The following is a 72,089-nucleotide window of genomic DNA, read 5'->3' on the forward strand; positions in this document are numbered from 1 at the left end:
AAGTATTTGATCTAATCTTTGGTGGGGAGCCAAGGTCGATGACGTGAACGAGTTAATTTTTTTCAATTCTCCTTTGTACCCTGTTACAAGTAAGTCACCTAAAATTCGTGTATAAATGACCACCATACTCTGCCTTTTATTCATCGAGTAAAGTGCTAATCTGTCTGTGTTCCTAAATCCTAGGAATTTATCTGGCTTATGGTTTTAATGACTGAATTTGAGATGTGTTCTTTTTCAGCACAGAGTGATTTCTCGTGAATGGTGCTATGATAGAATTTAGTTCTTTACATAACAAGTTCAACATTAACACTGGCCACTGTAGGAGCACATTTATATTTGTCTTACTAATTTTGACCAGGCTATTTTCAACTTTTCAAGACTTGTGGTAGATGCAAAAATGGCCACATACTCTTCCCCAACCTGCATCTGTGACCTTATAATGTGACTTGGTAGCTTCTCTCATAAAAGAGGGGGAAATCTATTTCTTTACCTCTTGAATACAGTCTGGCCTTGTGTCTTGCTTTGGCCAATAAAGAGTGGCAGAAGCAATGATATGAAAATCATAAATGTCTCAAGATGTTTTGCATGCTTCTGCTTTTACTGATTCATCATAAACCAGACAGTCCAAACCCAGCCATCAGCTGACGGCAGAAATGCATAAGTGAGTTCAGCCAATAACGGTCCAGCACCGCCCAGGCCAGAACAGCGGTCGAGATAAATCCAGGCGGAGTTACCATACTGCCAAATCATAAGATAAATAAATGGATGTTGATTTAAGCCATTAAGTTTTAGGATGGTCTTTTACACAGAATTACTATCTGATATGACTTATCTCAATACACTATAAGCATCATGACCAAAGTTTTTAGTTCCATCTTAATTCTTAATGATATTGAAATAAATATAGTTTTTCCAGGTGGTAGTATTTATACTTTTATAAACTGCTGTAGAAAATGCCATGCATTGGTTAAAAATATCACACACTTAGCCTTTCAGCTCTTAAACCATATTTTCAACTTCCTGAACATCAGCCAATGCTTGATTCTCTTCAGGAAACATAATATTTTTGCCCTCAAGAGACATTCTTTTATAGATTTACCCTCTGTGAAAGTTTTTGTACTTGGAAACTTTTTGTTACTTACTGAGCACATAACTGCATTTTATAGTGGTAGTATTTAATTTATGAACACTAAAAAGAGGTCCTCTTTAAAGTTCAGTTCTTTATTTTTTTAGTTCATTAAGTTCTTCAATGTGAATCTTTCTCTAGTCTGTCATAATTCTTGCTATAATTTGTTTTATAATGGTACCTTTATTTGCATTTAATAAAAAAAAGGCACACTGGAAATTCCCTGGTGGTCTAGTGATTAGGATTCAGCGCTTTCACTGCTGTGGCCCGGGTTCAGTCCCTGGTCAGGGAACTGAGATCTCACAAACCTCGGGTAGTGGCCAAAAAGGAAAAAAGAAAAAAAAAAGACACACTTTATTTGCATATATATGTAGGAATACTTTTTACTTTTATAAAGAAATGATCTCTTCTTGAAACCACAAGTTCTTCTCGAAACCACAAGTTCTTCTCATTCTGTCTTCTGTTTTCCTACTTTTGGTAGAGACATAGGTAAAAAAGCCACTCTTTTCTTAAATCTACTGTAAGTAAACAGTTGGACATTTGAGAGAATAAATGGAAACTGCTACTTGGCTTAGATTCAATGAAACAAAGGGAATAACAGATACTCTGGTCAATTGGAGAGCATGTGCTCCATTTGAAAGCAGAAGCTGATATTCAACTCTAGAATAATGTCACCAAATCTGAAAATCTGTTATCTGATTTTTCAAACTTCTTAAGAGAAGCTCCAAATACAGATTTTTGTGTGAAACCTCCTGAGTTCTAAATTACAACTGATTTAAACCATAACTTTAAACACTGTGTGAGTCAAGGATGTGCACCAGATGAACATGAGCATGGTGGGATTTTTACATTTCTCCTCCCGGTCAATACATAGTATTAAGCAAAGTGGCCTAAACACAGATTAGATGAATGAATGTATAAATGAATGATAGGATAGTATAAAATAGGGGCACAAAATAGGGAAGGACAAAACCTTTTCAGGGTTTTGCTCCAGGATTTGGTAAAGTAATTCAGGGAGGAAAAAGAAAAGACAAAAGTAGCAGGAGGCCGACTGAGGAGGCATTTTGAAGGAGGCTTGATCTCAAGAAAGAAGAAAAAAATCTCCCTCTCCCATAGCTTCCTCATGCTCTGCACGATAAAACACTCTACCTCTTTGACAGAGATGCTCTTCTTTAATGGGATCCTAAAGTCTGAACTCCTTTTGAAGCAAGCCCTCTTGCATCCTCTCCAGATTATGGAAAGGGTTATGGTTGGAAGAAAAAAAAAAAGATGGGATACCCAAAGAGATGAAGAACACTGAACCATCAATTTTCCAAGAAAGGGCTCTGCTTGGGGGAGTAGGACAGGATCCAAGGACCCTTTCTTCTCTCCCTTCCCCATTCATCCTGTTACTTCTGAATATAATGGTCTCTCAAGCCCAAGAAGACATTTCTTAGGTTCAGATAGTTGGAGGATTTCCTAAGCTTATCTCCTGGTCCAGTTCTTGGCAACTGGGTGGAGTTCCTACCTTGAAGAACTCCAGAATTAAAAAAAAAAAGAAAAAAAAAATCTCAGCATATGTGTGGTTGCCAGAGCTGGATTGAGTTTATTGTTGGTTTGTGGGAGTTAATGGTGGTATAAATTGAGAGAAAAGCAAGAAGAAATTGATCCTTCTGTATCAGGGTAAGTCACACCAGCAAGGTATTTTTATAAGGATCACAAAACACCTCTAATCACAAATCTTCCATTCCATAGTAGAAAGTAGAGTCAAGAAAACACTCTGATTAATCAAATAAATCTGTGATTGGAACATACAGAATCCAGAACTTCTGAGATGCAAGTTCTTTTAATGTCCTAGTTTTCCAGTCAGGAATGGAACTTGGTGAGTGTGGGTATGCGTGGCCGTAAGGGGTGAGGTGTGGGGTGCTAAAGCAGGCCATAAACAACTAATTTTAGGTATCTGTGGAGCTGGGACCAGCAGAACTTGGCACTCTCATGAAGATGTCCAGGGGTAAGTACTGGAATATAAATAGTACCACTGACTTGCAAACTCTCGATGCCCCAAAGCTGCTATGAGAGTTGTGGTTATTGAGGTTCTCATGAAGTTAGGATGAAAAATTTATAAGAAGTGGACGTTCAAAGAATAATATCCCCATGGATATTCTCTACAATTTAAGGAGAAAAATAAAGGTATAGACCCAATTAGTCATATTCTAAGATGCCCAAGTTACTATCTTTAGTAGACTCTTGTTATTTACTTATTTATTTGATCTCTTGAGTAAAACACACCCTATTTATCATCACTTTGATTTCCTTTTAGGTGGACTAACCTAGTGTATGGTCTTGGTGGGAAATAGGGCAGCCTCTCCTTTTAAAATCCCAGTGAACAAGATTATTCCATCCCCTATTCCTGGGTTGTCAAGAGATGGGTGTGTGACCTAGGCTCGGTCAGTCAGTCCTTTGCCCTGGGACTTTGCAGCTTGAGCTGGTGGCATTAGGGTGCGGGGTTGCTGCGGTGGACAGGTCCGTGTGTGGATCACAACATTTCTGTAGTATGACATTTGCTGTGGTCCCTACTGCTTGGGCCTCCCACTCTCTCTTGTTCCTATTTATTTCTGAAGCCCAGTCCTCCCATTTTCTGAGTCTCTGACATACTTTCAGTAAAGTATCCCCTTTTTGAAAAGAGAGCCAGAATTGATTTCGGTTGCTAGAACCAAGAACCCTGACTAAAATATTACCTGAAGACTGGAGAAGAGACGTGAGCTTTCTGCAAAGTCTACTCGATTGATTAGAATACATAAGGGTATGTAGAATGCATGTAGGGTTCTAGGTATGTGCCTATGTTTGAGAAAAGGGGGTAGTAGCAACATGGGTAAAATTCACTAGAAACCTCTTGATAAACTGTTTTTGGAATGTCTGTAAGAGACAATCTTTCCCATAATAATGATGATAACAATAATTCAAATATTAAAATTACCACTTATTACATGCCTTCTTTACAAAAGACATTTATTTCTTAGAAGGTCTCAATCTTTTAATAGCCCTATGAGATAAGAGCATTTACTCCCATTTTATAGGTAAGATAACCGAGGTTCAGAGAGGATAATAATTTCCCAAGGTCAGACAACTGGTAAAAAATCAGTCAACATTCCCCTCCAGTCCAAATCTTGTTCTCTTTTTGTTCTACAAGGTCATCTCTCTTCCAAAAACAGAGGGGGGAAGATTCTAGCCCAAAATATACCTTGTGAACCTCATATTGCTAAGTCTCTGCAGTTATCTTTTTTAACCACCGTGTCAACCAGACATTCTCAGACCCTCATTTTATTTTTAGATCTCACTGGTTTGTAACTTACTGGCGGTTGCATGTCAGGATTGCTAGCTCCAGAGCACAGAGGCAAGTGCTGCTAGGTGGAGTATGCATGCTCTTATTCCAAACACACCATCCTCCTTTTTGTTGACCTAGATAGTCCTTTGTGCTTTGTATTTTTGTTAGGGTTCTCTAGAGAAACAGAACCAGTAGAATATATGTAGGTATATCAAAAGAGATTTATTATGAGGGATGGACTCACATGATTAAGAAAGCTAAGAAGTCTCATGATCTACTGTCTGCAAGCTGGAAGCCCAGGAAAGCCAGTGGTGTAGTTCCAGGCCAAACCTGAAGGCCTGAGAGCCACTGGAGCCAGTGGTGTAACCAGTCTGAGTCTGAAGGTCCAAGAACCAGGAGTGCTGATGTCCGAAGGCAGAAGCAGATCAATGTCCCAACTCAAGCCCTTTCTCCACTTTCTTGTTCTAATCTGGCAGTCAACAGATTGCATGATGCTCACCTGCATTGATGAGGCTGGGTCTTTTATACTCAGTCCACTGATTCAAATGCTAACCTCTCCCAGAAACACCTTCACAGATACACCCACAATTAATATTCTACCAGTGATCTGGGCATCCCTGAGCCCAGTCCTGTCGACAAATAAAATTAACCATTGCTTATCTCAACTTCAACGGAGGTAGTTGTCAGGTTTTCCTTTCTTCTTTTTTTTTTTTTTTTTCTCCTTCCCTTTGTCTGTGACCTTTTTATTATTTCTGCAGTGACCAGGGGCTGTTTGACTCATCATTTCTCCTTTTCAGAATTTATTTTCCTCCCTTTTGTTTCAGAAATATATGTCTTGTCTAATTTGCCTAAACTTTCTGGAAACATTTCAAAGATTTAAATTTTTCATGCAATCCAGAGCAAAGAGGCTGAAGGTAGTGTAGGGTAGGAAGTAAAGGTGGGGATAAGGAAGATAGGAGAGACAGTCTGTGGTATTTGGGGGACCATGGGCTTTGAAAATTTTGGAATAAAAGGGACAGGTCTCTGCTTTCAGGGACAGTGAAATAAACTTTCTGTAAAGGCAGGTTTATATTGGTCTCAGTTATTTTGTATTTCTTGGTATGAAAGCCTCATTTCATAACTATCTGAAATCTCTAGGACTAGGGATTAAATGGATATGAAATTAAGGCTGATGGTATATAAAGAACGATTCTGGAAAGAATATTTACACTTAAATTGCCTAAGAAAGTCATTTCTTTTTCTTTTAAATTTATGTGAAGTTAAAAGTTAATCTAGAAGCAGTTTTAAAAATTAATTTGGGTTTTGGTGGGGGGGAATGGGAAGTAGAAGGTACAGAGTGAGGAAAGAAACCCTTTAGCTAGGAACTTAATGGCTTTAAGGTAGTTTTTCATATAATTAAGCTACATTAATGTAATATAATGTAGTCTGACTACATTACTGTAGTAGAAGCAGATGAATATAAAAATATATTACCATCGATACAGGAAGTCATTGCAAGAGTTTGTTTTTCACAACTAGTTTTTTTATTCCAATTAGAATTACTTATGCTACATTATTATGTTTAATTTATTGATTTATTCTAGCCTCATGAAGCTAGAATATATATAAAAATATATATGACGATCAAGACTTAAATGGATGTCGAAAGATGAAAGGTGAAGAAATGGGGTAAACTAGTAAACCAAAGCCAGGAGTGGAATTAGAACATGACACACATACCGCAAGGTCTTGCCTGATGGGAAAAGTGCTTGAAAGTTCAGGTCTTGGTTTCTTGTGACCAAAGCAAAGAAGGCAAGATCATGAGTTGACACTGTTCAGGAATGTTGTTAAGAGAAATCAGATCTTGCTCTGGCACGAGGATTCACTGGACAGCAGAATCACAGTTTCTGACAGGGACACCAATTTTGCAGTGTGAGTGGCTGAGTCTACATCTCCTCCCACTGCTTGCCAAGTCGAGAGCCCTCTCTCACAATTAAACTCAAGGATTCTTCAAAGTCTCCCCCACGGGCCCTGCAACTTGCTAACAGAGGCCCAAGGCTTCTGCTCACTGTGTGCAGGTGCTGACTGCAAAGCTGGCCCTCAAGGGATTTGTGGGCAGCTCCTACTCACAAGGGTCCCCTTGCCTTTGTGTCCTGTCTGTGACCTGGGTCTCCTGGCTGAGGGCCCCTGGGCTGTTCTGGCTCCACCTCAGGGTGGTATAGGGATAGTCCGGGTGAGGGCATGAAGAAAACTGGAAAGACGGCTCCAACAGCAACACCTGGTCCCTGAAGGAAACGCAGGGTCTGGGTCACAAGCAGGTCATGGGGATTGGATATTCTCATAACCTTCTCTAGCATCCTCATGGCGTACTTCTTAGCCCTGACTTTCCTTGCTCAGTCCCTGGCAAATAATTCTTTTCCTTGAAATAATGGCTGAGGAGTCCTGGGAGAGAAGTACACGGTTATCCTGGTGGGCACCTGAAGACCCCAGTGATCTGAGTCAAGGTCAAGACATGCCTGCAGGACCTGTTCTGACTCACTGCAGGTGCCTCTCAGGCTCCTTTCATGCTCAGATGAGGCTTCTGGAGGCTGCCCTTTCCCCACCTTAGGACAGACAACGGAGGAATTCTGAGGGGAAAAAGCTCATGAGAGAAAGGAAGTTACTGTTTTTGTTGAGGGTCCACTGTGCCTAATGCATTGAACTACGTGCTTCATTGAGGGAGAATAAGTCCTGGGAAGAGACAAGCCAGGAACATGGACCCACTTGCCTTCCAGACGTGTTTCTAGGTGCTCTGCTGGGGAGGAAATTAGAAAATCATGAGCAGTGAAAAACAGCAAGCCTCTTACAGCCCAGTCCTTAAACTGTCCCCCAGCGTTTCAGCCTCTCTCCCAAGACAGGAAAGAGACACAATAGCAGCAGGCTCTGAAAGATTCAGCCATCAGGAGAGACCCACATTGTCTTCTCATGTGCAGGGCGATGACTGCTATCAGTGCCAAGGGACAGACATTGCTGCTCTGGAAAGCTCTCCTGTGCCTTACAGCCCACTTACCCCCTCAGCTCCAGTGAAGACAACAGCATTGCCCCAAAGCTCACCTGCACCCTTCTGTCCCTGCTGGGTGCTCCAGACCTGGGAGTAAACCATGCACAGACACACTGGATTCACTGAAAGAGGGGACAAGATTAGACAGGTGGTGGTGTTCAAGGACTCACACAGGCGCTTTTCCTGACCACATGCTTCATACTTACCTTGACAACCCCAAATGAGTCCCAGCAGGACCTGGGATGTCAAGGACATCCTTACAAGCCTCACCTCATTGGCCCTTTCCCTACACCTTTCCTCACCTGGAGCCCTGACAGACAGACATTTCACATTTTTCATTCATTCAGGGCAGACAGCAGGTGCTTTACACCTGGAAAATTTAGCGATTTGGCTACTGGCTGTGTAACCTAAACGAATCGCTTAGCTTCTGTAGACCTTGGTGTGCTCTTTATGAATATAGTGTAGTGCATTAAACATGAGCTCTGGGGCCACACTTCTTCAGCCAGCCTGTAGTTGGGTCACTTTAAGGTTACTCATCATTCCTGTACCTCTTGTTTCTGTATTTGTGAAATGGGGAAAACAGTAATAATAATAATACCTCTCAAATGAAGATTAAATTAGTCAATGCATGCTAAAGTGACGGTAACAGCATTTGATACACGGTGAAGATATTGCTACTATTTTTTTTATTATTATTATTTTGTTAGTTTTACGAATTAGCCCAAACCTGGCTGTGCTTTTGAGTTACTCAGGGAATTAAATAAATACCATTTCTTGATTCTCATTTCCAAAAATTCAGGTTCAGTAAGTCTGGGCTGGGATCAGATATTTGTTTATTCTATGGCTGATTCTGTTGTGCAGCCAGATTTATTGACTCCAGGGCTATGCTGCTTAACACTATGGGATGCTGTCTCTGTAGACTACCATGTGAATGGCATCCCCTGGAGTTGTACTGTGTGGTGACTCTGACCTGGTTTCTTCCAGTCTTAAGAGGCTGTGATTCTGTTCTGTGTCCCAGATAGGCACAGTTCAGGGTAATCCTATAGCATATATTCAGGACATACTTGATTTTGAAATTAAAGGACCCACAGTTTTGAATTCTTGAGGGTTTTTTTTTTTTTTTTTTTAATTTATTGGCTGCATTGGATCTTCATTGCTGCGCAGGGGCCCTCTCTAGCTGCAGCGAGAAGGGGCCACTCCCTGTCGCGGTTGCGGGCTTCTCATTGCGGTGGCCTCTCCTTGTTGTGGAGCACAAGCTCCAGGCACGTGGGCTCAACAGTTGTGGCTCACGGGCTCTAGAGCGCAGGCTCAGCAATTGTGGCCCACGGGCCCAGTTGCTCCGCGGCATGCGGGATCCTCCCAGACCACGGCTCGAACCCGCGTCCCCTGCATTGGCAGGCGGACTCCCAACCACTGCACCACCAGGGAAGTCCCTTGAGGGTTTTAATTATTTGGCCATCACTGATTCGCTTTGCACAAGTAATATACAGTCTTGCCTGGAAGGTTTAAAAAGTGAATATTTAAATGAAATAAACATGAACTTTAACAGGTACCCTTAGCAGGCAGGGTAGTTTTCATCCTGCTGGAGTCTATATTCTTCCTTCCTCTGTCCTGAAAATAAGGCGCTTTAAAACACTCTAAATACCCTTCAAGGCCATGGAGATCTGCAACCACTTGTTTGGTGTGTGCCAGGCTCCCTTCTGTCCCTCTGGTTAGTATCTTCATGGGGACATTTCGCTCTGAAGGTCTTCTGCAGTCTCTTGGCACAGGGCATTTTAATAGGCTCCTTTTGTGACTGGGGATATTAAGTGAGGGCCGGGGTCCTTTTCCTTCCCTGTGTTAGGATTTTCTCTAATTTTGACATTGTCTTTATGTGAGCTTGCTGGATATCTGGAGGGCTCCTAAGGATGGAAGTGCTGTCCTTGGCACCAATATGCTGGGCGTCCCTAATCCATCTAGTAAGTGCATTATGGCATAATATTACAGGAGCCTTTTTTTAAAAAGGTAAAAGTAGTGGAAAGACTCCCCAGAGAGAAACATCAAAAGCCTCTCTTGGGATTAACAGCTCTTCTTAGGGCATAAGAATTGAAAAAGGTGATGGAAGCGGGCTGAATTGGGAGAGGAAATGTGATTATTCCATTGTGGGTAAAGGACCCAGCCTATATTAATTTTGGAACAAGTGACTTCTTGGAGTCAAGGTAGTGATATCGGATTGTCTATTGTCAAGATTTTAGCTGGCTTTGTGTGTCCAATAAAGTCTTCTTCTGGGGGGAGGCACCCCTCACCTATTAGATGACAATTGTGCTTGGTTCATGAGGTTTGGGTGAGGTTGCCTCCTCCTTCCTTACTCCTGTGAAGGGTGGGACATGTGCCATTCATGCTCCAGGCTGGCTCGTCCCAAGTTCTCCTTGAGACTTCTGCAGGAGCCATCTGGATCCTGAGCATTAAACAAGAGGCAGGCTTGGAGTAGCCAGCACCCTCCTGCTACCAAGAGGGCAGCCTAGGACCTGTCTCTGTGTGAGTACAAGCTGAGGTAAGCAAGCTGTGGCTGACTTCCATCTATTTATGTTTTCCACGGGCTTGATTCTCTACTTGCACTTCATTCTTCTCTAATTGTCAATGTTTTTGTCACAAGCTTTCTCAAGTCCTTCATGCAATGAATTAGAGGTATAACTAAATGAGTAAATGAAGTAAAAGACATTTTATATAAAATGATTGTGTACTTCATGTTATCCTCAGAATGCCTCTATGAGGGCAAGGAGAGGATGCATTAATATCCCCATTTTCAGAGAAAGAAAATGAAGGTCCGAGAGATAAAATCATTGTCTTGGTAGGTTTTTAATATATCCCACCCAGCAAGTGGCAGAACTGTGGCTAGAACTCATCTCTTTACTTCCAATCCAAGGCTCTTTCTATTATATTATACATTATCATATATAATTATGCATAATATAGTATATTATAATATATTATAATTAATATGCCAGTTATACTGTACTTAATATACCCATTGTATTATATTCTATAGTACTTAGAATACTCAGATTATTTCTTTTCAAATCTAGTTCCCTGTTGTATTTCTCTTGTCTATGCATCTTCATGGAGATTGTTTCTAACCCATAGCTATTTTGTCAGAGTTCTATTGAATAAACAAATGTAAATGGGCAATCAGTCTCACTTGAACTCACATATGTAAAGCACTTTCTTGGAGGGTTGAATTACTTTAACTGACAGCCTCACCCACTGGGTGGTAGCTTCCAGACTACGTGTATGCCACCTGCTGCACCCAAGGAGCATTTTGGGTGATAATCAGCAACAAAGAGTAAAAGCAGAAGTTACAAACCTGACTTCCTCTGGAACCTTAAGTAAAAAACAGAGCAGCAGTTGCCAGGAAACCAAGCAGTGACTCCCCCCACCTCCCCGCCATCACTGCCTCCGGAAGGTGGCTCTTGTCCTCTGCAGGTTCTGAAGAGAGAGGCCTGGGACTCAGGCTGGAAATCTGTGGATACTGCGGGGGAGGGGGTGTGAGGTCGGGGATGGGGCAGGGGTCCCAGTGAGTTTTGCCTTAGTTTGAAATGGTTAAGTGGATGTTCAGTTATTTGTCCAATGACCTGGAGTGTAGTCCACTCCTCTCAGGCTAGTGTGAGGCTGGCTGCTAACTTTCACAATTTCTAGTAGTCTCTATTTCCAGTATGAGTTACTGAGGAACCCCAATTTTTTTTTTTTTTTTTTTTTTGGCTGTGGCACATGGCTTGTGGGATCTCAGTTGCCTGACCGGGGACTGAACCTGGGCCATGGCAGTGAAAGTGAGGAGGCCTAACCACTGGACCACCAGGGAATTCCCGAGGAGCCCCAATCTTAACCAAATGCCCTTTCTCATTGACCGGCACGCTTAGAGTCTTTCCTCTGGAAGGGAAGCGTGTAACCCAGGCTCACGCAACACACAAATGACACCGAATAGCAGTGCCTCACTGCGCTGGGCCCCCAGGCCATTGTCAGCCTCACGGAGTAGTTCCCAGAATGCTCTGCCATCAGAAGGAGGTTGAAGGAAGCTCCCCTTCCAGAGGGGCTTGAGCTGCTCCCCAGGCTGACATCCTCATGATAAAACTGGTACAGGATCGGGGGAGAGCCTCCCCGGGCCTCACAGGGAAGCTCCATCGCGTTCCCCACCACAGCCTGGGCCCCGGGATCCCTGAGGGTGAGGACAGGGCGACACACAGGACCTGAGGGGGACCGCGGGCTGTCAGAGAGGGTCTCTTCCTCTTGACAGTTCACCGCCTACCCCTGCCTCTGTTCCCACATTCCAGATTTAGTCCTTAGATCAGGGCTGTCCAACAGAACTTCCTGCAATGGTGGAAATGCTCTATTTCCGTGCTGCTCAGTATGGCAGCCACTACCCCATATGGCTGTTGTGCACTTGAAATGTGACTAGTGTGAATAAAAGAGAAAATTTTTTATTTTAATTAATTTAAATGTAAACAGCCAAATGTGATGAGCGGCCACGGTATTGAACAGCACAGCTGTAGAGGCATTTACCCCAGAGCTGTGAGGATGAATTCCAGGAAGCCTTTCTCCGGCTGGCTGACAGCATCAGTGTTCTTTCCTCTCTTTCGTCTTACTATCTTATTTTTTTTCTACCGAATTTGTAGTTCCCCTAAAGCAGCTATTCATTTTGGAAGGTCTGCCTTTGTTAGAAAAGAATTATCTCTTCATAGCTCTGGTCCCTATGATCACCTTAAAGTGTTCTCATGACCCAAAGGATCCCTGAGCCCAGTTTGAGTACCTCTGACTGAACTGTGGGCGGGTGAAACTCACTTCTCACAGTGATATTTACTGCCTCACTCTGGATGAGGCCATAGCTGTTGTCAGCTGTAGAGTAGTATCCCCCAGCCTGGCCCTCCGTGATAACAAGGATTTACAGCTCTGCTCCCTGGAAATGCCAAGTTTTTGTCCCCAAACTCTCCTTCACGTCCCCTCTGTGTCAGGAAAAGGCGATGTCCCCTGCGCCTTCAGACACAGAGCAGACAAGGACCAGTGTCTTCCTTTCAATCACCTGCCCTTTGGGGGGGCAGAGTTTCCATGGAGACACAAGACACAGGGATCCCTGTGTGAATAGGAGACAGCAGGTGAGGCTTGACTCTTGGGAACATCAAGGCTGAAGTGGTTGGTATCACCCTAAAAGTGACAGCAGATGGAGTTGGAAATTTTGAGCAAGATCAGAAAAGACAGATCTTTGTAGAGTACGAATTGAGAATGCTGGGTGTCAATCCTGAGTATATTTCTGTGGGAGGCAAGATTCTCACTTCTCAGCCTTCAGTCACATAAGGTTCCTCATCTCATAATGTACTCATTTCAGGAGCTTATTTCCCCTAGTGGGCCAGGGTGGGCAACACCAGGGAAAAAATCCTTGGGCTTGTGCTTGGTGACAATGGGTAGAAGTCTTGTGCTGAGAACTAGGAAGAATAATGGAAAATATTAGCCCTCCTTTAAAGGGACATCATGCAAGGTGATAAACTGCTTCTCTCCCTTCTTTTCAGACCTACCTGAAGACCCTCTGCTTCAATACTATCTTCTCTAATTGCTCCGATATAAAATGGGTCTCTCTGTTCTCTCAAATCCTATTGTGTTGGATTTGGTACTAGGCTACTCTCTAGCTGACTGTCAGCTCCCTGCAAAGCCTCTATAGCATAATAATAGGCACCCAGTATATATCTGATTATATTACAATAGGAAAGGTAAAGTTAAGAGGAATGTGGTGGACATTCTGAAGTTTTATGATTCTTGAAGCCTCTCGGTAACCATTCCAGTCCTAAAGCACTATTAGAAATGAGAGGAGCTCAGGATAGCCTCCGGATCTCTCTGGAACAGACCCCCATCCCCATCTTATGGGAAAAGAAGGAACTAAGGTCTGAATAATGTCCTGCCCTACCTCCCCTTTTCCAGCCCCAGTGTCCCTTTTCACCAAAACTCACTCTGCACATAAATTTGGAATCTCTGGCTCTGTTTCCAGACACAGGAAGTCACTTCTGTACCTTGTACCAGGAAGACCCTGAGTCTTCTTTCCACCTGGCAGTGATCTGGAGCTTTGGGTAGCTGCTCCAGCATGACCCTAGGTCCTAGACATCTCTGAAGAGGTGAAATTGAAGTTGGGCATCTGACTCTGTGGGGAGAGCGGAGTCTCACAGGTTAGGGTTACTAGACTCTCCTTGGTGGGCCAGACGGTGTTAGCTGTCAGCACAGGAGGTGGAAACAGCTCTAAAGAGAAGAACAGACATAATCCGAGGGCAGCGAGGCTCAGAGCACCTGGAGAGACTCATCTATGTTCTCAGCACTATCAAATAAGTCTTACAAAACCAAGTCAATAGAATCACCACCCAACTCCCTGGCACAACTGAAGTATCATAATTTCTACCCATGGCTTTCTAGGGAAGCTTGATGAGCACACCCTCTTCCTCCCCGCTCCTTGACGAGCCTTGTTTGCACCCAACCCTGCTATACCTGGAGTGTAGTTATTACCTTGAATTTTGACCCTTACAAGGTTTGAAGTTCTTTGCCACAGAGATACATAACCTTTCTCAGAAAGCAGCGCAATTATATAAGCCATTGTATCTGGAGACCGCTTTTGGTATGCTGAAGCTTGAGTTCCTTGTAAAAGCAGCAAGTTTTTTTCTTTTTTTTTTTTTAAACATCTTTATTGGAGTATAATTGCTTGACAATGGTGTGTTAGTTTCTGCTTTATAACAAAGTGAATCAGCTATACATATACGTATACCCCCATATCTCCTCCCTCTTGCGTCTCCCTCTCACCCTCCCTATCCCACCCCTCTAGGTGGTCACAGAGCACCTAGCTGATCTCCCTGTGCTATGCGGCTGTTTCCCACTAGCTATCTATTTTACATTTGGTAGTGTATATATGTCCATGCCACTCTCTCACTTCATCCCAGCTTACCCTTCCTCCTCCCCGTGTCCTCAAGTCCATTCTCTATGTCAAGCAGCAAGTTTTTTCCCATCCTTGTAGTAAATCATTTCATTCAATTCCCCTCCCTCCCTTCCCCAGCAACTCAGGATCACTCTATACCCTTCAAAGATAGAGTGTGGGACCTGGAGAATCAGCCAGTCTGCAACAGACAGTAGACACTCAATTCACTCCTTGATTTTCCATCCTCTGGGTGCCTGTTGATATCTTGCACTCACTTTCCCCACAAAACCTACCCATTCATAGTTTCTTCAATGACAGTTTTGCTTTTTCCTCATGAATTTTACCCTTCACCCAGGAGCAGATGATTTCTGAAGACTGACCCTCCTCTCCCTCACCTGAAGAGACTACCAGGTACACAGGGTCACTGGGACTCAAGTTCAGGGCACAGCACTGGTGCTTTCCAGCACGTGTCTCTTAAATAGCATTTGAAATGAAATTTTTAGTGCATATTCTTTCATAGGCTTATCATGCTCTCTCTGTTCCTGGGTAGAGGGATGCTTTGCAAGTCATTGTTACCACTGTGCCTTGGAAGATGGTGGTCCATGGAGGATGGAAGAGAGCACAGCTTTCGGTTGGACAGCAGATGGAAGGAACCTGTCATGAATCAAGTTTCCACTGGGCGCCAGGCACCTAGCTGTACTCTTTACGTGAGGTCACTGAATCCTCACGAATACCCATGGGGTCATTATCATCATGTCTTATTTGTAAACATGTAAGTCAGTGGGGGATCAGGCCATTTTGCCCATGGTCACAGAGCTAGAATGTAGCAAAGATAGGATTTGAACCTCATTCGCTGAATTTTAAGGCCATAGTCTTTCTACTAAACCATGCTCTCTGCTTGAGAAAGAAAGAGACAGAGAAAGAAAGAGAAAGAGACCCTAAGTTTGGATTGGCTGCCAAAACCCTCATCCCTTGCTTGGCTGGTGCCAAGGAAGTGAGGAGCCCACACTGCTCTGGGGTAGTTATGGGACTTTCTCGTATGATTCTTTATGAGTATCAGGGCCTGAAATGAATCAGACAAATGAGTAAACAGTTCCTCCTCCCACACCCCAAAACAGCTCTGACTCTTGCTCAGACCAGGAAATAACAAGTTGAGACAGGGTCAATATGAAATATTGAGTTTGTAGGTAAAAAGGATGGAAATGACAGGAGTTTGTTCTGAGCCTGGATCAAAGATTTGGGTGAGACATTTCCTGTGAATATTTCTGTCCGAGCTGCCTCCCTGTTCCTAAAATGGACTTCCAGCTGGGGTGCTCCCAGGAGACTTCGTGCACCTGCAGCCAGGGGAAGACACTGTCTCCTTACTTGCCTTTCCTTTGTCAGGTGCGTCCTCCTCCTTTTGCAGAAGAGGTCAGAAAGTAAACTCTCGAGCAGAGCAGAGCAGGAAGGTGCCAGGAACAGAGAGGTAGATAGGACTAGAATGACGGCCTAGGGGAAAGGGGGACACTTCCCTGCAGCTGTGGGGAGAAGGATTGGTACAAGCTTCCCCAGGCTCCTGTGCCGGGCACTATAACTCCAAGGCCATGAAGAAGAAACAAAGAGGAACTTGCAGGACTCTCCTCAGCCAGGAACTGCAAGAGAGAGAGACATGAGAAATTAGCACAGTACAGGGATCCCGTCCTCAGCTGCACACTCACACTTTCTCTGCCTTTCTTTGCCTTCTCTATGTTGCCCTGTCCCTACCCAAACAGCCGATGGACACTTCTGCAGTTCATCATCAGGACCTATTGGCTACTCAGCAGTTCTCTTTTTTGGTCCCAGACGCTAGTGTGGAATAGCCCAGAGGCAAGAAGGACAGTGGAGAAAGAAGTCTAGCCCTTCCCTTTCCTCAGCACTGGTCTCCCTTACCTGCTCTCTGGTTTGACTTTGTTGCCCAGAGAAGGGCTTAGCAGAAGTCTGATCTCACCAAGTTCTCATCTGGGGGATTGTCCCTTTATAAGGGCACTCAGTGGAAGCAACTTCCTTGTTCACGCACTCATTTATTCAACAAGCGTTTGGTAAATACTTACTGTGCCAGGAGTGGGTCTAAATATTAGAGTTACCAAGAATAAGACACTGCCCCTACCCTCAAGAAAATTACAGTCTAATGGAGGAGATGTTAAGTTGATAAGAAATTACAATACAGTGTGATAGGGCTATGACAGTGGGAAGAGAGAGAATTGTTAAGAACACAGAAGTGGGTATCAAACGTCCCCTTTTTAAATAAAAAAAGACCATTTATGTAGTTTTGCAATGTAACAGGGATATATCAGAGTAAAAATGCTAAGCCTACTATCAGAATTGAAGTTTGAAACTCTTATTTTTCAAATATTTTAAATATTATTTATATTTAAAAAAATATAACTGCCCATATATATTTTCAATTCCACTGCTCATCAGATTTCACTATTTCCTTCCAAACATTTTTCTTGTATGTGTATTATCTTAACCTAATTTTAGTGCTTGTTAAGGTACAGTTTAGAATCCTGCTTTCATTTCTTTGATATTATCATATTATAATAAATACAGTGAACATCATGGTGCATATTTTCTTCTCCACGCTCACCCCTTTACTTTAGATTCCCAGAACTGGGATTCCTAGGTCAACATACATGCCATTTTTTAACTGGCTTTCCAGATATGCTTTACCACTTCCGCTGTCAGGAGCAATGTGACTGCATCTGCTTCACTCAATCTTCCCGCACTGGGAAACTAGCATGTAGCCTTCTGGGATTATTGTTGCTGTTGCAAATTTATTGACTGTAAACTGTACCGCCATGCTTTAATCTGTGTTTCTTGAATGGATTTACTCATTCATACAAGAAATATTAATTGAGTGCAGCCTATGTGCCAGGCACTCTGCTAGGTTTTAGGGATAAACAATGGTTTTTGTGAAGCGGGTGATCAAGCAAGCAGCTGCTGCAGGAAGTGTCTTTTAGTAGATCATCATGATCTTTATCCATTTACCCAAAACATTTTCAAGTTTTTTTGCCAATTTATATGAATTCTTTACATCATATCTCAGCTCTTTGCCTTATTAGCTGTAAATATTTTCCAAAGGTAATACTCATTTTTATTATAGTTGTATTAGTATCATAATACAGAAATATCAAATGTTTATTTTAGAAAATCTTCTCTGAATTTTCTACTACTTCAGTATTTAGGAAGACATAATCTGTATAAAAATCCAATACAGTTTTAATTCATTTTCCATGTTTCTGAGAATTAAAAAAATACACTTATTTCTTAATTATCTGGTTTACTTTAAAATTTACAGTGGAATCTGTAAACATCTATTGTGTGATGATGTCTACTTACCATAAATTAAGCTAATATGTAATTGAACGTATTTCTAGATTTCTATTATTTTCCATTGATCTATATTTATATCTTGTACCCATAACATCATCTTTTTATATTGTTCTAGAATCTATTTTTAAAATATATGAATTAGATTTCCAATGTTACTCTTTTAAAAAAAAATCTATTCTTTGATACTCTCACCAATAGATTTTTCCAGATAAGTTTTTGAACATTTTATTGAATTCCCAGGAAAATTCTGCAGGTAGTTTGATTGAAATTATATGGAATCTATAAATCAACCTGGGGAGAACTGACATCTTTATAACACTTCTACCTTAGTGTTCCTATCCAGACTAATGACATGTCTTCATTCATTGAAGTTTTCTTTGTACAGTTTTATAGATTTCCTTTTATAAGTCAAAAAACATTTTTAGCACTCCTATTTTTTTCACTTTTATGGCTATTTTAGATGGCATTTCTTTGCTATAATCTCAAACTAATATTTGATAATATTCAAGGATGTCACTGTTTTGGTTGTTTATCTTGAATCTTCCTAATTAATTCATATTCATGTACTTCAAACTATACCACATGAATGATATAATCAAGAATAGAGGCTGCATAGTTCATAACACAATAGCAAACAAGCAAGTGCCAAATAAGTGTGGTGGGAATGAATAAAGAATGAATAATATATTTTAAATCTTGCCTTCCAATGTGTATGCCTCTTACTTTTGCTACTAATGTTAGTGTATTGGCAAAATTTAAAAACTATTACAAATAATAAGGATAGCAAGCATCTTGGTTCTAGCTCCAATTTGAATGGCAATTTTAGTGTTGTTCTGTTATGTATAATATTGGCTGTCAATCTAGAACAGGTATTCTTTGTTATGTTAAGTAGGTAGTCTTCTGTTCTGTGATACTTATATTAGGGATAGATATTGATTTTTTATACCTATTCTAATACTTTTGGCACCTGTTGTCACCATAATTTTTCTCCTATTTAGCATTTTGATGTGGTTAATTATATAATAACCGTCGATTTATCTATTCTTCAATTCTCACACAAATTCTACTCAGTAGTAGTTAGTGTAAGATGAAAATACTTAACACAAGCAAATTGCTAGTGAGCACTCAAAAAATATTAACATTTCTATTGTCATCATTTTTATTTTGACACGCTGCTAAATTCTTATTTAAGAAGATAGGGGCCCACATTCCAAGGAGAGCTTTCCCAGTCCATTTTACCCCTAGAGAATGCCTGAGGGCAGAGCCCAAGGGAATTTTTATGGGCATCTGAGACTAGTGCTCTGGGGACGCTGAACAATCCATCCCATCCAGGTCTTGCTCTGTGGTGCCCACTCACCTAGAACCAGCAGCAAATCCACAGCAGCATGGAGTCTTGTTCCAGGAGACTCAGAAGCAGTTCCTCTTGGAAATTGACAGTTGTACTTGGATCTGAGGACAGAGGCTGTCCACAGTGGCACCAATAAGCATGGTCCAGAAGATTCTGGAAAGGGGAAGCCGAGGACACTGCTATTTGCTAATTGCCATTTCCTCTGCTGTGGGTCCTAAGGAAGTGAAATTGTTCTCTTGTTTATATATCTGCTTAAATATAGGTCAACAATGTAGCTAAAATAGTCAAGAAGTCATCCAGGAACTGTAAGACTTGGTATCCCATTATAACAGTTCAAGTCTCCCTAGTTTCTGTGTCTGGGGGATTTCATTCATTCCTTTAACAATTATCTATTGCTTATTTACTGTGTCTCATGGGCTGAGTTATATAGGTGACCTATATCTCCCTGGCCATGTTGTGTTGAACGAAGCTAACGATCCCTGCCCTCGTATAGTTTCTAGTCTAATGAGGGGAGAAAGCCTTGATAGAGAATGACATATCTATTTTCCTGTTAGGATCAAAAAACTTACCTGAACCTAAATGTAAGGCCAGACACTGTCAAATTCTTAGAGGAAAACATAGGCAGAACACTCTATGACATAAATCACAGCAAGATCCTTTTGACCCATCTCCTAGAGAAATGGAAATAAAAACAAAAATAAACAAATGGGACCTAATGAAACTTCAAAGCTTTTGCACAGCAAAGGAAACCATAAACAAGACCAAAAGACAACCTTCAGAATGGGAGAAAATATTTGCAAATGAAGCAACTGACAAAGGATTAGTCTCCAAAATTTACAAGCAGCTCATGCAGCTCAATAACAAAAAAACAAACAACCCAATCCAAAAATGGGCAGAAGACCTAAATAGACATTTCTCCAAAGAAGATATACAGATTGCCAACAAACACATGAAAGAATGCTCAACATCATTAATCATTAGAGAAATGCAAATCAAAACTACAATGAGATATCATCTCACACCAGTCAGAATGGCCATCATCAAAAAATCTAGAAACAATAAATGCTGGAAAGGGTGTGGAGAAAAGGAAACACTCTTGCACTGTTGGTGGGAATGTAAATTGATACAGCCACTATGGAGAACAGTATGGAGGTTCCTTAAAAAACTACAAATAGAACTACCATACGACCCAGCAATCCCACTACTGGGCATATACCCTGAGAAAACCATAATTCAAAAAGAGTCATGTACCAAAATGTTCATTGCAGCTCTATTTACAATAGCCAGGACATGGAAGCAACCTAAGTGTCCATCAACAGATGAATGGATAAAGAAGATGTGGCACATATATACAATGGAATATTACTCAGCCATAAAAAGAAATGAAATTGAGTTATTTGTAGTGAGGTGGATGGAGTTAGAGTCTGTCATACAGAGTGAAGTAAGTCAGAAAGAGAAAAAGAAATACCGTATGCTAACACGTATATATGGAATCGAAGAAAAAAAAAAAAAAGGTCATGAAGAACCTAGTGGCAAGACGGGAATAAAGACACAGACCTTCTAGAGAATGGACTTGAGGATATGGGGAGGGGGAAGGGTAAGCTGTGACAAAGTGAGAGAGTGGCATAGACATATATACACTACCAAATGTAAAATAGATAGCTAGTGGGAAGCAGCCGCATAGCACAGGGAGATCAGCTTGGTGCTTTGTGACCACCTAGAGGGGTGGGACAGAAAGTGTGGGAGGGAGGGAGACGCAAGAGGGAAGAGATATGGGAACATATGTATATGTATAACTGACTCACTTTGTTATAAAGCAGAAACTAACATACCATTGTAAAGCAATTATACTCCAATAAAGATGTTAAAAGAAAAAAAAAAAACTTACTTGATGTCTTTCAACAGAATGCTTCTTATCTATCACTTGTTTATACTCCATGTGGTTCCTTATACGTAGTTTCTACTCTGCTCACACCCTGCAAACACACTCATGTGTTCTAAGGCCTATTGGCTCTCACTTTGAGCAGAAATCTCAACTTCTCCATTAAATGTTACTATGCGAAAACACTTAAACTAGCACCTGACACATATAAGAAATAAATGAATGAAAAGGGAATATCTGTCTGTCCCATACTCGGCATGCACCAAATTGTTTCAGTTCACCTCCAGAGTATATGTGTTACCGAATTAGGTCTGGCTGCTCGCCGCTCAAAAATCAAACTCAAGAAAGACAAATGTTGGTAAAAAGGAAAGTTGCTTTTAATCAGAATGCCGGCAATCTGGGGAGATGGTAGACTCAGCTTCCCCAAAAAATCACCTCCAAAGACTCTGCTCGACCATGAAAGTTTTAAAGGAAAAAAAGGAAATAATCTCAGTTAATCTTTGAGATAGGGGGTCAGAGTCATCGCTATCCCCCATGGCACGCAGGCCCGTTTACTTCTTGTGATCGTCCTCTAGATGTTATCTTGTTTACACAGTTTGGTCGTAAAGTTTGTTCACGATATTACTGAAGACAAGCTAGGGAAGAGATAAGGTCATCTGTTAATTACTTATTCTTCATTTCTACTTCTTTGATCTAGGAAAGAACCAACGAAGTATTGTGCGATCAAAAGATTTGAAAGGTCTGCTAGAGCCAGAGATGCGTAGAGCAAGGGGGTGCTTGGTTTAAAAGTTAGTAACAATATAGCGTTGCTAAAGTGACAAGAAAAGGGGTTTCCTGCTGAGGGCATTTTCCTGCAGAGAGCTGCTTACATATGCACTCCAACTCCTTCTCCACCCAGTGGGTCTTAGTGATCACATAGATCTTACAAGTCCTGGGATGTGTCCTATTGCAGTTCCACAGTAAGTGGTGCTCAGTACGCTGAAGACCGTGGGTGACCATGTTATCACTCATGTGGTAGGAGGGCTTCTTTGGAAAGAGTACCTCTGGGATGGGTCCTCTGTTTTAGCCACCACTGCTGGACACTTTCAAGATGTCCCTCCCAGTAGTAGAGCCTATGGTTGATTGACCCTGGGACATCCTGGGACACAGACAGATCCTGAAAACAGTGTGAGGGAGACGTTCAGGAGCTCCATCTGTTCAGGAGCAGATAACTACCTCTTTCCTTGACGCAAAGCCTCTGTTTCTTTTCCTTCCCCTTATTCTCACACCAGCTCTACCACTGCCTTTGCCTTTTGAACTCAAAGTATTCATTTCCTTCTTGAAAGTAAAAATTAAATTGTCTGTTAGGAAGGTTTTAGCCCACAGGAACCCGTAAAGACCTGTTTATTCTTTCTAGGATTATGGAGGGTTTGGTACTTAGGAACCCAAAGGCCTGTTATCCTCCTGGGGATGGAGGTCACTGTACCCGCCCCCTGTCCTTCCCCACACCCCTGCCCTGATGCACATTCACACAAACATACACAGCAAGTATGGACCAAGGATACTTCTTGTCACTTTCTTGCTAAAAACTGTAAAACAAATTGTCTAGGACTTCACTGGAATATAGCTACATATAAAATGACTTAGACACACAACGGCTGTTTGTACTGTTGACCTGAAACAAATAGACCACCAGGTATTTCTCCAGCAAAGGTGGGATTATTTGGGATCAGCAGAGAATTACAATTCAGGGTCTGCAACCACGGTTAGCCACATGCAAGTCCCCACACAGCGAGGGAAGGAGAATGCTTTTCTAGAGGGAAAAGGAAGCTGAGAGGGCTGCAGTAAAAAGAGTCCATGACTTCATTAGCTGCTGAGTCCTTGCTAAAAGAGAAGTCTTTCTTCTTCCTGGTCGGCTCTGCTGCCATCACAGGGTGTGAGAGCTCCCCCTGCTGGTCTTCTGACTCTATTTAATCGCAGTTCCTGTTCATTAACTTTTTACAGGAGAGATCTAAGCTGGCTTCTTGAATTTGATAGCTGCTTTTTATAATAGATATGAATACAGTTATGGCTACTTCAAATGTCATCTCTACCCTTTTCTGACTCTGCTGATTGCGGTGTGCAGTGGTGAGGGGTGGAAGAAAGAAAGTTTTTAAAAGTCTGAAAAGGCATTCTCTATGCAGTCTTGCTGAAATAATAAACAGAATCATCATCACCCCCATCATCCTCTGATCTAATACTTACTAAGGACTTACTAAATGCCCTACATTGTGCCAGGTATCTCATGTTCTCCTCCCGAAACCTCTGTAAGTTAGATGATATTATTATCCCCATTTCAGGACATCGCCAAAGCCAATTATTGCACCTCACACCCCCTTATCACTAAAGAAGAGGCAAAATCCTTGGTAGATTTTCTTTTTTATTTTGGAGGCAACGTATTCCTCATTTAAGTGTACTGCTCTGACCCAATCACTGAGTAGCCCAGACGACTGTCAGTTTTGAGTGAGGGCCAGGGCAAAAGACGGGTCTGCAACAAGTCCACGTTGCCATGGAAGCTGCTCAACCATGGGAGGGGTACAGTCCTGCAGATCTGATGTTGCCTGAGATGACTGTGGCAAGTATGGATGTTGCACGGGGCATCCGAGGAGCCAGGAGAGGAGAATTACAGCATAGCGTCCTAAGATTTTAGACAAAAACTATGTACTCTCTTCTAGAGATAACTCCTGAGATAACTCTTCTTCTTTTGAGAAGTAGCATCTGATTTGTTACTGGGTCTTACTGGAAATTGAATGCTTAACCATGGGACATCAAGTGACCACAAAATCTGAACTTCTCATCATGAGATAGATGTTATATAATCATGTTGTATATGCACAGCAGCAATCCATCCTCAAGAGTAAAAACAAAAAAACAAAAAACACAAAAAAACAAAACAAAACACAAAACAAAACAAAACTAGGCTCAAGCAAGCATAAGTAAGTTGTGTGATGTGTGAGCAGGTAGCTCAGGCTGCTATGGCACCAACTTTTGCCCTATTTCCTCCTCTCTCTCAGTCCACATGTAGAGTTCCTTATAACTAGTGAACTAAAGAAGAAAAACTAGGGCTTGTTTCATGACGATTTTGCACAAAGTGCTGAAATTAATTGGAAGTGAACTGCTATAGCATTACCACTCCAACTAGGATTGTTCCTGAAAAAAAAGTGATGAAGGGAATCCTTACAAGGGACAGAACTTCAAGCATTATAAATGGTCATCTTCTCAGTCTGACTTGAAACCAAACGAATTCTGATTAATTCATCTTTACAGTTGAGGCTCAAGGAGCTCCCCTCCTTGGGGTAGGAAGTCCAGCATTTAGCTAGGGAGATAGAACCAGCCCTGGGGATGAGACACTGTTACAGTTTCCGGAGTACAAGTCTGGGTAAGAAACAAGCTGAGAGTTCTCAGCACCAGCAATCAGGGCACACAGCAGGACACCCACTGTCCTTGAGGTTGTGAAGAAACTTACATACTAGTGGAGAAGGCAAATATTATACAAATAAAAGATTATGTAAATGAGATAGTTTCAGATAGTGGGGCTTTCTATGAAAGAAACAAAATAGAAATCAAAATATGTGGTTAGATAAAATGCAGCAAGCAACAACAATAGCAACAGCAACAACAGCTACTATTTGAGTGTTTAGTAAACTTCAGACATAGTTCTAAGCCCTTGGCACAAGTTAACTCATTTCATCCTCACAAAATCTTGTTATTCTCATTTTAATATGAGGAAACTGAGGCATAAGGAAGTTGAGTATTTGTCCAAGGACACAGGGGGCTGGTGGACGAGTCTGCCTGGTTTCAGGGGCAGGTTAGTGCTGAGGTTCCCACAGCATCCCACTTTCTGATTCCAATTTGTTTCTGACCTTTCTGATCAGTATTCTAAAAGCAATTGTTTTTTAATAATAATTTCCCACTTCTATTTAAGGTCACATAAGTTGGTCCACATTCCCTGATACCAAAAGAGTCCTATTGATATTTTATGAGTAAAGAGCAATTTCCACTTTCAGTAGATTGAAACCTGTGTGGAGAGCAAGGTTCTCCTCTTTACCATATTAGTGTTAGGGGCCTTTCTTTCCATTAGGTACTGAGGGACCAAAAAAATAAAAAGTTTATATGAAGAACTAGTTGAGGCACCTGGTTAATGGGAAGCTAAAGCTAAATGGCTGCGTTGGCTATTGAAAGCAGATGATGATCACAAGGATACTACTTTATTCTGGACGTGGATCGTGGATTTATCTGCGAGATTCCCTTTGTTTTCAGGATCCATCTCACCGAAGTCTGTCATTTGCCAAACCCCAAGGAGATTGATGGCACAGACACTGTTCCATCAATAGCCACCTGTAAAACCTGCCCTTCTATTTGAAGAGCTCTTATCCCTCCCTCATTAGCATTCCTCAGCAGATAGGTTTACCTTTTAGGGCAGGCCCTGCTCACACAGAATGACAGGCAGGAGACTGGGGTGCAGATGGGTGTAACCACAGAGGTCTCTTGGCCTCAAGTGGTGGGAGCCTCACTCTTGTAGCTGTTAGAGAGAAGGGGCTTAGATGGATATATATGAGTGTTCTCGGTGCTGATAAAGGGAGTGGACCTTGCCTGGAGACCATAAAGCAGGAACAGAAGTCACAGATTTTTTTTTTTTTTTTCTTCTGCCTGGAACTGCCAAAGAAAAGAAACCAGAGACTTGCACAGAATTGCTCATTTTCCAATCTTTTCAATTTGCAAACGTCTGAGAACTTTCTCAGCAACCTACTAACCACTACTTCTTCCTTTTGTGCTTACTTCCCTCTGTTCCTTTTTTACCCCTCACACCATATGTAAAGCAGCCCAGTCCCTGCTGAAAGGCTGAAGAAATTAGCAGTTGTTGAAGCAGAATCACATTAATTATCCATCGATAGAGAAGAGGGGAGAGATTCATTTTAAGAGTGGCTTGTGTAGATAGATCCATTCAACTTCCTTCAAACCAAGGAAGGGAGAGAGAAGAATTTACAGTTGTCAGAGAGAGTAATGTGTAAATATGATTTCATCTACTAGAAGGACAGTACTGGGAGGAAACTGAAATGTCAAAGGGACCTGTGAGAGGCTATTTCATTGTAAGTTATAATACTTGATATAAGTGTCTCTTTATTCTCCAACAAGGCACTGCTTTTGGCTTGCATCTTAAGAGTATGTCCCCTGTAAGTGCGTAGCATGGACAAAAGTGGATGCTCCAATATATATTCCACCATACTTGCTTTTGGAAGAATGAAGCTGTTCTCTAGACTGAATGACTCAAGGATTATGGTTCTTTTAAGCAGTAACCCTTAGTCCATGGTTCTGAAATCGTCCTTTGTTGTTAGGTTGTTTGCAGTTAGGGGTCCCTATCTTTAATTCTTTCCGTCTGACACTTAATTTTCAGAGATTTTTGAGCATCAAGACACCCTGCTTTGGAGAACGCAATTCAAGAAGTGGCATGTCTTCCACATTACACATGGGTATTTCCTCTCTTCAGACCAAGTTTTGGTTTCATGTTTAGAGAAATTTAGAGAAGTGTCAGCAGATGTCCTCTCTCTTCACCCATGGCTGGAAGAGGGCATTTTCATAAATGAATATATCTTTATATTCTATTAGATAACTTTGGCATATTAAAATACCATGAACAAAAGTATAAGGCAAAGGACACACCATGAATATCTACATCACACATAATAAGTAAAGGATTAGTATCATTAGTTCATAAAGTAATCACACAGTTCACTAGGAAAAGACAGTTCCAACTGCTAGAAAAAAATATAAAAATATTATCACAAACTGACTATCGGTTTAAAGAAAAAGAACACTACCCCACACACATAAAATGATATTCAACTTCGCTAATAACCAAATAAAATGTAAACCATCAAGTATAGCTTCTGTTATCATATTTGTAAAAAAAAAAAAAAAAATACACCACCCAGTGTTGGAACACATGCACGTTTCTGGAACAATAAAATATAAAGTTGTACTGGATTAAGAGCTTTAACATTCTTTATAATCCATTTCCCAATAAGAATTTAGTGTGAGAAAATAATCGGAGATACAGAAAAAAGTTACACCTCAAAGTTTTTACAAAAGTAGAAAAAAAATGAAATATCCTAAAATGGGAGAATCTATATCATGCAATACTATATAGTTATTAAATTCATGTTTTAGAATAATACGTAAGAGCATGAAAAATGTCCAAATATATTAAGTACTGAAGGAAAATTATATCAGAGGGAAAATTGGATCTTCAGGAAAAGTTAAGAGCATTGAAATATCTGGAGAAAAATAAAAGATTACAATTTTCTACTTGTTATTTAAAATATGTGTGACTACTTAAAACATAAATTACAACAATCACTTATGTGATTTTTTTACATGTATGTAAATGTAGTACGTATGACAAATTTCACATAAAGAATTCAAGGAGCAGGGATATAAAGATACCTATATGGTTTCATTTCTCCCTTTTCTATGGAGAAGTAGAATACTAATTTCAAGCAGATCAGGAAAGATTAAGAATGTATATTGTAATCTCTAGATCAGCCTTTAAAAATAATATAAAGACATATAGGTAAAAAGATAATAAAATTGCCATATTTAACACACTAAAATAGGATACTAAAAATATTCAAATAATTCGAAAGAGGGAAAGGGAAAAACAAAGGAACAAAAAAACAGTAGAGAAAAACAGGAAGCAAAAAATAAAATTAATAAGTCCAATCATATCAATAATGATCTGAAATGTTAGTGGTCTAAACACTAATGAAATGAAAGAAATTATCTGAATAGTTAAAAGAGTGAGACCCAACTATACACTGCTTAAAAGAAACACACTTGGAATATAAAGACACTGATTGAAAGTAAATGGATAGAAACATATACATTATTCAAACAATAGCGTAAGAGAACTGGAGTGGTTACACTAATATTGGATAAAATAGATCTCAAGACAGATTATTATTAGAGTTAAAATGGAATTTCATGATGAAAGAGACAACTTCAGGAATCCATAGTTATTAATGTGTATACATCTAGTACCAGAGCCTCAAATACATGACACAAAAATTGATGGTAAAAAGGGAAAAATACATAATCTCACAATCGTAGTAGGAAATTTTAACATTCTTCTCTCAGCTCTTGAAAAAACGTTAGACAAAAACTCAATAAAGACACAGAAAATTTGAACAACACTCTCAACTTCCTCGACTTAATTGATATTTATAGAATAGGGCACTCCAAAATTGCAGAATATATATTATTTTCAAGTGCACATGGTATATTCATCGAGACAGATTATATACTGGGTCATAAAACTAGTCCCAATAGGTCTGAAATGACTGAAATAATAGAATGTTCTCCAATAACAATGCAATTAAATTAGAAATCAGTATTGAAATCATGTACATACCCCTGTGACCTTGTCTTTTGAAGTAAAAGGCTGACTCAAGAGTTAATGATTGGGAAATGTGAAGATGTAGAAACAAGGAATAGCTGTTGGGCTGGGGAACTGGTAACAATTTAGACTATAAATCCACCACATCAAATTAAAAATGTTTGCTTTTGAAAGGTACAGTTAAGAAAATGTAAAGGCAAGTCATGTATCAGGAGAAAATATTTGCTAAGCATTTGTGACAAAGGTATACATATCCCAAATACGTAAAGAACTCCAGTAACCCAGTAATAAGAAGACAAAGAACTCAAATTATAAAGAGGCAAAAGAAAGTTTACTCAGCAAATTGTGCTGGAACAACTGGATATTCACAAGAAAAAAATGAACATTTTTCCTCACACAGTACACACACACAAATTTTCATTCTAAATGGCTCTTAGGTTTATATGTAAGAGTTAAACTATAAAATTTCTAGAAAACGAAATAGGAAAGAATCTTTTGACTTTGTGGTATACTTTCTTATATAAAAAACACAAAGCTTACCCATAAAATGAAAAAGTAGATAAATTGGATTTTATCAAAAATAAAAGAATATCTTCTCTTCAAAACACACCATTAAGAAAATGAAGGGCAAGTGACAGACATGGAGAAAACATTTGCAACGCATAAATCAGACCAGGATATATAAACAAACAAACAAACAAAAAACTCTTGTAACTCAACCATAAAAAAGACTATCCAATAAAGAAGAGGTAAAATGTGTGAACAGACACTTCACAAAAGAAGACCTACAAAGTGCTAATAGGGAATTGAGAAGATAATCAACGTCATTGATTATCAGCGAAATCAAAACCACAATGAGATAACACTATACCACACGACAAACTCCTTAGAGTGACCAAAATTAAAAACTGAAAATGCCAAGTGTTGACAAGGATGTGGAGCAACTGTAACTATCAAACACTGTTTATGGGAATGTAAAACAGTACAGCCATTTTGGAAAAGAGTATTGCAGCCTCTTAAAATGTTAAGCATCAATCTACTATGTGACCCAGCAATTATACTCCAGAGTGTTTACAAGGGAGCGATGGAAACATATGTCCACACAAAGAATTGTACACGAATTTTCATAGCAGTTTTATTTTTAATAATGACAAATGAAACAATCCAAATGTCCATTAGGAGGTAAATGGATAACCAAAAGTGGTATATACATATAATGGAATATTTACTCAGCAATAAAAAATATATATATACTATGGATTCATGAAGCAATGTGAATGAATCTCAAAATCTTTCTGCTTGGTGAAAGAAGCCAGGCACAAAAGAGTATATACTCTATGGTTCTATTTATATAATATCTTAGAGAATACACTGTAATCTACGGTGACAGAAAGCATATCAATGATTGCATAAGATAAAGGTGGAGGGAAAGAAGTATTATGTACAGGATAAGGGAACTTAGGGGGGTGATGGAGATATTTGGGATCTTGATTGTAGTAGTGTCTTCATGGATGCATATATTTGTCAAAATTCACCAAATTGTATACTTTAAATACATGCAGTTTACTCCACATAAATTATTCAATTATTTGTAAAAAAATAAAATAAATGTAAAGAAAGAAATTATATTAATGTCTTGAATCTTAATGCCTCAACTGTTACCTTCCTGACTAGTTGGGAAAATAATTTCCTCATGAATCTTCTCCCAAATATTCCTTAGACTCTCCCTGACTGCTTACAGGTACTACTATTTGCCCTTAGTTTGAAGACCTGCATAAGGGGTTCTGGGAGGGAGGTCTTCCATACACTCGGAACTATTCTGTGGGCTGTACAGCCCCTCTGGTGTCCCCATTTCTTGCTGGCATTTCCTGATTCTGTCCATCTTAGAGGTTGCTGTCCTTGGTGCTGCTTGCACCTCTTGCATGCACTCCTGGAGAGTGACTCTCACTGTCCATGGGAAGCTACCTCAATCCTGTCTTTATCCCTTAGGGATTTTTTTCTCTCTTAAGTCAATAGAGAAAACCTGCCTTTTGTCACCACTCTTTTAGATGGGTTTCCCACAGCTGGATCTAGTGTCATGTTTCCCTTCTCCTGTATACCTTATTCGTTCTGGAGCTCAAGGTGGGGAGGCATTTGGAGCAAAATTTAAGCACAGACACAGACGACACCTAGATTCCTTGCTCCCTCTAAAGGCCAGGCATACATTATGGATTGCATGTTGTACCTACTAATATGGAAACTAGAATGGTAAGTCCCTCTTTCATAATAAAAATATGTATTTCCTCTTTAAGAAGGCAATCATTTTTTCCCTTGGCAAATGATCTTGTTAGTTGAATTCATTAGTCAAGGCTAAAAGCCTCAAATCAGATTGCATTTTGATATATGTTATACTTCCTGATGTCTAAGCTTCTGACACCCAAGGGGAAAAACATAAAATTTGAAATACACAATACTTTTATGCTTGACTTGTTTTCAAGGTTTGCAAAGCACCATTTCATTATTTACTTAACGTTATCAACAATGGCTGGTGTAAAATCAATGATGTCCATAAATCGTATCAGTTGAGGTGCATCAGTCCTCGGTGAACTTCTAGCTTCTTTCCTTAAGGTCTATTGTTTTCAAAGCTAAAAAAGTTCAGTGTAACACTAGGTGATAGAGGCTAACAATTTCAATTATTCCTTTTCTGCCTCAGCAGAACTTATGAATAAAACTGCTTCTGACATTTTTTGCTGGCATACTTAAAAAATGTTTTTTCTTCATTGGTAGACACCCAATATCTGTCAGTCAATTGAGGAATTGATTAGGAGTCACTGAGCAATGGAAGGGGATGTCCTCCTTTGAGCCTACTAATTGCCTTGCATCTCTCTCTACATCCACTGCCAGCTCAGGTCATGAGGGCTCCTGAGTGACACTAAGCTTTACCATCTGAGTCATGTGAATCATTGGCTCTACTGACCTTCCAAGATTGATGTTGATGCTTCTGTAGCCAACAAATAGTGGATGTCGAATAATTAAACAGTAAAACTGAGCTGCAACTGGTAGGAGGAATGTTTGATCTTATGAGAGATGAAGTATCTTGAAGACTACAAATTCTGTGTGGGCTGGGGTGTGTATGTGTGTGTGTGTCATATACCTGCATCTATCTTTATCTGTCTATTTATCTATCATCATCATCATCATCAATCATTTATCATCTATGTATCTATGTATAAATTTGTGTTAGTCTGCGCTGGCTGCCATAACAAAATACCACAGACTAGATAGCTTAAATATCAGATATCTATTTTCTCACAGTTCTAGAAGTCCAAGATCAAGGTGCTGGCAGAGTTGGCTCCTGGTGAGACCTCTCTTCCTGCCACCTTCTGGCTTTGCAGATATCTGTCTTGCTGTGTCTTCACAAGGCCTTTCTTCTGTGTGCATGAAGAAATATAGAGAGGGCTCTGGTGTCTCCTCTTCTTCTTAGAAAGACACCAGTCCAATTCAATTAGGGGCCACCCTTATGACCTCATTTAACCGTAATTATCTCCTTAAAGGTCCTATCTCCAAGTACAGTCAGATTGAATTTTGAGAGAATACAATTCAGTCCATTATACTATCTAATCAGACAGTTTGGAAGCTCTCTCCCATTAAATAGAATGTGTTATTTGAAAAAATCTTAATACTGATATATATTTCATGAAGAAATAGTATATATGTGGATAGAACATAGCTTTTTGTTGTTTCCAATTTGGTAGCTGGAACAAAGCATGTACAACAGAACATCAGCAATGCCACAATCAACCACACAAAAATGGAAACAAGATGTTTAAAACAAACTGTTTATGTAGAGATAGTACGTTAAAAGATTTTGATCCCACTTAGATCAACCGGTCACAATGGCATCCTTGTGATCCTGGCTAGACCGTTTCTCCCTTCTCATCAACAACCCTGGGAGCTGAAGACCCAACTGCCCTGCCTTCACACGTGTCTCTACTGTGAAAAGAATGCAGAATATACTCAAATGCTGCTCACTATGTTCCTAGAGAACAAACAGACTCAGGCACAGAGGAAGTTGGCAGAACTTTCACCCAGCCTGATGTCCCCAATAGCCCAGCCTCTTGGGATGCTGAGCCCTGGAGGGAAAGAGGTAGCATGGCTGGAGATAACAGAGATAATGACATAGGCTGCTTCTCAGGGTCTCTGTGAGCCACTATGGGTACGGAGCTAGTGGTCTATGGCTGAAAATGCACGTGGGACATTCTCATAGTTTTCTGCAGCATCTTCAAAGTCCCTGTCTTGATTGATGGCCAGCCCTGCAGAATCATCTAGATGTGCCTTCTTCAACTCTGAATAGATGACTGCAGGCTCCTAGTGGAAAAAAAAAAAGCAAAACACAAATAGTAAGTACCTAAATGTAGGTGAGGAAGAGCAGAGGGGAAAGCAAGCCAGAAAATATGACCCACCTTATCCTCCCAGTGTTTCTTTGGTGAATTTGCTGTTGGATGGGAAGAGGAAAGAAAAGTATTAAACTGTGGGTAATACATTGTAACTTACAACCTACTCACAGTGCATTCCAAACCAATCTTTCCTCTGCTGACTCATTTCCTAACTGTCTCCTCTGCTGAATTCTTCCAAGCCCTCACAGACCAAGAATCTCATCCTCACACAAACAATAAAGCCTTTCCTCTGCCCATAAAATGCCCAGAATGACTTTCCTGAAAATATCTTTCTTTTTCCACTGCTCATCACAACCCCAGCTGAGCAACTCTGTTATTTCCACCTCCCTACCGCTATTTAGGGCCTCTATGGCTACACTGATCATCTGGGAGAAGGAAGTAAATATGATTCACTTCACTTTGCACAGAGAAATTGGAGGAGGCAGCTCCAATAGGGACTTGGTATTCTAAGGCCAAACAGAAAATGCCCAGTAAGGCAAAGATATGCAGTGCTAACATTGAGAAAATTCAGTGTGTGTATTTCTCCTATTCTTCCAAGGGATTCTTTGGATCTCTTTCATTTAGTTATTCAGCCAACAAGCATTCAGTGAACAATGACCTTCTATTAAGCATTGGTAAGCTATAAAGAGGCAAAAATGACATAAACTCAGTCCATACAATTAAGAATCTTATCACTTTTAAGGAGAGGAATAGAGAAATAGACATGGAAACAAATGCAACAAGTATTATGAGCACCAAGATAAAAATACATATTAAACTATGCTGTTGCCACAAAGGGTAATCAGTTCCTCTCAGGTCAGGAGATAGGGAGGGCTGGTAGGAATTATTGAGTTTCACGATGGTAACTGAATTATTTCTTGAAATGTGAGCAAGGGTCACAGACAAACTAGAGGCAAGAACATTACAAGACAAATAAGAAGCACGAGCACCAAAGCACAAAACAACCCAGTTTGATCAAGGAAATGCTAAGAGTTCAATATGGCTAAAGTAAGGACATAAGGCAGAGCTTAGAGGAGGGACAAAATCACAGGGGGAGGCAAGGGTCATGCCTTAAAATGGAGAATCACTGAGGGCAGCTAACCTAGACAATGATATGATCAACTCTGCATCTCAGAGGGATCACGCTGGAAACAGGTACTTAGAAGGTTGGAAGGAGAATGAGATTAGAAATAAAGAGACCAGTTAAGAGAATTACAATTGTCTACACATTAGATAATTAGAGGCTTAATTTAGCAATTATGTTCATTCATTCATTAAAAAAAATTTGAGGGGGCCTATCGTTTTCTAAGCATAACACTATATGCTACTGATATATTAGCAAAGAAATAAGGTGTCTGTCCTTAAAGAGTTTATGGGGTAATGGTAGCAGTGTAGACAGGTAAGAGGGAATGGATGTGATTATAGGATTGGTAATATAAGAGGAGCAGTTAATGCCTCTCATGTTGGATTCATATTGAGATGACTCTTTGATCAAAAACCCCTTGCTGGATTTGATAAAACACTGCCACCTTACCTCTACTTGTGTCTCACCTGAATTTTCTTTTTTATCTTGGATGCTCCAGATCTGGGAATAAACCAGGTTGTTCTCACCAAGATCCACTGCAAAAGAATAGATCACAGTTGGCTGTAGTCAAGAGCTCACACTATAAACTCTTCTTCCCAGTCACCAAGTTTATAACCACCTTCTAACCTTGATATAGTGCGAGAAATGACATTTTTATATTGAATATGACTGAGCCATGGACTGTTGCTCAATCTCTCTTCCCTCCCTGGTTCATCCCTGGAGCCCTCTGTTCCTTAGGAAGTTCTCACCATTGCTGTACACTGGCTGCAGTTCCATTGGGTCTGGTGGTTCAGAGTAACTGGGCTCTTGGGGGTCTGTGTTGGAGGTTCTAGAAGGTTCCCTAAACTCCCTGGGACTGTAACTGTGACAGAAGGGGAGAGAGATAAAAACGAGAAAAGTATTTGTGGATTATATAGAATCTCAGGAAAATCAATATCCAGGAAGAGCTCAGCATGGTTCATGTGAAAATATCATGGCTGCTGCTCTAAGAGTCTTCATGGCTCTTTTGAGAAAACGTCAGAAGTATGGCACAAGACAGAGCCAGGGCAGCATTACAGAGAAGGCCAGCTGAGGCAAGGTCAGAGGACAAAGGCTACATAGTTCAAGGTCCCTTTGATAGAGTAAACACTTGTGTTTGCCTATTTTTTATTACTTTCAAAAGTTTAAATGTTTCAACATAGATACACAAGTCTTCTGCATTCCACAGAAGTTGACCTTTGTCTTTTTTTTAGGTTCCTTTCAGTTTTCTACCTCATATTACAATGATCTACCTTTCCTGTAAAATACTATGAAGGCTCTTCAGGAAAAGTATTTTTTTCCAATTTCATTTCCTTCTGCAGTTAATATTGTGAGTTGAACATTGCCAGCATTCAATAATCGTTTCCTGAATGAGTGTATGAGTGGGGAAGTGAGCGATAAGGGAGTGAATAAATGTAACCTTATGAAAAATGATATCATTAAGAAATCAGTGATCAATTCTCTACTGGCGCACACTTAAGGAAAGAGATAAATTAACCATGGATAGTAAATAACATTAATTCTGTGTATAAGTAGGTATAAGTGAGTATTATTCACAACTATGATCGAAACTGGCCTTCTTAATCACATTTTTTTATTTCATAAGAATTTGCAATTTTTAACAGGAAATGAGTAAAATATTTTTTTAATGTACACAACTCCATGTTCTATCTTGTGAGCATAAATAAAATGAAAATGCTGACAGCACAAGAAGCAGAGACCTCACCTAGGTGTTCCCGTGGTGGAAAGTCCTCCTGAAAAACGAAAAAAGGAACATTGATGATAAGTGATCTCTGTGGACAATGTGCTCTATGTTAGAATATCCTTTCCCAGAAATCAAATTTAGCCTAGATTTCAGCTATGGCAAATCTTTGAGAACATCCGGCTCCACCCCTTATGTCATGTTATAGATAAGGAAGGTGGGGTCTGGAGAGACATTTGCACAGAATCACACTTATTCTCAATCATTCAATCAGTAATAGCAGCATGAACTCTAAGTAGTTGTGACCACATAGCAGAAGAGAGACAACTTAATATTTAACTCTAGATCAAGTGCTTCCCGTACTCCCACTTCTCTCTTCTCACTGCAGCCCTATGAGGTAGAGACAAGGAAACTGAGGCCTAGAGGGGGGTTAAAATTAATACTTGTTACACAAGTATGACTCAATAGGACTACTAGAATAAGCTCAGACCTTTCTTTATCTGTGACCTTGCAAATCCATTTCAACAACATTGGGTGCATATTGTTTTCTCCATGCTCCTTCTTTCCTTCGCTTTCACCTGGCTAATACCAATTCATCTTTTCTCCTCCAGAGCTTTCCCTGATGCCAACAGGCTGGATTAAGTGACCTATATCCTTGCACATAGAACCCTGCAATATTAAAATTACTATATTGTATTTTAATTATTTATTTCTGTGTTTGCCTCTAACTCTCTCCTTAGTGAAAAGGTGTGTTACTTGAGCGTGCAAAACTTGTCTTAATTATTTTTCTATTTCCAGTGCCTAGAAGGTTGAAAATATTTAGTAAAGATTTGTTAAACAACTGAACAAATTAAACTATGTACTATGAGGACTAAAAGAAAAACAAGTTGACAATTTTTTAGTAGGTGACTACATGTAAACCTAATTTGGAAGCCTACTCCATCAGCCTTGAAAATATGCCAGCTTTCCATCAACACAAAACTATTGAAATCTTTCTGGCCTGCCCAGTACAGCCTCCTCCCAGTTTCCCATCTCTGCCCTTTGCCTACTTATCTGTGGCTCTATATCTGTCTCACTGGTCTTAGAGAACACAAGTTTTTTCCCAAAGTAAACATATTCAGCCTTACCTCTCATGGAAAATGACTGATTAATGCCCACACACCCCGTCTTTGGGAACCAGGTGTCCTGAGTTAAACTAGAGGTGTGTAAGAGTGATCCTGGCCTGTATCTCTCTCCTCAGGGCCATTGTAACCACATCAATCAACAACTAATATCCTTACTTGTAAGCAGGTTAACTAAGTCCCAGGATGCATCTAAGAGTCAGATTATCTCTTCATCTGCATAAAGGAAAACAGACCCAGAAGGTGGCTATTTATAATATAAGCTAGTATTCACTAAAGATATATGGGCCAGGCACTGTGCTAAGCAGTTTACATAGATTGTCTCATAGCACCTAAAAGGTATATACTATTATTATGACCATTATACAGCTAAAGAGACTGGAGTTTGGAGAGTTACATTACTGGAATTTAATTCCAAGCAGTTATAGAGTCAATAAATAAATCATTCCCTTAGGTAACTTGGAGGAAACACTCAGGCTTAAGGAGCAGAGTCCTTCACTTTTAGATGAATTTGAAAGGGCTGAGCTCTTCCCTGAGAAGACTGGTCAATAATGAGAAGGAAGACTTTGCTATGAGGGAAGTACAGTAGACAAGATTTTGAGATGTGAAAGGCAGAGACCCTCTGATTGACACTGTCAGAATTCCTTCGTTGAGTTTGCTATTTAAAAACACATTTCCCTTAGATCTAGAGGACAGAATCTCCTGGGTTTCTGCCCTCATGGATCACATAAAATAATGATTGGTAATCTTTCCTTCCCTTGTGTTATTTGGTGTTGTACTGACTGAGTAACCTGTTTTTTGAATATTATCAACTACAATACTGAGGTTCTAATGTCTGCACTTCTAGTATGTTACTGATTAATAAATGACATCCAGATAGGCAATGAGATAGAAAAGTAACTTTTAAAGTAGGAGGTACAACCAGCCTTTTACAAGTCACCAAGATGTAATGGAGAGAATTTGGACTCAAGGGCTAGGGAGACCCCAGTTAAGCCCTAACTCTGACTCTTAGTAGATACACATGAATTTGGAAAGGTTGCTAACTTCCCCAAACCTTCATTTCTTCATCTTTAACATGGTTATAATGATATTGGTTGAATTGAATTGAAATGTACATACTGAAAAACTGAGAGAATTAGACACTATAAAATTGCATATAGGGGCTTCCCTGGTGGCGCAGTGGTTGGGAATCTGCCTGCCAATGCAGGGGTCACGGGTTTGAGCCCTGGTCTGGGAAGATCCCACATGCCGTGGAGCAACTGGGCCCGTGAGCCACAACTACTGAGCCTGCGCGTCTGGAGCCTGTGCTCCGCAACAAGAGAGGCCACGATAATGAGAGACACGCGCACCGCGATGAAGAGTGGCCCCCACTTGCCGCAACTAGAGGAAGCCCTCGCACAGAAACGAAGACCCAACACAGCCAAAAATAAATAAATAAATATTTTTTAAAAATTACATATAATGGACTCTAAATGAATGACAGATTTTATGATGAGTACTATCAGGGTTAGTGCTACACACATAATTGTATATGTAATATTATTTAAGAAACTATTAAGTAGCTTTAAATATCAGTCGTAAAATGATGATGCCATTTTTTTGTACAAAGAAGAGGAAGGATGGATGCTCATTGATTGACCTGAAAGTGGAAGTCAGAAGACAATGCTTAACCACTATCATTAAGGAAAGTATGTAAGGTCTTCATTAAATTGAGACTCAGTTATTTGTTTATTTGCTTGATTTCAATATGAGCCCTGAAAAAGGAAAACAGAAGCATTTGGTCTGACAGAAAAAGAGAGTTCATGTTACACCACAAAGAAAGACAGAAAGTAAAGGATTAGTAATTCCAGATATTAAGTCTTGAAACCTTATAAGCACCCAAAGCACTGAATAAAACAGTCCATGCATTCAAAGATTTCTGATCCACGAAAAAACATTCAGAGAGAAAAATAAAAGAAATCACATAAGAAAAAGACAAGGATGATGGCAGATTTCTTGTTAGAAATCATGCACACAGGAAGACAGTACAGCAACATCTTTAAAATATTGAAAGAAAAAAAATTTTTCAACCCAGAATTCTATGCCAGTAAAAATATATTTCACAAATGAATGCAAAACAGAGACTTTTACAGACATACAGAAGCTGAAATAATTCATCACCAGCAGACCCATACTACAAGAAATGCTAAAAGAAATCTTTTAGGTGGAAAGGAAATGATACCAGATCATTGGATATGGTACATATGGATATACAAAAAGGAATGAAGAACGTTGGAAGTGGTAACTTTATGAGTAAATGTATAATATTTTAAAATTATATGTAAGCTTCTTTAAAAGATAATTGTTTACAAAATTAATAACTATGTAACAGGCAGGGGAGAAATGGAGTACACAATGGTAAGATTCTTATGCTATACATGAAGTGATATAATGTCACTTGTAAGTAGACTGTGATAAGTTAGATATGTATACCATACACTCTAAAACAACCACTAAAATAACAAAGCAATGAGTTATATAGATAATAAACCAAAAAAGGAAATAAAATGGAATCATAAAAAATACTCAAGTTGTCCAAAAGAGGGTAGAAAGAAAAGGAAACGGAAAACAAAGAACAGATGAGACAAATAGAAAACAAATAGCAAAATAATAGATTTAGGGACCTAACCCTATCAATAATCACATTAATGTAAATGGTTTAAATTTTTAAAATTACAGGGTAGAGACTGCCATATTAGATAAAAAATCCAAGTTAACTATATGCTATCTATAAAAATACACTTTAAATATAGAGACACAAATAAGTTAAAAGTAAAAGGGTAGAAAAAAGAAATGTCATGCTAACATTATTTATATTAATATATTAATATCAAAGAATATTTCAGAGTAAATGATGCTACAGGAATAAAAAGGTCATAAGGATAATGTGGTAATTTCTTCAAAAACACATAACAATGATAAATATTTGTGCACCTAATAATAGAGTTTCAAAATACATGAAGCACGTGTGATAGAATTGCAAGAAGAAATGGAAACATCTACAAATATAGTTGAAGATTTCAATACCCTTCTCTCAATAACTGATAGATCAAGTAAAAAGAAAATCAGTAAGGATATAGAAGGCTTCAGCAACACTATCAATCAAGTTCACAAACAAACCCATACTACAAGAAATGTTAAAAAGAAGTCCTTCAAGCAGAGAGAGAATGATACCACATGGATGTATGTATATACAAAAAGGAATGAAGAATTCTGGAAGTGATAACTAAGTGGGTATTACCTAGACATCAAGCCAGAAAAAGAAATGACAAGAAAATAAAACTACCAAATCAATATCCCTTATGAACATAGGTGCAAACGTTCTTAAACATTTTAGCAAATCAAATTCAAAAAGTATAAGCAAGTGAGGTTGACCCCAGAAATGCAAAGCCAGTTCAACATTCAAAATCCAAAATCTGTATCACTAGACTAGAAAATAAAATCATATGATCATCTCAATCAATGTAGAAAAAGCATTTGTCATTTTTTTCTGTAAAAACTGCCAGCAAATTACAATAAGTAGGGAGTTCTTCAGCCTAATAAACAGCAGCTACAAGAAATCCACAGCTAATATTATCATATGCAGTGGTGAAAGTCCAAATACTTTTCCCCCTTTAAGTTCAAGAACAAGACAAGTATGTCTATTCTCAACACTTCTATTCAACATTTTACAGGAGGCTCTAGCCAGTCCATTAAGGCAAGAAAAAGAAAAAAAGGAATCCAGATTGGAAAGGAAGGAGTAAAATTATCTTTATTCACAGATGACTTGATCATCTATGTAGAAAAATCTGATGGAATCTACAAAACTAATACTAGAACTAATAAGTGTGTTTAGTAAGGTTGCAGGATATGAGATCAATGTACAAAAATCAACAGAATTTCTGTATACTAGCAACAAACAATCAGAAATTGACATTTTAATTTCATTCTCAGAATATCTATTAGTTTTATCTACTAATAAATATCACTGTCTTTAGATGCTTTTCAAATATATCTCAGAGTTTATGGTTGGTACTTATAGCTATTGTCTATTTTTGTGGTTGTTACAAGTGGAGGACTTTGTTTTTCCTTCTTTTTGTTTTCAGTAAGCTTTGAACTGGGGTTGGAACAGTAAATACTTAACTTTCTAATTTTTAAATGGAAGCAAAACTCTGTTCTCTGATTTAAATCTCAAATTAAACACATGGAGTAGTAACATCATTAAGAAATTTGTTCTACATTTTTGTCACTGCCACAGAGTGGCAGTGATTAGAACTGAGGGCTTAGTACTTGGAAAGGAATAATTGACATTTATAGGATGTACTACACAAGTCCAAGTTATTATAGCAATGGCAAAAGTCACAACATCAAAGGGTAAGATATAGTCACTCACCTGAATTCCTTTGGGTCCTGAAGTAACACACCAGAGCAGCAGTAGCGGCAAGGCCAAGGATGCTTAGCAGCCCTGCAGTGACCCCCTCCGTGATAAGCGTTATTTTGTTACTGGAAGGCCCTAAGTGAAGAGAGCTATACCTGAGTTCAGGGCCAAATATTTTTTTATCTAGACAAAAAACATGTAGGTGGGGGCTAGCGATATATTAGGACAGGTTTTTGCTAGGTTCTGATTTCTCAATTTGAATCATTTACAGTATAATTTGTAATTTTCAAAATAATAGCACATGAGAGTGATTGCCAGAATCTAACGTTAAAATTTATTCCTTTTCCCTCCCCCTCCCCTACCCCCATGAAATCAGTACCAGTCTCCAGAAGCCACAAGCCTTGGTTTCATGTTAATAACTCTTTGACACTGGGAGAATTTCTACAGTCTACTGGAGAAATATTTTATTGATTATAAATGTAACCTATAGCCCAGGTACCACCAACCCACCTGTGATGCTGAGTGTCACCATCTCACTGCGCTGGATCCCCAGGCCATTGTCAGCCCCACAAAAGAAGTTCCCAGAATGCTCTGCCATCAGACTGAGGTTGAAGGATGTTCCTCCTCCAAAGGGGGCCGAGATGCTCCCCAGGGTGACATTCTTGTGATAAAACCAGTACAGGATAGGGGGAGAGCCTCTCTGGGCCTCACAGCGAAGCTCTAACACATCTCCCACCATAGCCTGGGCCCCAGCAGGGTGGAAGGTGAAGACAGGATGAGACACTGGAACTGAGGGAAGCAACATAGTTCATGAGCAGTTTTAATTAAGTGTGTGTACAAGATAAGTTAATAAAGGAAATATTTAGTTTAGTTTAGTAGTAGGAACATAGACCTGGGATTCAGGAAAACCTGAGTTTAAATCCCATCTCTGCCCTTTATTAGCCCTGTGATCTTGATGTTTTAAAAACTTTTTACTAGCTCCAAGTCTCAGTTTATTCCTTTGTAAAATGGAACTAATAATAATTATATCACAAGCTATGGTAATAAGAATCATGTATGTAAAATGCTCGATAAATGTTAGCTACTATTACTGATAGAAATAGTAACTAAAAGCAAGGTTTGTTTCTCCATGTCATTGATTGACTCCTGAGACTTAGCTGTAAACCTAGACTTCCACACCTATCTGAAGTAGGACCTCATTACCTTTTACCCAGTTACCTTGCTTTATTTTTCTGCATAGCATTAGCACTAACATCTATCAATCTGTGTATCTATGTATCTCTCTCTTATTTATCTATCTATCATCTATAATTGTTGTATATCTGATTCCTCCAATAGAATGTAAGTTTCATAAGAATGAGGACTTATCTGTTTGTTCAATTTTATATTTCCGGCTGCTGGAACTTTGCCCTGCCATGTAATAGTTCATCAATAATTCATGAATGAGTGGATGACCAAATTGATCCAGATTGGCCCCAAAATATCCAGATACAGCAATAACAACATGATTTCCATTTTACTTTGTGATTATAGAAATAGAACAGCCAGGAAAAACAGAAAATCATTATGTTTTTAATTAATATATGGAATTATTAATCAATAATTAATTAATGTGAAATGTGAACTGTGAGACTGCTGATTCTGCTAAGTTGTGAGGGAACCTGGATGAGGCAATCTGTGTGCAGTGCTTTAGATATAAGCTGTGTGCTTCATTGGCAAGAGAGGTTTGGTAAGGATCTTAAGCTTTGCTTTGCATCTGAGATAGGCTAAAGGGGAGGGAGCACGGAGACAATCCGTTGAATGGGAATAATTCAACTCAAAAATGCGCCATCTGCTGGCTGCAAGACAGATGGCACCAGCTGCCTCACCTGGGTAGAAATACCAAGCCTTGTTTTTGGAAATGTAGGATTCCTGCTAAATTTAAACAGCTTGAGTTTTGCCCTTCTGTACATCCTTTGCAATATATAGTGACCTGCGCCAAATGCTAAGGGTCTCAGGGGTAAGGCTTTATACATTCTTTGCACATGTCAGTGTGCCTTTCCACACATGTCACCACCTCATATATTTTTATCCAATTTTTATTGCTGTAAAATACACATAACTTAACATTTTCCATCATAAACTTTTTAAGTGTACAGTTAAGTGGTATTAAATACTTTCATAACATTGTGAAAACAACACCACCATCCATCTCCATAACTTTTTACCTTGTAAAACTGAAACTCTATACCCGTTAAACAATAACTCCCTATACTCCATTTCCCCATCCCCTGACAAGCAGCAGGCTACTTTCTGTTTCTATGATTTTGACTAACCTAAACATCTTATATAAGTGGGATCATACAGTATTTGTCTTTTTCTGACTGGTTTGTTTCACTTAGCATAATGACCTCAAGATTCATCCAGGTTGTAGCATGTAGCAGAATTTTCTTTCTTTTTAAGTCTGAGTAATATTTCATATTATGTGCATACCACACTTTGCTTATCCATTTATCTGTTGATAATGGATATTGGGTTATCAACAGATAAATGGATTGGGTTGTTTCCACGTTTTAGCTATTATGAATAATGTTGCTCTGTACACACATGTACAAATATCTTTTTGAGAATATATTTTCAGTGTTGGGGGATGTACATCCAGAAGTGGAATTTCTGTATCATATGGTAGTTCTATTTTTAATTTTCCGAGGAGCCTCCATAGTGTTCTCAATAATGATTTCATCATTTTACATTCCTACCAACATTACACAAGGATTCCAATTTCTCCACATCTTAGCCAACACTTGTTATTTTCCATTATTTTTATAGTACCCATCCTAATGAGTAAGAGGTGCTATTTGATTGTAGTTTTGGTTTGCATTTCCCTAATAATGAGTGATGTTGAGCATTTTTTTCATGTATCTAATAGCCATTTATATATCTTCTTTGGAGAAATGTCTATTGAAGTCCTTTACTCATTTTTTTTTAATGAGTGCCCCATGATGCCAGCCCCTGCCCCTCAACCCACAGCAGCAGAGTCCACAAACCTTATGACACCAGAAAGGGTAGAGGTGCCAGCCTGACCCTGGTTCCCACCCTAGCCCCTTGCTTTCCCTGCATTGGTGGAGCCTATGACTCAAGGGATCCCAGACATGAGAGAACAGCCCACCATCCTAGGGCACTAGGTGGTGATAACAGCAACACTTCAGGAGCAAAGCAACAGTAACCCCGGAGGCACAGGAAGTGTTAATAGATCCACACTTCTTATAGAGACAGGGGAGGATGGAAAGTGACTACTCTCAAACATAGCCAGAGACAGCTTAGGTAAGAGAAACCAAAAACTTATTCCATATCACCACCTACTGGAAAACAAAAGAAAGGCCCCTGATTTCTAACTGTCACTACATCAAGTGCACCAGCAGAGAAACCACACATCAAGTACCATGAAGAATCACAGTAACACTGTACCACAAAAAGAAACTGGCAATTCTCCACAAACCAAACTTACAGTCATGAAATATTGTGATCTAACTGAGAAAGAATTCAAAATAGTTGTCATGCAGAAACTCAACAAGCTAGAAGAAAACTCAGAAAGTCAGATTAATGAGCTCAGAAATAAAATTAATGAACAGAAGAAATACTTTACCAGAGATATTAAAACTCTAAAAAAGAGCCAAACAGGAATTCTGGAATTGAAGAACTGAATAAATGTTGAGAAGGATGCCTTGGAAAGCACTAGAAATAGATCAGACTATATGAAAGAGAGAATTAGCAATCTCAAGATAGAAATCTAGACATGATACAAGTATAAGAGGAGAGATAAATAAGATAATTTAAAAATGAGGGAATTCTCCAAGAGCTATCTGACTCTTTTAGGAAAGGCAACATTAGTATAAGGGGTGTCCCAGGAGAAAACAGGGAGAGGGGAACAGAGAGTATATTTAAATAAATAATAGCTGAGAACTTCCCAAACCTAGGAAAGAAACTGGATATACAAATCCGTGAAGCTAAGAGAACACTTAATTACTTCAATGCAAAAAGACCTTTTACAAGACATATTATGTTAAAATTGTCAAAAGTCAATCACAAAGAAAGAATTTTAAGGCAGCCTGGGGAAAAAAGGATGGTAACCTACAAAAGAATCCCCATGAGCCTATCATCAGGTTTCTCAACAGAAACTCTACAGGACAAGAGGGTATGGAATGACATTCTCAAAATACTGAAAGATAAAAAGTGTCACCCAAGAATACTTTTTCCAGCAAAGTTATTATTCAGATATGAAGGAGAAACAAAGACCTTTCCATATGAATGAAAGCTGAGGGAATACATCAACACTGGTTCTGCTTACAAGAAATGTTGAAAGAAGCTCTTCTACAAAAAACAAAAAGGCAAAAGTACACAAAACTTTGAGGAAAGTGATAAATAGACAGAATCAGAAAATTGCAGCTCTTTATCAGAATAGGTTTTAAACACTTTATTATAGTATAAAGGTAAAAGGGGGGGAAGCAGAAAAATAACTATAGCTACTTCAATTTGGTAAAAAACTCACAACACAAGAAGAGATAATTTGAGACAATAAAAACATAAAAGGGGAAGAAGAAAAGGATGGAACCCATATAGGTAAATGAAGATAAGATTCTATCAGCAGAAAACGGACTATTTTATCCAGGAGTGGTCTTATGCAAACCTCAGTGTAACCACAAAATATAAATCTAGAACAGAGACACAAAACATGAAAAAAGGGAAACCGAGAAAAATATCATAGAAAACCACAAAACCAAAATGGCAGGCAGAAACTTAAGGGGGGGGGGGGAAATGGAGATATAGAGCAACCTGAAAATGAAAGGTAAAATGGCAATACTAAATTCTCCTTTATCAATAATCACCTTAAATGTAAATGGGTTGAATTCACCAATCAAAAGACAAAGAGTGGCTAGATGAAGTAAAAAATAAGACCTAACTCTATGCTGCCTCCAAGAAACTCACATTACCTTTAAAGACAAACATAGGCTCACAGTGAAAGGATGGAAGATGATATTCCATGCATATGGCAGCCAAAAAAAAAAAAAAAAGTGGGTATAGCCATGCTCATATCAGAAAAAATAGACCTCAAGCCAAAAAAGATAACAAAGGACAAAAATGGACATTAATTATGATAAAGGGGACAATTCATTAAGAAGATGTAACGGTGATAAATATATATGCACATAACATAGGAGCACCAAAATATACAAAGCAATTATTAGCAGACCTAAAGGGAGAAGTTGACAGCAACACAATAATAGTAGGGAACTGTAACACCCCACTATTAATGGATAGATCATACAGAAAGAAAGTCAACAAGGAAACAGCAGCCTTAAAAGAAACATTAGACCAGATGGACTTGATAAATTTATACAGAACATTCTATCCAAATGCAGTACAATACACATACTTCTTAAGTGCTCATGAAACTTTCTTAAGAATAGACCATATGTTGGAACACAAAACAAGTCTCAGTGAATTTAAGAAGATTGAAATCATTTCAACCATCTTCCCTGATCACAGTGGTATGAAACTAGAGATCAACCACAAGAAGAAAGCTGGAAAATTACAAATATGTGGAGACTAAACAACAAGCTGCTAAACAACTATGGGGTCAAACAGGAACTCAAAGGTGAATTGAAAAAATACCTGAAGACAAATGAAAATGAAAATATGACACACCAAAATTTAACTTTGCACATAAAGGAACTAGAGAAAGAAGAACAAATGAAGCCAAAAGTCAGTAGGAGGAAGGAAATGATAAAGATTCAAAGAGAAATGAAATATACACTAAAAAGAAAATAGAAAATATTGATAAAAACTAAGACCTGGTTCTTTTAAAAGATAGACAAAGTTACCAAACCTTTAGCTAGCTTCACTAAGAAAAATGAGAGAAAGCTCTGATAAATAAAATCAGAAACGAAAGAGGAGCTATAACAATGAATGCCCAGAAATACAAAGGATTATACAAGAATATTGTGAACAGTTATATGCCAACAAATTGAGCAACCTAGAAAAAATGGACAAATTCTTAGAATCACACAACCTTCCGAGACTGAATCATAAAAAAATAAAATCTGAATGACCAATCACTAGGAAAGAGACTGAAGTAGAAATCGAAAGCCTCCCAAGAATAAAAGCACAGGACCAGATGACTTCACAGGTGAATTCTACCAAACAGTCAAAGGTGCTGTAAATCCTACCTTTCTCAAAATATTCAAAAAACCTGAAGAGAAGGGAATACTTCCTAACTTATTTTACAAGGCCAACATCACCCTGATACCAAAACCAAAGACAACACAAAAGAAGAAACTTACAGGCCAATGTCTCAGACAACATAGGTGCAAAAATCCTCAACAGAATATTAACAAACCAAATACAACAGTACTTTAAAAGGATCATACACCATTACCACGTGGGATTTACTCCATGTATGCAAGAGTAGTTCAACATTTGCAAATCAATCAACATGATACATCACGTCAATAAAATAAAAAATAAAAATCATATGCTCATCTTGATAAATGCAGAAAAACCATTAGGAATGGCCTAAGTTCCTGAATGTATAGTCAGAAGAAAGAATCCCCGGACTCTCAGGTAGAGGAAGAAAAAGTGGGGAGTCTGCTGGAATGTCACACCAGCAAATAGCCCAAAAGAGAAGACAAAGTCTGTTCTGGGCTGTAATTGCTGCAGGCATCGCTACTCACCTGTGACACTGAGAGTCACTCTGTCACTGAGCTGGACCCCCAGGCCATTGTCAGCCTCACAGGAGTAGTTTCCAGAATGTTCTGCAGTCAGAGAGAGGTTGAAGAACGCTCTTCCAGACGGAACTGAGCTGCTCCCCAGGCTGACATCCTCATGATAAAATCGGTACAGGATCGGGGGAGAGCCTCTCCGGGCCTCACAGTAAAGCTCCATCATGTCCCCCACCACAGCCTGGGCCCCGGGAGCCCTGAGGGTGAGGACAGGGCGAGACACTGGAACTGAGAGAGATAGTAGACTGTCAGAGGGGGTCTCTGATGCTGTGACAGACTCATAACCCCACTCAAGAAACTTAAATATAGATATATCTCTTGAACCATGAAGAGCAATCCTGGATAATTTTGTTTTCATCACTACGGTCCTCTCCACAAGTAAGATACCTTCAACTTTTGTCATCTTTGCCATTCCTTGGTTGGCTTCTAAATCTTCACAACTCTGTTCCTTTGCCTTCTTCCAAAGAGCCTCATGGCTGATAGAAAACCTAAACCCTGGCTTGTGAACCGAGGCTGAATAGAAGGAATCGGGAACTTACTTCTCAGTGTGACTCTAATCAGTTTACTGAGGATAGGGCCGTGAATGTTGTCAGCTGCACAGTAGTATCTCCCAGCGTCACACTCCTTCACAGTGAGTATCTGCAGCTCTGCCGACAAGGAACGTTGGGTCTTTGTTCCCAAACTTCTCACTGTGCCCTCTCTGTGCCAGGAGAATGTGACAGCCCCTGTACCCTTGGCTACTGAGCAGATAAGGAGCAGATTTTCTCCTTCAATCAGCTGCCCCTCGGGGGGCTGGATCTCTAGATTTACATCAGACACAGGGACTCCTGGGAGGACACAAGATGACATATGAGGGTTCTCATGGCAGAAACTTCAGGGTCAAGGAGAAGGCCGGTTCTACCACAAACAAGCCAATAGCAGCAGGTACAATAAGCAGGGGTCCAAAGTGGGCAATAGGGAATTAATTGTGTATGTTATTATAAGGGCAGCAACACCCCTCTCACCACATACAACAGTTCCTATCCTTGGGGAATGTGGGGACTAGTTTTCTGACCTTCTTAAACCTAATGCTGACTGCAGTCACATTTTATTTACATTTATATCTAAGGAATCTTTGGTGCACCAATGGATCACAAAATAAGAGTGAACCCTGAGAATATTACTTCTATCCTGAAATACAAACCCCTTTCCTATCCTTCAAGACTCTTCTCCAGTCTCACCTCAATCTTCCCACATCCTTTTCTGATTATTCCAGTTCATGTTTATCTGCCAGTTTTATTCTAGAGTATGTTTAGGTCAACAAACGGAAGCAGCATAGGGACCTCTAAAGACTGCATGTGGTCTCTGTGCTTCTAGTTATCTGTTGACTCTTGAGAGAACATATCCTCTATGGCTCTGTAACCCCCCACAGGGTTGGGGACCCAGTAACTGATCAATAACTGTTATTAACTGAGTTAGATGGAAGAGAATGTTCTAGGGACATTAGGCCAGTGTTGAACCTGAAGAGAGAAGGATATCAGGACAGCTGAAATCTCCTCTCTGTTATGTTCACTGTCCTAGGGAGCAGGAAATGTCATTGCTCTGCTCTCCTCTCCCCGCCTCTGCCTCTGGAAGTGCAGCCCCACAGACACTCACTCTGCACACGTATCTGGGATCTCAAGCTTCTTTTCCTGACAAGGTGAGTCACTGTCTCTGCCTGGCACCAGTAAGACCCTGAGTCTTCACTCCATATGGTAGGTAACTTGAGCTCTGGGGAGCTGCTCCAGCCTGATCCCAAGGCCTGGTCTTCTCTGAAGAAGCAGAATTGAAGCTGAATGTATGACCGCTGTGGAGGGAGCCAAGTCTCACATTTCAGGGTCACCGGTCTCCCCTCTATGGGCTGGGAGGGTCTGGCTGTCAGCACAGGATGGGGAAACAGCTCTAGAGAGAAGAACAAACACAGTCCCCAGGGTAGTGGGGCTCAGGGATCCTGGAAAGATGCAAGTGTGCTTTCAGCACCAGCTATCAGAACACAGAGACCCAAGCAGGTGGAACCACTTCCCATCTCCCTCCCATGACTGGAGGCTTTTCATGAAATCCCCACTGATGAGCCCCTCCCTAAATCCTCACACAGTTTCCCTGCCAAGTCCTATTACCCACAGGAGGGCAGCCATTACCTTGAACTTGAATTGTTAGAGGTTTTGAAGTTTCTTTCTTTGTAATTCCCCAAAAATTTTTCTGAGAAGTAGTACAATAATATTTGTCATTGTCCCTGGAGACTGAATTTAGTGTGAACGTTGATTTAGAACTCTTACTAATTTTTTTTTCATTTTTGTATAAAACTGTTTCACTTGTTTCTTCTCTCCCTTGGCATCTCAGAGTAACATCATCTCCTTCAAAGACAGGGTGTGGAGCCTGGATGATCAGTTTGTCTGCAAAGAGTGGAGGAAGGCAATCAGTTTATTTCCTGATGTTCCTTTTTTTTTTTTTTCACACACACACACACACACTGTATTTTATTTTTACAAGAGATAGACTGACACCAATGATGCTTCTTTCTTCAAACTCTCATTTCTGCCCATGAAGAAAGAGCTGCAATCCTATACATACCTGCAAATGTCCTCCATCAACATTTCCACATGATCCCAAAACCCAGTTCTCCCTTGTCCTAGGATAATGAACTAATTTCCAGAAAATATCCTTAAGAAATCCCCATACATATTGTTAAAAGAGAAGTTTTATACCATATCTTTCTTCAGACCCAAGTCCCTTTTTCCTGGTGACTTCTGACTTACCAATACTTCTCTGGATGGAGAGGATGGACAAGGCAGCATCCTGTTGCTGCCCTATCTCCTTATTTTCCCCACTGGGGTCAATACATCAAATATCCCCATGCCTGTTTACAGCCCTGCCTAGGCTCCCTGCATTAGCCTAGCCCTTAGACATGCTGCCCAGTGGTTTAATTTCAGAGACTCCCTCCTTTCTTTCCTCACCAGATAAAAAATCCACATGTACGGGGTTGCTGGGAGAAGATCTTCGAGTCTTGCATTTGTAATATCCAGTCTTGTGTATTTGGATCTCTTCAAATTTATTATCCAACAAATGATCATTATAATACCAAGATATGTCTCCTTGGGCTGGAGAAAGGGAATCCCTGCATGTGAGAGTCACTCTGTCGTTTTTGAAGTTTGTGGACCATGGAGGATTGAGGAGAAGAAAAGCTTTTGGAGTTACTCCTGAATAGGAAATGGAAAGATGAAGGCAGGTAAAGGTGAATGAGAGGTGGGTGGAGCATAAGGAAGGGCCCAGCTGCAACTAGGAGTTTTTCTGGGCTAATTCCTATTAGGACCAGGGTTGGAAATGGAGCAGACACAACTTGGGAAACTGCCTGGGACAGAATCTGTTCTTTGTCATTTTTTGCCTAGTAGCAGTGGGCGGGTAGGTGTCATGGGGGATAGGTCTCAGGTTCCTGGTATGGGCTCAGAAAAGTTCAGGAGACATGATTCGTAGTTGGGCAAACACCGTGAGGGCCTCTGAAGGTGGGCTGATTCTGAAATGCTCTTGTCCTATACATTCCTGTCAAGGTAAAAGTCAGCGTGGGATGTATATACCTCAGAAGCAGTTTCTAGATTCTGAAAAACCAGTACCTACTTGGTTATTAATATTTAATGAACAAGATTTGTTTCACTTACAATTCTTTTAAACTTTGCTTAATTTGAGAGTCTATGGGGAAGGCAACATTTTTCTACTCTCCGCCTAAGGTGACCATAATCAGTCATTGATACAGGATACAAAAAATTTGAACAAAGAGGCATGGACTGCTTGCATAATCATATTTGCATGTATAATTGCAACTAACCAATGGGACCAGAAATTGAAACAGTGCAGTGACATGAGCTTCTTTTGGAGATGTATAAAGATTTGGCTATAGCATTTTCTGCTATGAATAGGAGATATTTCTATGTTCTTTGATAGTGGCACCAGCTTGGACATACAGAGGGAGGGGTCTTAGGGAATAGAGGAGATCAGATCTGAGTTTCTCTCAATATCAGCCTCCTGCCTCTGCCTTTCCTTCTGCAAATATTTCCTTCCCCTCTACACTGTGGCATTCGGTAATAGGGAAAGAACTGAAGACTGGAGAAGTCAGAGGAGGGTCTGCTCACCCACTAATGCAACAGGTGTGACCTCAGAGTAGCAATACCACTGATGTTGGCACATCACCACAGGCCTCATTTATGGATACAGGCAGTGCTGGCTGGGAGGACCAATGCCCAGAGACCAGGAGGAACAGAGAAAAGGGAAAACTGACCTGCTTGATCTCTTCCAGGAGCTGTGAGGGAGCCAAGATTTAAAGGTTAGCACAGAGCAATGTTTTTCAAACCTTTTCACTTACACAAACTGAGAAATGTTCCAACAACCCAGCCACAACCACTTCTTTGGCTTTTCCTTCCCATTTCTTTGCCCCCATTCTATGATACCCATAGTCCCCAAACAAAGAAACAAAAAAGAATAGCCTATAATTTATTGTATAAACATGAATGACTTGTATCCACAATCCTGACTCTTCTCTTTGCTATTTAATACTTAACAGCTTCATAGTTCCTTCCCCCCTCTCTTCCCTAGCCTGAACTCAGCCATGCAGAGACAGAAAAGGGCTTGGAGAAATGGTTTCTCCTCCCCTCATTACTTGGGTACGGTTCCTCTTACTCTTTCAATCTCTGGTTAAATACTGGCTTAAAGTCTCAGGAAAGGGGGTCATATTTCTCAGTAGATCTTCCCTTACTCACTTGAATTTTGAAAATAATTGTTTATGTGAGGGATTTTGAAGGGGTTTGGTGGAAAGAAACATCCAAGCTTCTTATGAGATGAAAAAGAAATGGTTGAAGAATCAAGGGTTTGCTCTGTTGGCTTTGGTTTTCCTGGGACCCAGCTCTGCTCATTCTTCATCTCTTGTGTAAAGAAAAAAAGTGTTGCCTGCCATTCCAGCTCTACAATGATCAAGCTATTAGCCATTGTAGTTGCCCATAGACAGTGTACTCTGAGGAATTCAGGATGAAGAAAGACAGGAAACATTCTGTGCTTTGGATATATTGGCCCTTAGATAGTTAAGATGCATATCTACGGGAAAGTTTCAAATGACCCCAGATTCTTGCATCATCCCATACAGAGAAAAACACTAAAATCGTTGAGATTTCTCCTCTTTGTGATTAGCGGTAATCTTTTGATGCTTGACTACATGTTTTTCCAGCAAAAAGTTTGTATATATCTTGGCTCCTCCCTTACCTCTTCAGAGCAGTTCCTCAGATCTACCTGAGAGGCTGTCTTCTGGGCTATAGTCTTCAGTAATTTCCCCAAATAAAACTTAACTCAGATTTCACATTGTGCAGTTTTCTTTCAGTCAATAGTTTTGGTGACCACAAAGGGACCCAGAGCAGACTTCACTCCTTTGCCTGAGGATCAGGAGCTTTGGTACCAGCAAGGGCCTCTTGTGCCCATTTGCCTCTTCCACGAGTTTAGACAAATTTGGGTGAGTCTCTCCTGGTTCTTGGATCTCCCAATTATTATTATTATTTTTTTGGTTTAAGGCCCATGTTCATCATGTCCTTTATTATATCATCCATGCATATTAAGACTACAAATGACTTTCAGCTACTTAAACATATAATCATGATATAATATCCATGGCTTTATAGAGTCCCAGCATAATGTTTCATATATTCTTTTTTTTTTAACATCTTTATTAGAGTATAATTGCTTTACAATGGTGTGTTAGTTTCTGCTTTATAACAAAGTGAATCAGTTATACATATACATATGTCCCCATATCTCTTCCCTCTTGCATCTCCCTCCCTCCCACCCTCCCTATCCCACCCCTCTAGGTGGTCACAGAGCATCGAGCTGATCTCCCTCTGCTATGCGGCTGCTTCCCACTAGCTATCTACTTTACGTTTGGTAGTGTATATATGTCCATGCCACTCTCTCACTTTGTCCCAGCTTACCCTTCCCACTCCCCTTATCCTCAAGTCCCTTCTCTAGTAGGTCTGCGTCTTTATTCCCGTCCTGCCCCTAGGTTCTTCTGACCATTTTTTTTTTCTTTTTTCTTTTAGATTCCATATATATGTGTTAGCATACGGTATTTGTTTTTCTCTTTCTGACTTACTTCACTCTGTATGACAGTCTCTAGGTCCATCCACCTCACTACAAATAACTCAGTTTTGTTCCTTTTTATGGCTGAGTAGTATTCCATTGTATATATGTGCCACATCTTCTTTATCCATTCATCTGTCGATGGACACTTAGGTCGCTTCCATGTCCTGGCTATTGTAAATAGAGCTGCAATGAACATTTTTGGTAATGACTCTTTTTGAATGATGGTTTTCTCAGGGTATATGCCCAGTAGTGGGATTGCTGGGTCGTATGGTAGTTCTATTTGTAGTTTTTTAAGGAACCTCCATACTGTTCTCCATAGTGGCTGTATCAATTTACATTCCCACCAACAGTGCAAGAGGGTTCCCTTTTCTCCACACCCTCTCCAGCATTTATTGTTTGTAGGATCTCCCAATTATTGGTTGATGATCCTGAGTTAGTTCTATTTTGTGGTGTATAACAGGGATTTGTCTCCCCTCCCCCTGAGGCAGGAGATAGATGGGCCCCAGGTTAGACATTTACAACTGGCCTCCCATTTACATTTCATGTGGCAGGAAAACGTGCGCTTCGGGCTGGACGCTTACAGCTAGACTCCCGTTTGTATTTCCTGGGACAGGAGATAGATGGGTTCCAGGTTAAACATTGAAAATCAGTCTCCTGTTTGCTCTCCGAAATGGAAGCAATGACAGATACAGTGTAAGTAGCCAGGTTTTGTCTCCTGTGGACACCTTCAAAGGCTGAGGGGTGATCTGACAAGCCCAACCACACGCCGCCCTGGCTGGGAGTCTCCACTCTGTGTCCAGTTCTGTTCATGTGTACTTGCGTGCAAGTGTGTGTGTGTGTGCACATGTATGCATGCAGGGCGTGTACAGCTGAATAACAGGAGAGGATCTGCTGGGTTCCAGTGTCCTGTGTCCCCCTCCCTGGCTGCCCTTGCTCGGGGCTACCTTAAGATAACAGTCATGGCTAGAACAGAGAGGGGCTAAACCTTGTTTGAGTAAAGGGTCAAGAGGTCACATATTTCCCCTTCTTGGGGCAAGGGAGACATTGCACATGGACAGAAAGTCTACTTGAGGGTCAAAAAGGAGGGCTCACCACCCCATAATATGTGATGCTAAGGCCACCCCATAGGCCTTTGGGCTGAAATCCATCTTGGAAAAAAGTTGCACACACATGTTGGGGAGGGTCCTAGGGCAGGTCAAGTATGGAAAAAGAAGCCAGATAATTGGCCAAAGGTAAACAAAGACCTGGAAGAACTGCCCTTTATAAATTATTTAACCGCCTCTTTTCTGCTCTCCTCCTCCTTAGGGAGGATGCCCACACCCTTTCTCTCCAGGTGTGCATCTCTGCCTTGCTTCTATCATAACTAAACAAACTGTTTCTCTGTGTGCTCTCCCACTTGTTGTTGTGCTATGTCTCTAATAATAAACTTTGTACCTGATTTTACAGTTTTTACCTCCGTGAGAAATGCATTTTTCACTGGGGGCAAGAGCCAGGGGCTCTGGTGGCTATGATTCCTGGTTTTCATCCAGGGTACCCAGGTTCAATTCCTGGGCAGGGAATTAAGATCTCACTTCATGCCACCACTCACTTCTGCCTCTCCAAAATCACCTCCACCCCAGTTTAAAGATACTGGGGGAGCCTGGTTAAAAGATACAAGGATTTACTCAGTTGAAAGACACTGAGCCTCTGGACTGGGTAAAATGAAGGGCATCAGAAAGCCAGTCTCCGACTAACACTCCAGCCATGTTTATGTACATATGGAATTTATACTTACAAATATTAAATACTTATTTAATTGGGAATTAAAGGAAATCTTGCCCTAAAATGGCCAAGATAGGGTTCTTTTGACATTCTAAAAATGATTAGAAGAAAGCCAGCTTGATAAAACATCTTTTCAAAATTTTGACCTTAAAGGAAAAAAAGCCCTTCTAGGAGGAACTTGCATTTCTCTCCCTGTGCTTTTGAGATGTAAACGTTATATCTGATCTTCTTAGGCATTTTATTCCGTGTTTCGAGAGCTTGGTCTCTGCCATCCAGAAGGTACACATGTGGTGTACATTTGGCAGCCAGTTGAATAGACTGGGATTCCAAGCAGTCTTTTTGTCTGGCTGTGCCAGCTCTCAGGAAAATTTGTTATAAGGAGTCCCAGCCCATAAGGGGCCTTGTCATCTCAACCTTTGTTGTCTCTACCTGCACAAAAAAGACCTTTAGTTTCTTAGACTGTTATGGGGAGTAAACTTTCTGTATTTTGAGAAGGCTGCATTCTTTGCACTCTCTTGTGGGGATGCCTCTTGTGTCTTATTGGTTTGAGTCGCTATTAAGATACTATTCATCAATGGCCAGACACTGGATTCTTTAAATTGGAGAAACTTCTAAACTGCTAAATTTTTAGAGAGCTCTCATTTTAAACAGCTGTTTTATTGGTGCCTATGAAAATGCCAGATTAAAAGGTAGATGCAAAATATATATATATATACATATATATGTAAAACAGGTAACCTTAAAACTCCCTTAGTTTAAAACTAACGAATAAAAACTGTTTTTAGGACGCCTTATTTGTGGTCTCAGCTTCCCTTCAATGGTTCTTGCAGGTGCTAATGAAAACATTAGCTTAATTAATGTTAATTAGGTTGATTAACAGGGGAATAAGAAGAAACTGAGGGGAAAGTCAAGAGACTTCTTCCCAACAGGGTGAAAATTTTAAAGGGACTTATCCCAACAGAATGGAAATCTTTAGATGATTATTAGGAAATGGGATAAATAAAATGGATTTTGATGGGATTAAAACAAAAGTTTTGATACACTACCTGGGGTTGGGTAGACCAAAGGGACCCCCCAATTAGTCCCCCCAACATTAAAGTGCACACAACCCCTGTTTTGAAACAAAATTTAAAGGCTGGAAGAAAATTACACTGAGATACCTGACTAGCATTTGCTTGGGACAACAGTGAGATCAACTAATGAAGTTAAGATTGACAAAAGGGCCTGTGTCCCTTGGCTTGAGCCCTCACTGGGGACCCCAAAGCTTTTTATGCAGAAATGGATAAAATGGCCAGGGGATAAAAAGGAAAGTTTCTGGGCTCCTTGTAAGACCAAGACTTGTTGATGGGGTCCTAATGGAGGCTTAAGTTAAAGGTATAAGAGTTATAAATTTGAAATAAAATCTTATAAAAACTGGTGTATCTGAATGGGCTTTATATAAGATGGTTACATCTCTTTTGTCTAATTGTACTGTGGGATAGACATTACATCTCTATGAGGAATGTTTCCCCTGACTGGTATTATAAGACAGGGCATATAAATCTGCCCCTTAGGCAGTATTAATTAAACATACTAAAAAAAACCAATAGGGACTTCCCAGGTGGCGCAGTGGTTAAAAATCCGCCTTCCAATGCAGGGGACTTGGGTTCGATCCCTGGTCAGGGAACTAGATCCCACATGCATGCTGCAACTAAGAGTTTGCATGCCACAACTAAGGAGCTGGCGAGCTGCAACTAAGACTCGGTCCAACCAAAATAAATAATTAATTAATTAAATTAAAAGATGGTTTAAAAAAAAAAAAGAAAGAAAACTAATAGAGTTACCTGCACCCACACAGTATAAAGTAAAAACTGGGCCCCAACATTCAGGGACTAATAAAAGCAATAATAAATATTTTTTGCCCCTAGGGTAAATTGCTCTGTTTAATTTGTGCACGCACAAAGAGGGCCTTTGTAGAATACCTTGTGCATAAATTTTTGAAGGCATGATAAATTGAATCCCAAAGTTCTAGAACATAGAACTCTTGATTTCCAGTTTAGTGGAAAATCTTCTTGCTGATATTAAAAAAGCAAATGAAAGAAAATGTAATTGGGCCAATCAATCTTTTAATATCATTTAGGCAGCAGACCAGTTCTTTGGGGAATTAAAAGCAACTGTCTTTGTCTTGCCAATCTACAAATCAGAAATGTAAATACAGCCCACAGTGACCTGAGACTGAGCCTAATTAGCTCCATCAGGTTGAATCTGAAGCTGAAGAGGGAAAAAAGGAAAAAAGAGGCCTTTTATCAATAAAACTCAAACTGTTGGTGCTCTGGCCTTCTGAGATGGCCCACATTCTATCTGTGTAGTGTGTTTCTCCCAGGGCCGTCTCGCCTTTTGAGACGAATCGCATTCTCTCTATGGAAAGTGTATCTCTCTAAATAAACTCAGCCATAAAAAGGAATGAAACTGGGTCATTTGTAGAGACGTGGATGGACCTAGAGAGTGTCATACAGAGTGAAGTAAGTCAGAAAGAGAAAAACAAATATCGTATATTAATGCACATATGTGGGATCTAGAAAAATTGTATAGATTATCCTATTTGCAAAGCAGAAATAGAGACGTAGAGAACAAATGTATGGATACCAAGGGGGAAAGGGGTGGGGATGGGAGGAATTGGGAGATTGGGATTGACACATATACACTATTGACGCTATGTATAAAATAGACAACTAATGAGAACATACTGTATAGCACAGGGACTCTACTTAATGCACTGTGGTGACCTAAATGGGAAGGAAATCCAAAAAAAGAGGGGATATATGTATGTGTATAGCTGATTCACTTTGCTGTACAATAGAAACTAACACAACATTGTAAAGCAACTATACTCCAATAAAAATTAATCAAAAAAATTAAAAATAAATAAATAAATCCATTTCTTACCTATCTAAAAAAATAAATAAATAAAAACTAAACAAAACAAAAACAAACAAACAAACTCAAACTGCTTGAAAGGCTCCCTCACCCAAAATCGAATTAACGGCCTCCTTAAGGATTTATCAAGGACAGATACAAATCTCAAAGTCTTTTCTGCAAATAGTAAAAAGCCTTAATTATCTGAGCAAATAAATTTAACTTACACCAACTGTCATTTATAAATTAGTAAGTTTATACTGTAATACCTGATTCATGACTCAGATTTAAAATGAAGCTATGAGATCTCTAGTTATGTCTGTTTATACATCTGTGTGTACATTATACATATGATACATCTTTACCTTCAGATAGTATTATCAAAATTAAATTTATAGAAGAGCTCTATTTAATTGACTTAAAAGTAGGCATTTACAAATTAAATATTTTTAAATGTAGTAGAAACTAACCCAAATGAATTTCAAGTTCACATGATCTGGGAAATATTCAATATTAAATTAGTATTCGGTATTAAAGTTCAAGTTTGTTGGTTTAATTAATACAGATATGTCTTACTTTTATTACACTTAGGTTTACTAAAAGTCAAATAAGGTCATATTATCTCTATTATAAAATTTATCAGTGAGAAAAATAGCTTGGGATGGTGGCTGACTTGGTCTCATGTCTCAAAGTTTTCATGGGTAATCTAAACATAATTGTTGAGAACAAATGAATTAAATAGATATAAATGGGGTAAGAGCTTTTAGGTGAACTCTTGAAGAATAATTATGTTTTATGGTATATCTACTTAAAAATAGTTTCTCTAGATTTTTGGTAACTTGAAACTTTAGAATTTTGCTAAGTGAATTTAAATGATGGAAATTTATTAAATACCTAGACCATTTCCAAATAAAATAAGATACTGAAATATTAATTACTGAATATAGGCTTCATTTTGCGGAGAAACTAAAGATATTTAGGACTGTTTATAAAAATGTTTGGTGCCACACTAAAAAATAGTCTATAAAAAAGCACGTATTTTTAGAAATCATAAATAATATTTGTAAGTTTTGCCAATCTACAGAATGCTAATGTAAAAGACAGTGCATTGTTGCTTACTTCTTAGCTTTTACTAGAAATTACAGTACTTAAACATTAAGAATTCTAAATAATATATATAATTAAAACTACTAAAATTAATAAGGGCAACAACTTTGCATGAAAGGAAAAGGACATAAAGAATGGACATTTTGTTATGGGAAAAGAGAGTTATTTTGTTCTGGAGAGAAAAAAAGGAAGAAAAAGCACAGGACTAAATCTGAAAGTAAAACATAAAGTTACAGAAGGTTTGTGGGAAAGTAACCCTGAGAAAAGAGTTTTGTGCATGGTCAGGACTGGCTAAAATTAAGATAAAATTTAATTGAGTAAATAAATTTAAATATTAAAAGTAAGTTGGTACAAAACTAGAATTTGGTTTTCTCTCCAAGTTCAGAGAACAAAGTTTTCTTGGAATATTGATCTGCTTTTGATAACAGATTGTAAAGTTTCTTTACCTTTTAAGTAATTTGTTGTAGCTTTCTGTATTTGCCTTTAAAATCTTTTATTGTCATGTTGGTTGAGTGAATAAGTATTGTTTCACACGGACCTATGATCCTATTTGACCAAGCGTTTTAAAAACCTTTTGATATCTTTGACAAACTTCCCAAGTCAAATTCCAATGAATTCTTTTGACTTCTAGCTAACTTTGTGATGCTTCAAAGGGCCACTGAAACATCCCAAAGAGAGATATTAAACTAATTAGGTTTGTTGAGTATGTTAAATTACATGGGAAATATTGTCAAATAAGTTGTGATAAACTTTCTTAGACTATATTATATGGGTATATATCATTAATATAGACCTTCTAAAAATTTTATGAAATTCCTAAAAATCCGGTATGTCCTGGTATAGTGTTATTAGTCATAATTCTAATTATTATCTTAAAAATTCTAATTATTATCTATTATTATCTTAAATAATTCTAATTATTATCTTAATAATATTATTATTAGTCATAATTCTAATTATTATCTTAATTATAATTATTATCTAATTATTATATTATTAGTCTTAATATCTAATTATTATCATAATTCTATTATTATCTTAATTATCTAATTATTATCTTATTATCTAATTATTATCTAATTATTATCTTATTATTATTAGTCATAATTCTAATTATTATCTTAAAATCTAATTATTATCACAGAATGTTGTATATTCTTTGTCAGTTATATTGCAATCAGATATTTAACCATGCCATTTAAAATCTTTTGTCTTTTATAGACAGTCATTGTTTTACTATGATGCTTTTACAAAATCAGGATCTTCAAGAAGATTCACAAAAAGGACTTTTTGACAAATAAGGTTTCTGATGACTTCTAGATCATACCACTGAACTGGGTAAGAAATTACAAAACTCTAATGGAAAACCTGATGACTTCATCCAGATCAGCAAGAATCAATTACATGGGACTGAATGAACTAATAAACACAATTTGTATTTTATAACTTTGTTCTGAAATATTACTGACTTTTAATCTTTATTTTCCAGAAAACCTTTCCTCTTACACTATGACCTACAAAAAATTGATAAAGTATACCTTTGTAAACAAAGATGAAATATTTATCTTTTTCTCTCTACCTGATCCCTCCAGAATTTGGCTTTTCCAGCTGGCTCCCCTCTGGACTTTATGGCTTATTGCAATCCAGATTACAACTAGTTATACTAATCATTATTTTAATCTGTTCTTTCTTTGTTGTTTTCAAACTATGCTTTGTGTCTCTCTCTGCTCCACTCTGAGCTATATTACTTATATTCTGTCTATTTTGTAATATTGTTGTCTCTTAAATTACCTGATGTGTAACCAGGCCTCCAACAAAATTAATGATGGCTAAAAGTCTTGAGGCAATGATCACATATATAACTCTATACAGAATAATTGTAATAGTGCAACTCTAGATATGGGAAGAAGCAACAAGGGAAAAACATTTCCTGGATCATAATAGACTAGTAAGACAGGTGATCCAGAGAACTTTAGGTTATTAACAAGGCCTAATCCAGATACAGCACATGAATGACCTATCACTGAGATCTTTGCCTTACTTAGGAATAAGTGTTCTTAGCGCCACGGGACAAATAGGTCATGAAATGCCTCCCAAACCTTAGTCAAATTTATGACCAACAAAGGGCACTGTAAAGAAAAAAATGTTGCCTGCCATTCCAGTTCTGTAAGGATCAAGCCATTAGCCACTGCAGTTGCCCCCCAACAGTGAGCTCCAAGGGGAACTCAGGATGGAGAAAAACAAGAAACATTCTGCGCTTTGGATATACTGGTCCTTAGATAGTTAAGATGTATATCTAAGGGAAATTTTTAAATGACCCCAGATTCTTGCATCTTCCCATACAGAGAAAAGCACTAAAATCATTAAGTTGAGATTTCTCTTCTTTGTGATTAGCAGTAATCTTTTGATGCTTGACTACATGTTTTTCTAGCAAAAAGTTTGTATATATCCTGGCTCCTCCCTTACCTCTTCGGAGCAGTTCCTCAGAGCTATCTGAGAGGCTGTCTTCTGGGCGATAGTCGTCAGTACGTTTCTTAATAAAACTTAATTCTCAACTTATACGTGGTGCATTTTTCTTTCATTTGACACTTGCTATCTGTCTCTGAACCCCAAGTGGAAGCACAGACAGAAGCTCCTTGGTCTTCCCTGGCTGACATTAGGAACTGAGGTCCCTGTCCCAGTTCAACCCATCTACTCACCCAGGATCACCAGTAGCAGCCACAGAAACATGGGGACCTGGCCTGGCTGAGGGCAGGGAAAGTCTGTCTCACCACAAGCCGGGCTTATTTCTCATCCACGAAAGAGGACAGAAGGGAGGTACTCAGATGAGATCTGCAAGAGTTAGAAAAGGGGAAGTAAAAGAATCATATCTTGCCTCAGGTTCTGAAAAATTAACACAACTATCCTCCTAAATGTTGTTTGTATTTCAACCCCGGCAGTCTTAGACGTTGACAGTTATCTTCCAGCAGCTCAACTCTCTCTGGAGAAATGTCTCCAAGGCTGTGCTGGGTTCTCTGAAATGCCACGCTATAGATTTGCTAGTATTCAAATAACTTTTTTTCATTTTTCAAATGGAAAAACCCTTCCATTACCTTGAATTCATACAACATGTGGTTCTGCATAAGGTTCCTAATATAGACATATCTTGTGACTGTGGTGTCCTGCTATGTTTTATGGTGTAAGTCACAAAAAGTCAAAGTATCAAAGCAGACATGAAAGCCTTTTGACCTTACATAAACTGGCACAAAGTTGTTGAGGAGGAAAAATTTTTAAAAATTCACCGACTACAAAAGAAGCCGCCCCTAAATTCCTCCCAGATCTGTGCAAATTAGGAGATAAAAGAACAAGCATTAGGTAGGAAACTGTTTTGTGCCCCATCTCAGCCTATAACCAGTGCTGTGCCTGAGCAGGCCCTTGTGATTCTTATTATGATTGCAAGACACCCTCAGCAATAACCATGAAGAAACTTTGGAAAAAAAAAGAGTTTATTACTCACAGGTCTTGGAAAGCACATGGCACACCTGGGGCTACACTGTGAGGTCATGTGCTGGGGTTCTGCTTTCATTGGGGTGGAGGGTGGGGCTTAGTGTTTTGAGGGCTCACTCTTTATTGGTGAATTTAAAATATAAAATCCAGAAGTTAAAGCACAGGAAGAGAAAAAAACAAGAGGCCCAAATGGCCAGTTATCAAAATCAACCAATATCTCTAAAACAAAGGAGCCTGGGGGAGCAAAGGAGGGCGGTGGGGTGGGCTTTGGTGCTGCCTTTTATCTAGTGGCTGGCAATGTGTTTATTCAAAGTAGCTCTTTAAAGTGGATGCCTCAGCAATCAAAGCTTAAGTCAGGCACTTGCATTATGAAAGAAAGAATAACTGTTAGGGCCCATACTACAGAACCTCTCTTTTTAAAGCCAGAGCTCTTATCAGAGAGGCCTTCCCTGGCCTTGCAATCAAAGAGGTCTCACCTGATTATTTTCTGTTTCAAATCCCTGTATGCTTTTTTTCATAGCATTTATCATTATTTGTAATTATTTCCTCTATTTTCTTGTTTGTTTTTACGTCTTCTCCTCAGCTATCATTCAAAGGCCCATGTTTATCTTACCCATTGTTGTATCCCTTGTACCTCTACCAATTCTCTCTTGCAGGGAGGCATTAAATAAGTATTTTTTGAGAAACTATGAAAAACTCTGGACCAGGGTTTCTTGACATTTATTTCATTAGCACTTCCCTAAGGGGCCTTTTCAGATTTTTTTTTCTAGCCACCCCCCTCCTCTATGAAACATTAATAGCACAGATACGCTGTATGTATATATATACATAAAAAGTAAGATTTTTTTTTTCACCTCCACAAGGACCAATTTTTGCTGCTTTGAGGGTGATATCACCTCTGTTGGGAATGCATGCTCGAGACATAGAGACAGACCATTCTCAGCAATCTAACTACCAGGATAGAAAGTTATGACCATTCAAAGACATCTTTGTATTAGAAACAGAAACCTCTGATCAAGTTTCCCTTCTTTGTGGAGGCTATCCTGAGGCTATAATGGAAAGAAGTCCTCTTCTTTAACCAGATGGCATTCTATTCTTCCCCCGCCCCCATGACAGTTACCAAATTTTGTTTTTCCGTATGCATTTATGTGATTGAATGATGTTCCTTTCTCTCCTTAGACTGTAGTATCACAGGGATGAAAAGAGTCTGGTGTGTTCTCCATCATGTTTTCTTTCTTTTCTTCCTTCCTCCCGTCCCTTATCTCCTCCTACACTCCTTCCTCCCTTCCTTTCTTTTTTTATTGTAGAAAGAACACTTAACATGATATCTATCTTCTTAACAAATTTTTCATTATACAATACATTGTCGTTGACTATAGATACAATGTTGTACAGCAGCGCTCTAAAACTTAACTTAATCTTGCTTAACTGAAACTTTACGCCAGTTGACTAGTAACCCCTCATTTCCTCCTCCTGGCACCCACAGTTCCACTCTGATTCTATGAATTTGACTATTTTAGATAGCTCATGTAAGTGGAATAATGCAATGTTTGTTTTTCTGTGACTGTTCTACATCACAACATAATTGTCCTCATGGTTCACCCATGTTGTCACATGTTGCAGAACTTCCTTCCTTTTTTAAGGCTGAGTAGTTTTTCATTGTATGTACATATAACAGGGAAGAGCCAATCCTGACTCCATGTTGGATCTGTTTCTTTACTTTAACCTTTGCTTCCTGTTGCTTTTGTTCACTAAAAGGACACTGTGTGTACCTAATGGCTTGCCTCTGGGAACCCTGCCCCTCTGCCTGAATGTTAAACCAAAGTGCCTTTGTTCAGGGAAGCATCCTGACCCTGCCCACCTGTGAATAGCCGCAAGAAAGAAGAAATTAGCATGTCCCCTCTCCGAGGCTGGCCATTCCAGGAGATATTTGCAAGACTTATGGCCTTTTTATTTTACTTCCTCACCTCCTCCCACCCTCTGTTCTATAAAAGAAACTGACATCCAGACCCCGATAAGATGGTTCTTTTTAGACACTAGTCTGCCATTTTCTCCACCTGCCAGGTTTCCAAATAAAGTCATTATTCTTTGCCTCAACACCTTGTCTCCTGATTTATTGGCCTGTTGTGCAGCAAGCAGAGGGAGCTTGGACTCACTAACATACATACCATGTTTTCTTTATCTATACATCTATTGATGGACAGTTGGGTTTTTTCCACATCATGGTTATTGCGCATAGTGATTTAATGAACATAGCAGTGCTAATATCTCTTCAAGATCCTGATTTCAATTATTTTGGATGAATACACAGAACTGGGATTGGTGGATCAAACAATAGTTCTATCTTTAATTTTTGTTAGAAACTTTATACTGTTTAATATAGATGCTCTATCTTATAGATTAATAAATGATGCCTTACTAAAATTGGTGAAACTTATAAGAGGAAAATAAAGTGAGGAGGTGCAACAAAGTCAGGTTTAAGCCTCTGCAGTCAGGAAAATATGGATTCTGGTCTTAGCTCTACCCTCTACTGACTGTGTGAACATGGCAAGCTACTTCCCCAAGATTGTTCACCATGGGCAATATCACACACTTAAAACATACTTTTTTTTTTTATAATTACAGATAATATGTGTAAGTTTGCCATACATAATAGACCCAAAAATTAGTCATTGGTAACATTTTTTGGCTAGTAGAATATTAGTAGGGATCAGTATGATATATCAGGTATTCTCTAAGTTTTTGGTCTTAAAAATAATATATTACAAAGAGATATATTTACGCTGAAAAGGCTAAAAACATAACACCTTTATGAAAGTGTTGGTTATAAAAGGTGGATGCTTTTATGCTTCCAGTAATGATGGAAGAAGAAACTGAACTAACCTTTCTTCTGAGGATCACTAGAAATGCTGGGCGAAATTCTTTTAAAAGTCTCTTTCAAGGTACTGAAGAGATAATAAGACAGTGAAGAATTCTGAGACACGATTAGAGAAGAAAGGAGCTCAAGGAGAAAAACCTGGCTTCTGAAAACACTTGTTTAAAAGGGCACTTGCCAAGTCCAGAAAGGGCAGCAGGGAGGCTTGTGCTTTAACACAGTCCTGTGGGGTTGGGAGACATGGACTGGTACTCATGTTGGTGTGTGTGGAAAGGTTTAAAATATGATTGTAAAATAAAAAAGAATAAAATACTGCCATTTTCAGCAACATGGATGGATCTAGAGAATACTTAGCTTAGTGAAACAAGTCAGGCAGAGAAAGACAAATACTAAATGATATCAGTTACATGTAAGTAATCTAAAAAATAATACAAATGAATAAATATACAAAACAGAAACAGACTCACAGACATAGAAATCAAACTTATGGTTACCAAAGAGGAGACAGAGAGAGGTAGGGAGGGATAAATTAGAAGTATGGGATTAACATATACAAACTATGATACATAAAATAGATAAGCAACAAGAGTTTACTGTATAACACAGGGAATTATATTCAGTATCTTGTAATAACTTATAATGGAATATGATCTGCAAAAAAAACCCCAGAAGCAGAACCAAATCACTGTGCTGTACACCTGAAACTAATGCAATATCATAAATCAACTATGCTTCAATACAAAATATATATATGGCTGTAAAATTTTTGACAGCTCCTCAATTTAGAGGTGGAGTCTACACTCCCTCCCCTTGTATCTGGACAAGTTTGTTAGGCACTAAGACCCAATAAAACTGTGATGGAAGTGATACTGTAAGTTTTGAATTAGTTGATGAGATATTGTAGATTCACTGTCACATTTTTTTTTGAAGCTTAAGCCAACATATAAAAAGTCTGACTACCCTAAGGCCACCATGTTATGAGGAAGTCCAGACCACATTGAAGGGTCACACATACACACTCTAATTGACTGTCCAGGTTGAGGTCCCAACCTATAGCCAGCATCAACCACCAGACATGCAGGTGAAGATGGCCCCTTATGATCCATATAATAGATCCAAGAATTCAAAAAGGAGTCACTGTTCTTGTCATGAGTAGGGTGACTGAGAAGAAATTGATAAATAAAAGAGAAAATATTATACTAAGTTGTTTTCATTTATTTAAATATAACTCTTAATTACATTTTACTCCATTGCATATAAACTAATTTTGTCTATTGAAAATAATTAAATTACATTTAATAATTGGACTTTTTATTTAAAAGTCAAGCATGGAGGAATGTGTTAATGGTTTTAGTCTCAAGTGACTACACACAGGGAAAAATGACGTATTGTAAAATTAGTAATATGGCAACGTTGCCTGCTGCATGGAACCTTAGGGAATTATGAAGCATGAAAATAAATGATCAGAGTTTTGAAGGTTTTCTTTTTTCTCTCTTGTTTTTTTTTTCAAATCCAATCTATACCAGTAATGGGCCCTGGAATCCTTGCCAATATTATGCAGAAACAGTAAACATAAATTCATGTAACTTTAAGCATAGTGTGTACTTTTCAGGTTAGTGTGGAGAGAAGAAAAGCAGTCAGGCATGGAGGGAGCTCACCTTCTCCAACTCCCCCCATACAGCAGACATCACCTAGACCTCCACCTATTTTCTGAAACCCAAGTACGGTACCAATATAAAGCCATTGACTATAATACTACTCCTGTATCCAGGGACCATCAACCCACCTGAGATGGAGAGTGGCACCAGTTCAGAGAACTGGGCCCCCAGGCCATTGTCAGCCTCACAGGAGTAGCTTCCAGAATGCCCTGCGGTTAGAGAGAGGTTGAAGGATGCTCCTTCTCCAGAGGGCGCTGAGCTGCTACCCAGGTTGATGTCCTCATGATAAAACCGGTACAGGATTGGCGGGGGTGGGGGTGGGGGGGATGTAGGAGCAGCTCCAAGCCTCACAGCAAAGCTCTACCATATCCCCCATGACAGCCTGGGCCCTGGGATCCCGGAAGGTGAGGACAGGACAAGATATTGGAACTAACAGACCCAAAGGGGGCTATCAGAGAGGATTTGTGATGCTGCATTAGACTCATGAATTCCCATACCAGGATCTCAGCAAAGGGCCTGGCTCTTGGTCACTGTGTATTCCTTCCATTCCTGTAATCCCATTAGAGCAATCAGAGGTTGTTTTTTCAAAGTGTCTTTAGAAATCTGGGGAAATATCAATTCTGGGTCATTGTCTAGAGACATGATCATTTGTCGTTCTCATCTTATTTACTTCTAATGCCAACCCAACCCCCTTTGTGTTTTCTACTATGAAGAAAAAAAGATGTCAGCAGTTTAACTTGTGAAGGTAACCCATCCTCAAATTGTTGGTGGTTCTCCACAGCACTGATCACTGGGATCTCCTGGAATTTCCTCATGACTCCTGGCTCTTGGTTTGGAGATTTCTGTCTGAGATGAATAGGAGTGAAATTTACTTCTCACAGAGACATTCACCACCTTGTTCTGGATGGGATTGTGGCCATTGTCAGCTCTATAGTAATATTGGCCAGCATTGTGCTCCTTCACAGCTGGGATCTCCAGGTCTGCTGACAGGGAATGCTGGGCTTCTGTCCCAGACTGGTTCCTGTGGCCTCTCTGTGCTAGGAAAATGTGATGTTTCCTGTGCCCTCAGCCACTGAGCAGAGTAGGGTGAGATCCCCTCCTTCAGTCTCTTGTCCCCCAGGGGCATGGGTATCTAAGCTTACGTTAGAGCCCTGGACTTCTAGCTGAATAGAAGATGACATATGAGAACCCTGACTATGAAAGACTCTGGGAACAGAAGGTAGACTTATTTCAGCCTCTAATACAAGGAGTGGGAATATGGGTATTGCTTATGTAACATATTACAAGTATACAATGGTAAGGAATCCGTGGTAATTATCCTTGAAGAATGTGGATACAGATACTTGCAGGTCCTAACTCAGATCTTGGCTAATTTCATGGGTAGCAATCATTAAAGAATCATGATGAATCATCCACTACACGAGAGAAGAAACTTTTTTTTTTGGATAAGTCACTGTGCAGACGCATACCTTTTGCATAGAATGAAGAAGTTCACTGGTAGCATCAGTCTACCTTGAAAAAGACACTGTTCCTAATAATGTCAATAAAAATTCCTCCATTATTCCCAATTTCAAGGATCAACACAAATTGTCACCCCCTCCTCTGACCACTCCAGTTCACTTTGATTTCTGCTCTTCTGACTCTTCATTTTAGCCCCATATGTTTTGCAATCCAGCATGTGGAGACATTTGGAGAGCAGGAGCCTTGTCTTTTAAAGTTCCCAACCCTCTGCTAAATGCCAGCACACACAGTCAGTGATCAATGAAGATCTGATTGATGATATTACTTTAATAAGAAGAGAAAGATTATAAGGAGCTTAGTCCATTTGTTATTCTTATGAAATGCCAAGAGCAATTTGGAGAGTTTCTCTAGTCCAACTCCTACTTTCCACACGGACAGAAGTTGCACAAAGAAACAAAAGACTAGCCGTCCATGCTGAAGCTACAGTGTTCATGTTTCCCCCCATGCTCAGCCCCACTGATACTTATTCTGCCCATGAATTTAAGATTGGAGGCTCCAATTTCTGACACTGTGAGTCACTGTCTCTGCCTGGCACCAGTAAGACCCTGAGTCTTCACTGCACATGGTGGGGATCTAAAGCTCTGGGGAGGTGCTCTAGCCTAACCTCAGGGTCCTGCTATCTCTGAAGAAGCAAACTGGAGCTGGGCATCTGAGCTCTGTGGAGAGGGGTGGGTCTTTCAAGAGAGATCAGGGTCACTGGGCCCTCCTCAATGGGCCCAGAAGAGCTGACTGTCAGTCCAGGACATGGAAACAGCTCTGGAGAGAAGGATCACAACAGTTTTCAGAGCAGTAAGATTTACAGTTCCTGCTGAAAAGTACCTGGTGAGAAACAACTCCAGCAAACAGGACATTCAGAACCAGACATGCCACGTACCATGTTTCCCTTGCATGGTCAAACCACAAGGACTCCAGTTCATGTTTGGTGTATGGGTAGCTTTCCCTTATGAGGTACCCGCCTGCTCTGCTACCACTGTCTCCTATCCACCCCAGCTCCCACAGGAGTGACAGTTTTACTTAAGACTTCAATCTTTACTACTCTTTACTATTTCTGTTTTTAGAATTTTCTTCCAGTACAGTACAGTAATACTTGCCACTGTCACTCAAAACTGCATTTTGGATAGGAAAGCTTGAGACTTCATCTGTAAAAACAATAACTCTTTTCTATCTTTGTAATAAATCACTGTCTCTATTTTCCAAGCCTTTTCTCTCTGGCATATCAGAACTACACTGTTTCATTCAAAGACAGAAGAGGGAGCCAGGACAGTGAGCCAGTCTGAAAGAGAGGGGAGGGGGGAACTGGGTTTTTCATTTCTGCAGAGAATCCAATGTCTGACCTTCTCCCTTACTCTTAGGCAATGAGATGTATCAGGTGTAACCTCTTCATCTTTAGACAAGATAGAAGTTTCAACCCATTCCTTAGTCACTCTGAGATGCATCTTATTTTTCCTGAGGAGATATCTTATTCAGCTTGGGCTGCTCTAACAAAATGCCATAAACTAGGGAGCTTATCAACAACACAAATTTATTTCTCACACTTCTGGAGGATGAAAGTCCAAGATCAGGGTGCCAGCATTGTCCAGTTCTGGTGAGGACCCCTTTCCAGGTTGCAGACTGCTGACTTGTATTCTCATACAGCAGGAAGAGACCCAACTAGCTCTCCAGCCTCTTCTTATAAGGGCACTAATCTCATTCATGAAGAGTCCACCCTCATGATCTAATTACCTCACAAAGCTTCCACCTACAAATACTATCACATTGGGAATATGGTTTTAACATATGAATGGGTAACAGGCTAAAACATTCAGTCCATTACAGGGAATGTCAAGGTAAACATAACTTTTTACATGGATAAAGGGTGTTCTGCTAAAGCTCCTACTCCTTAGCTCGCTCCATTGGTGACTTCACATAGGGAACCCTTGTCCTCAGTGGACATTTTGCTTTCCCACCTGCTATGCTTTCATCCAGTCTTTAAAGGCACCACATTGTATTGTAAAGTCATGTTCTGTTCCTTCTTCTGAGCTTGCTAGATGAAACCACCAAGTGGCCTGGATAATGGGAATAAGCTGGTTACTGGAATAAGATCTAGTATCTTTTTTTTTTCTTCTTCTTTTAACATCTTTATTGGAGTATAATTGCTTTACAATGGTGTGTTATTTTCTGCTGTATAACAAAGTGAATCAGCTATACGTATACATATATCCCCATATCTCTCCCCTCTTGTGTCTCCCTCCCACCCTCCTTGTCCCACCCCTCTAAGTGGACTCAAATCACTGAGCTAATCTCCCTGTGTTATGCACTGCTTCCCACTATCTATTTTACATTTGGTAGTGTATATATGTCCATGCCACTCTCTCACTTCCTCCCAGCTTATCATTCCCCCACCCTGTGTCCTCAAGTCCATTCTCTACATCTGCATCTTTATTCCTGTCCTGCCCCTAGGTTCTTCAGAACTTTTTTTTTTTTTTTAGATTCTATATATATGTGTTAGCATACGGTATTTGTTTTTCTCTTTCTGACTTACTTCACTCTGTATGACAGTCTCTAGGTCCATCCACCTCACTACAAATAACTCAGTTTCGTTTCCTTTTTTGACTAAGTAATATTCCATTGTACGTATGTGCCACATCTTCTTTATCCATTCATCTGTCGATGGACACTTAGGTTGCTTCCATGTCCTGGCTATTGTAAATAGAGCTGCAGTGAACATTACTTTATTTGAATTATGGTTTGCTCAGGGTATATGCCCAGTAGTGGGTTTGCTGTGTCGTATGGTAGTTCTATTTTTAGCTTTTTAAGGAACCTC

The 72,089-nt window shown here is 39.4% G+C and overlaps 2 protein-coding genes and 1 pseudogene across 2 annotated transcripts in view; all 3 read right to left on the reverse strand.

The window, feature by feature from the left end:
- Positions 1–4,697: 4,697 nt before the first annotated feature.
- LOC137760666 (Fc receptor-like protein 2) lies at positions 4,698–14,053 on the reverse strand (annotated as a pseudogene).
- An 18,510-nt stretch (positions 14,054–32,563) lies between these two features.
- FCRL3 (Fc receptor like 3) lies at positions 32,564–52,066 on the reverse strand. Its single transcript, XM_068538268.1, has 13 exons — positions 51,997–52,066; positions 50,827–51,069; positions 50,011–50,265; positions 49,490–49,774; positions 48,394–48,681; positions 47,807–48,082; positions 41,607–41,885; positions 41,112–41,231; positions 35,604–35,631; positions 34,609–34,721; positions 34,327–34,395; positions 32,803–32,834; positions 32,564–32,707 (listed from the first exon to the last, which is right to left on the reverse strand). Exons 1-13 carry the CDS (start codon positions 52,064–52,066, stop codon positions 32,564–32,566), a joined length of 2,202 nt encoding a protein of 733 aa, XP_068394369.1.
- A 5,911-nt stretch (positions 52,067–57,977) lies between these two features.
- FCRL2 (Fc receptor like 2) overlaps positions 57,978–72,089 on the reverse strand; it is a 14,127-nt gene continuing 15 nt past the window's right edge. Inside the window, 11 exon segments of the mRNA XM_068537591.1 lie at positions 57,978–57,994; positions 67,894–68,074; positions 68,076–68,194; positions 68,638–68,766; positions 68,769–68,924; positions 69,754–69,921; positions 69,924–69,972; positions 69,975–70,042; positions 70,301–70,357; positions 70,360–70,437; positions 70,440–70,559. Of these exon segments, the coding sequence (XP_068393692.1) occupies positions 57,978–57,994; positions 67,894–68,074; positions 68,076–68,194; positions 68,638–68,766; positions 68,769–68,924; positions 69,754–69,921; positions 69,924–69,972; positions 69,975–70,042; positions 70,301–70,357; positions 70,360–70,437; positions 70,440–70,559 (1,142 nt within the window).

The sequence above is a fragment of the Eschrichtius robustus genome, chromosome 3, assembly GCF_028021215.1.
Source record: "Eschrichtius robustus isolate mEscRob2 chromosome 3, mEscRob2.pri, whole genome shotgun sequence".
Classification (NCBI taxonomy): domain Eukaryota; kingdom Metazoa; phylum Chordata; class Mammalia; order Artiodactyla; family Eschrichtiidae; genus Eschrichtius; species Eschrichtius robustus.

Coding starts and splice junctions, on each gene's coding strand:
- FCRL3 (XM_068538268.1), bottom strand. CDS start 52,066: ATGAGGCCTGTGGTGATGTGCCAACATCAGTGGTATTGCTACTCTGAG. Junction 49,775..50,010: donor TCTAACAATTCAAGTTCAAG/GTAATGGCTGCC, acceptor TCTTCTCTCTAG/AGCTGTTTCCCCATCCTGTG. Junction 34,396..34,608: donor GCAGCCAGTGTACAGCAATG/GTGAGAACTTCC, acceptor ATTCTTTTGCAG/TGGATCTTGGTGAGAACAAC.